Source organism: Sphaerodactylus townsendi, linkage group LG06 (assembly GCF_021028975.2).
Source record: "Sphaerodactylus townsendi isolate TG3544 linkage group LG06, MPM_Stown_v2.3, whole genome shotgun sequence".
NCBI classification, from domain to species: domain Eukaryota; kingdom Metazoa; phylum Chordata; class Lepidosauria; order Squamata; family Sphaerodactylidae; genus Sphaerodactylus; species Sphaerodactylus townsendi.
In genome coordinates this window covers 132,648,900-132,718,819 of record NC_059430.1, presented here as the reverse complement: position 1 = coordinate 132,718,819, position 69,920 = coordinate 132,648,900, and the positions used below count along the sequence as shown (strand labels likewise).

General features: G+C 52.7%; 1 protein-coding gene across 4 annotated transcripts; it reads left to right on the top strand.

The window, feature by feature from the left end:
* The first annotated feature begins 25,813 nt into the window (after window positions 1-25,813).
* Window positions 25,814-56,536, top strand: LOC125434224 (leucine-rich repeat and fibronectin type III domain-containing protein 1-like protein). 4 transcript variants are annotated; one of them, XM_048499294.1, is made up of 6 exons: window positions 25,814-26,292; window positions 38,863-40,251; window positions 48,830-49,422; window positions 51,310-51,436; window positions 54,038-54,208; window positions 56,196-56,536. In XM_048499294.1, the coding sequence occupies exons 2-4, from the start codon at window positions 38,867-38,869 to the stop codon at window positions 51,375-51,377; spliced, it is 2,046 nt and encodes a 681-aa protein (XP_048355251.1). In that variant the 5' UTR covers window positions 25,814-26,292; window positions 38,863-38,866; the 3' UTR covers window positions 51,378-51,436; window positions 54,038-54,208; window positions 56,196-56,536. The 4 variants fall into 4 exon arrangements, with proteins under 4 accessions (XP_048355251.1, XP_048355252.1, XP_048355250.1 ...); XM_048499295.1 differs by lacking the exon at window positions 25,814-26,292 and adding an exon at window positions 26,966-27,073; XM_048499293.1 differs by lacking the exon at window positions 25,814-26,292 and adding an exon at window positions 33,673-34,136.
* The last annotated feature ends 13,384 nt before the right edge of the window (window positions 56,537-69,920 follow it).

The window sequence follows — 69,920 nt, the reverse complement described above, 5'->3', positions numbered from 1 at the left end:
TCTGTAACCAAAACCAGAGTCTGTTTAATGGGCAAGAATTGTAGACCTAGCGCAGTGGTCCATCTAGTTCAGCACTGTATCTCACACAGTGACCAGCCAGTTCCTCTGGCGGTGTGGGCAGACAGCAGGGCAGACAGCCTGAGAATAAAGATTTTGAATCTATTTTTCTTTATTTGGGAGGTGGGTCCCCTCAGTTGGAGTTTAAATTCCCTCTACCATAGTGAATTCTCTACCACATTTCCGCCTTACTGGAGTATTGATGGCTTGAGCTTGGAACAGCTCCTGTTTTAGGAGAGCCCCCCCTTTCTCCTCTCCCTTCTGGCATCCTTGCTATGGAATCCAAGGATGTAAGTAAGGGGGGGGGGGTTCTCGGGTTCAACACCCCCTCATTACATGTCCGAAGCTCCGCCCCGTTTGTGTTTTTTAAAATAATTTTAAGTGTTTTTTTGTTTTTGGCCTGCAGGGGGTGCAGTTTTTAGGCTAGCAGCACCAAAATTTCAAGTATTTTTTTGGGAGACTCTCCTGATGATACTAGCCAGGTTTGTTGAGGTTTGGTTCAGGGGGTCTAAAGTGATGGGCTCCCAAAGGGCGCCCATTTGTTTCCAATGGGAGCTAATAGAAGATGGGGGCTACACCTTTGAGGGCACATAACTTTGAACCCCCTGAACCAAACTTCACCAAGCCTGGGTGGTATCATTAGGAGAGTCTCCTAAAAATATGCTGAAAGTTTGGTGCTGCTAGCTTAATAATTGCACCCATGACAGCAGGCACCCCCCAAGTTTCCCCAGATTTTCCTTTTAAATTCAGCTCCTTTGGCATGGATTTAAAGGGAGAATCTGAGGCCCCCAGTTTAAACATTGAAAGTGATGCTGTTTCAGGGTGGGGGAGAATCCACCCCAAAACAGCATCACTTTCAATGTTGGATTTAAAAGGAGAATCTGGGCTCCCTAGCTTAAACACCATTGAAAGTGGTGCTGTTTGGGGGTGGATTCCAGCATCACAGTGGCCACCCATGGGGGCGGCCCCCCTGCAAAACTCAGAGTTTGCACCGACTCTGCCCGCAGGGGATGGCACAAGGGGCTGCTGGCTGGAAGCCCAGTTGGTGGGGGGGGGGGGCGGGGCAGGGGAGTCTGCCGCCCCAACCTTGGAGAGCTGCTTTTATAAGCACTGAGTCTGGGGCGGGGCTTGGGGAGGTGTGGCCCCCGAACCTTCCCCCCTAAAAAATCTATACCTACTTCCCTCTCTTCATGCTCTGAGGTCATTTCGCTAAGCTTGGAATGCACGCTGACCACTCACTGCTAACCAGTCAACACACGATCATCCCCCCCCCCCCAAGAAGAAGCAGAGCTGCTTAACTTTGGGGGGAAATTCCCCTGCCGCTTCTGCCACCCCTCCCCCTCCAGTTGGGTACTGTAACAAAATACCCCCCCCCCTGGCCAGCCCCTGGCTGAACTCCCCCCACACCACCTCCCAAAATTCCATCCCCTTCCCATTTTTGTAACTGCAGCTGCCGCTGGAGCAGAGGCTGACACCCAGCCTGGCAGCGACATGGCCTAGCGCCTGCCCAAGCAACATGTCGTGCTGGAGCCACCATGGATGCCCACAGCTAAGCTGGCGACGGCCCAGCGAGAGACCGGAAGCAGAACGGCAAGAGCCAGCTCCACCTTACAAGGAGGAGACGACGATGGAGTGGAGGGGAGACCGGGCCACACCTCGCCCTGCCTCAGAAAAGCCGGAGAGGAGAAACGTGCCCTATAGGGAGCACCGTCATTTGACTGGGAAACAAACCCCTGCCAACAGGAGTTTGGCCAGGGGTTAGGGGTGGGGGGACAGGTGGTCAAAATATGCCCTTCCGGGTGACCCCGGCGAATAGTGCCTGGGTCATATGCCCCCTCTAGCCCCCCCAGATATGGCATTGCCTGCCACTTCTGCCGCTCCCCCAACACTGCTCCTGCCGCTTACCCTCTGCAATGTACCCCCCCCCCCACAATTTTATTATTTGCCCCAGGTGCCATTTTCAGCAGGTACAGCACTGGGTGAGCAGGTACAGCACTGGGCCAAAGGAGAAAGAAAGGTAGGAGGGGTTACCCCCCCTTGGTGGGTGCTCTCAACCCACCAAGTTTGCTAGCACCCATCCTATGTCTTCGTTCAACAGTTTTTATGGCTACATAATAGATAACTAAGATAATGTAAAAGCATAATGAATTATTAACAATTCAAAGAGGTCAAGACAATTTATTTTATCTTTTAAAACATTTGTTAATTATATATGTATATTATAGAAGTTGATTATATGTGTATATAAATGAAAAACGTGTATAATATGGAGGGGCATCATCTTTTGGTCCCCCCCCCATCAAACAAAAATTATAGATCTGGCTCTGAGGGGGCAGGCAAGGCCCCCCCCCCCCCGGAAGCAGGATTGCTCCTGGAGTCTCAGACATTCATGGATAATTCATCGCCACCTGCTCTGGGAGCACCAGGAAGAAGACTGAAGCTGTCATACACAGCACACACACACACGCGCGCGCACACACACGCACACGCACGCACACACACGCACAGACCGGGTCTTTGTCTCAGGCCTTTATTGTCTTGATAGAAAAATCCAGTGGGCTCAGAGAGATTAACCAGCAAAGGGGGGCTTCACAGCTGGTAAGCGTGCAGTTCCTTCAAAAGTGGAGAGGTGGGAGGCGGAGAGTGTGGGTCAGATCGGTAGGCTGCTCGCCTTATTTGAAGACATCCCACAGTTCGCACCAAGTAAAACCCCACACTGCTTCCCAGTTATATTATTCAAATGAAACTAGTCTGTCTAGGCTTAAATTTTTTTATTGCGCTTTCTAAATGCAGTGACAGATCAAACCCCTCCACTTCCCAGTTGGGGCATCTTTGCATTCTGACTTTTCCTAGAAGCGTAGCATTCTGCGTGTCTCCCAGGCGGTCTCTGAAAGAGCGTGTACAAAGAAGTAGAATACAAACTATGAGAGCTAGAAACTTGAATTTTAAAGAAAAATGAAAGAAGGTTTCAGGGCTAAATGTCACTTTTGTGCAGCAGATGCGTGGATTTCACATAACCCAGCATGAGGCTACAGGTCTGGGAATAACAATCGTTAAAATTCCTCTTCACAGATCTTTACCCCCTGCCCCACTTCAAGGTAGTAAAGGTATGCCAGCAACCTTGTTTGCAGACTTCCTATATTTTGAATGGCTTTTTCCCCCCACTGGGAGCAGCAGTGGCGTAGTGGCTAAGAACAGGTGCATTCTGATCTGGAGGAACTGGGTTTGATTCCCTGCTCTGCCGCTTGAGCTGTGGGGGCTTATCTGGGGAATTCAGATTAGCCTGTGCACTCCCACACACGCCAGCTGGGTGACCTTGGGCTAGTCACAGCTTCTTGGAGCTCTCTCAGCCCCACCTACCTCACAGGGTGTTTGTTGTGAGGGGGGAAGGGCAAGGAGGGTCTTTCTTCCCCCCTGTTCCAGGGTCTTTCCCCCTGTTCTTCCCATGGTTTGTCTCTGAGCTGGTCCTGATTCCATGGGAGGGGGTAGGATGAAAACAACTGACAGACCCCACCCCACCCGTCCCATGGCTGAAGACCTTCAAACATGGCAGTTGTGCTGAAGGGTGAAAAAGTGGTTCTCACAGCAAGACTGGCTGAGTTCTCTGCCTGTTACAGTCTCTGTTCAGACTAAGAGAGTGTCAAGGAGGGGGACCTTGTTCTCCATCATATCTGCCCAAGGCTCCAAGATATGTGGAGTGCACAAGGACAGGTGGCCTGCCTATATTCACCCAAGCAGGTGGGGGCCAGCCCTAGGGCCATCAAGTCCAACCCTCTGCAATGCAGGAATAAACAACCAAAGCACTCCTGGCACATGGCCATTCAGCCTCTCTTTAAAAACCCCAGAGAAGGAGACTCCACCACCCTCTGTGGTTGCACATTCATCTGTTGAACAGCTCTGACAATCAGAAAGTTGTTCCTAATGTTTAGGTGGAATCTCTTTTCCTGCGCCTTGAATCCATTACTCCATGTCCTAGTCTCTGAGGCAGCAGAAAACAAGCTTGCTCCCTCTTCGACATGGCATCCCTTCAAATATTTAAACATAGCTATCATGTCCCCCCTTTACCTTCGCTTCTCCACACTAAGAGTTCCCAGCTCCCTAAGTCTCTCTTTGTAGGGCATGGATTCTAGACCTTTAATCTGTTTGGTTGCCCTCCTCTGGACACATTCCAGCTTGTCAATATCCTCCTTGAACTGCAATGCCTAGAACTGAACACAGAACTCAACATGAGCTCTGACCAATGCAGAGCAGAGTGGTACAATTACTTTGATCTAGCACAATATTTTTATAGATACATCTCAGAATTGCATTGGCTTTTTTGGCTGCTGTATCACACTGCTGACTCATGTTTAATTTGTGGGCTACTAGGGATCCTTTCTCGGCATAAAACCCCCCCAAACAAATGCAGAGGCTGGAGTTCCCCTCTCCCTCTGAGAGGAAAAGCTGAAGCCCACTTCTCTCTGAGAGGCTACCTCTCAGAGAGAGAGAGTGGTGCTCCAGTCTCCTTTGATCCATCCACCCCCCACCCCCATCAAGCTTTCTCTGCCCATGGATCACAGGATCCATGGCCTGCATCTGTGTCCGGCATCTTCAGAGGTGTATCACAGAGGGAAGTCACAGAGTGTATCACAGTGTGTAACAGACTTCCCTCTGTGATACACCTACCTAAGAATGACATTCCCCTAGATGCTCTGAAATAGCTTTGATGATAGAAGTAAAGATCCACCAGACCATGGCCACACAGCCCGGAAAACCCACCAAAACCTGTAAAACCTCAGTATTCGGGTTAAATTGCCATGTTGGCACTTTGCGATAAATAAGTGGGTTTTGAGTTGCAGTTTGGGCACTCGGTCTCGAAAAGGTTCGCCATCACTGCTCTAGGTAAAGTCATGCACAGTTCCGACCTAGGGGGAAGGGGTATGTTTTTGTGTGAGGATGGTGGCCCCTCCCTCCACCTCTGGCCCATGCCAGCCAAGCAATTCAGGAGGAATCCAGCAAACAGACCGCTTTGCAGGCAAATTGCAAAGACCGTTAAATAGACGGGAGTGTCTTCCTTCATTCCTACTCAGCTGGTGTGCTGCAGCTGCCCTTCCCGGCTGCATTGTGCTCCCACTATGAAGAGCAGAGAGTGGGCCCTGGCGACCCTCTGTCAGGGCGCATCATGTCCAAAGCTAAGCACCGCGGCAGGAAGGATACTTGTGGCTCTCCTGGGCCACTTGGGGCAAGATCCTGACAGATGTGGAGATGGGGGGTGGACAGAAGAGAGTGTCAAGGCTGATAAGAAGGTTTGCCCAGGAAAGAGAAGTCAAGAGGCAGGCAGGGGCTGGAATAGCCAAGTGAAAAGGAGTGGGGAGGTACTAGCCCAGTTAGGTTTATTTTGTCACCCCCAAAGCCTTTGAAATGTGGCATTACAAATATCGCAGGCAGCCAAAAAGACAAACAGGTGGGTTCTGGATAAAAATAAAGCCCGAACTCTCCCCAGAAGCTAAAATGGTCAAACTGAAGCTATTACACTTTGGTGACGTCATGAGAAGAACAGGCCGGGGCGCTGGAGAAAACAGTCATGCTGGGGAGAGTGGGGGGCAGCAGGAAAAGGGGAAGAGATGGATTGACCCCATCAAGAAAGCCACGGCCCTCACTTTGCAAGACTGCGGCAATCAGAGGACCCTTTGGAGGACATTCACACACACAGTTGCCATGAGCTGGAAGCAACTTGACATGCTTAATGCTAAGGTCCTATGCCTATGGCAATCCCACAAAACTGGATTTGGATTAGGATTGTCAGCCTTCAGGTGGGCGGCCCTGGAGACCTCCCGAAGTTACAACAGCTCTGCAGGGACCAGAGGTCTGTCCTCCTGGAGGAGATGATGGACCTTGTAGCATTATATCTAGTTGAAGTCCCTCCCCAACCCCACCATCCCCAGCTCCATCCCCAAATCCCCAGGAATGTCCCAGCCTGGAGCTGCCAGCCGTCCTCTGGATCTGGCCAGAGGGAACAGGCCAGGTCCCTCTCAGGCAGTTGTGGGTGAGCTATGCCAGGTGTCCTCTGCATTGCAGCTGCCCGAGGGGTTGCCTTGGGCAGGTCTGGAATCCATGCCCTATGAGGAGAGGCTTAGAGACTTGTGTGTGTTTAGTCTGGCAAAGAGAAGGTTAAGGGGTGACACGATAGCCATGTTTAGATATTTGAAGGGATGTCATGTTGAAGAGGCAGCAAGCTTGTTTTCTGCTGCTCCAGAGACTAGGACCAGGAGTCATGGGTTCAGGGTGAAGGAAAAGAGATTCCATCTAAACATTAGAAAAAAACCTCCTGACAGTGAGGGCTGTTCGACAGTGGAATGCACTCCCTCAGACTGTGGTAGAGTCTCCTTCTATGGAGGTTTTTAAAGAGAGGCTGGATGGCCACCTGTCAGGAGTGCTTTGATTGTGTGTTCCTGCATTGGGGGGGGTGGGTTAGATTTGATGGCCCTTGGGGTCTCTTCCAACTTTATGATTCTAGGGCCCCTTCTGCACACGCAGAATAATGTGTTTTCAAACCACTTTCACAACTGTTTGCAAGTGGATTTTGCTATTCTGCACAGCTTCAAAGAGCACTGAAAGCAGTTTGAAAGTACATTATTCTGCATGTGCGGAAGGAGCCTATGATTCTACCCTTTCTTGCCAGTGGGGACCCAAAGCAGCTTACATTATTCCCCTCTCCTTAGTTTTATCTGCCCAACATTCCTGTGAGGTATGTTAGGCTGAGAAAATATCACTGGCCCAAATATCACCCCACAGACTTCCATGGCATCAGTAGGGAGCCTTCCAGATACTACTCAGACACCCTTAACCACTGCCCCACACAGGCTCTCTGCTGCTGTTTGCATTTTCCAGGCACAAAAATGCCTCGGCCAGGCCTTCTGGGCACCATCTAGGTTTTGCTTCATGTTTGTTTTTTTTAATGATTATTTCTCTGTCCAAAACCAGCTCCTCCTAACTGAACATCTTCCTGTTTTTAAAAAAAAATTAAAATGCCAGAAGGCAAGGGGAAAAACCAAACATAAGGTATATTATATTTTAAAATCTCATTATTATTTTAAATGAGGCTCATGATTTTTTAAAAAGATTGCAACCATTTGGATATGGCAAATTTGTACATTGTGAGAGGAGAGAATTTGAGGTAAAGGGGAAGGAATTGGGACCGGATGAAAATGCAAAGAAGCTGAGCTATTTGGGGATGGAGAGGCCCACGAAGGCTGGTGAAGGGATGCAGCTGAGTTTGGAAGAGCCGTAGCACGGGTTCCACAGAGATGAAGGCTGTTAGGGTAGAAATGGCAATTGGGGAAAAACTGCAAGGACTCTACTCAAGTGAGGACACCCCCTCTGATGGTCTGTGATGGATGCTCCAAAACAAGCCAGAAAGGAATACTAAAGGAGGGAATGGTCTCTTTCAGGTGGCTCAAATGTAACACAGAGTTCCTTGTCGGGGTGGGGTGGGGGAATGGGATTTGAATTCAAGTCCACCCAGTACAAGGCAAGCCCTGGAGTCTACTCTGCCAGGGGAGGACAAGGGGAATGAGAGAGTCCTGGATCTTTATCTGTTTTAAAAAACATTATCACCTTCCTTTGTACTCAAAGAATCTCAGAGGATGTGGATATAAAAAAGAGAGAGAGCTAAAACGTATATAAAATACAAACAGTTATCTACAACAGCTGCCTAAAAATCCACAATGAAAAGCAACAAATACAAGATAACCTGAGAAATAGTGGTGCCTACACGAAAGGAAATATGATGTGATACGGATATCCCCAGAAAGATTACCCCACAAATGGGGAGCCAACGCAGAGAAGGCCATAGCTCCCTTCATCACCTGAGAAGGGTCTTGGAAGATGTCCTCAGAGACAGGGCAAGATCAGAAAGCAGCAGGCTCTCCTTCTGGATCTTCTTCTTCTTCTTCCTCTTCCTCTTCCTCCTCCCCCTCCCCCTCCCCCTCCCCCTCCTCCTAGTGTTGTCCCACTAATGCTGGTCTGCTACTGGGATTTTTAAACGCCACTTATCTTGATCAAGTGCAATGAGATGAGTGGTGTTTAAAGCTCCCCTTCTGGATCCCAGTCCCAAAATGTGAACAGGATTAATGGGAGCAGAGACAGTTTAAGCACTGACTACATGTGGGGCTGCCTGTTCCTCCTTTTCGCCTGTGCCTCAGTTTCCACACTCGGACAAAGACAATCAGCACCTCCTCCCCGCCACGTCCCTGGCTGTGGGGGATGTGAAGGTGCTGCAGGGTACCGGAGAATGTGCACTCCCCAACGTCTGCCGTGGCAGGTGGCTGGCAGTCTGTCTTGCGGGCGGGGGGGGGGGGGGGGGCTCTGTCTCGCACCTCAGAGCAGCTCTGCTGAAAAAATAATAATAACAACCGGATGAGAAGAGAGTCCTCTGGAGACAGGGCCCTGGGGGACTTGGGGCCCAGCAGAAAAGGCCAGGCCAGTCTCTAGGGCAGCCACACGGTTCTCCAGGAAACAAAGGGGGTTTCACTAGTGTGAAATATGCCGGGATTATTGTTGTGGTGGGGAGAGCAGAAAACATGTTCTATGGAGGCTGTGGAAATGGCCCCGCAAGGCGTCCTGCTGCGCTTCCCGCAGGAAGCAATTCGGCAGGCAGCCCCTTGCGGATGCGGCTGGGCACCCAGATCCAAGAGGGTCCGGCGGCCTCCCCGGCAATATCGGGCCTCCCGCCAAAGAAATAACGAGTCCGCTGGATGTGGAGTTTTAATTAAGCACGGCTCCCTGCCGCTCGGGGCTTTTTGCAAGAGATAATTGGCTGTGTCAAGGATTCGTTCCTGGCTTGAATTCCAGCCTCCCACCCCCCCCACCCCCCGTTGCTGTATTGATGTAGCAAAATAGCTTCCTAGAGCCACCCCCTTGTGCTTCTCCTTTCTGTGACTTGACTCACTTTCCTGAGCTGTGTCCAGTTTTGAAATCCTTTTGTGCTGCCTTCCGCAGCTCTCTGCAGTCTTCCTGAGGGGTGGTGGGTGGAGATCTCCAGCCTATAAAGATCCATCCCCTGCAGAAACGGCTGCTTTGGAGGGCAGATTCTATGGCATAACAAAAACATCAGAAGAGCCCTCGTGGATCAGACTTCTGGTCTATCTGGTCCTTCGGAGAGCTGACAACAGGGCACATAGGCTGAGGCCTGCCCCTGATGTTATCTCAGGGCCCTGCTGTTCAAAGGTTGACTGCCTCTCAATGTGGAGGTTCTTATACCACGCTGAAGTCCCTCCCCTTCCCAAACCCCACACTCCCCATGGTTAAGGTGACCCGGGTGGTCACTGGCGATCGGGGACGGGGAGGCTGACGCGGCAGGCGCACTGACTTCTGGGGCTTTGCTGTTGCGCCCTGTGACAGGCGGACAAGCGGACAAGCCCCAGAAGGCCATTATGCTCCTGCGGCGGGCTACGGGAGCTGCCGCACTGCGCTTAGCCAGCCCCAAGGCAGTGCAGCAGCCTCTCCCAAGAAATGAGGACAATTTTAGAACCCAGCGGAGACTGGCAGGGACAAATTAATCCCAAAGGCGTGACGGTCCCACCAAAAGCGGGACGGCTGGTCAGCCTACCCATGGCCCCACCCCCAAATGTCCAGGAATTTCCCAATGCAGAGTTGGCAACCCTACCCTGGGTGGATCTGCAGTGGGAGTGGGGGAGGACAATAGCAGTGTGTGTTTGTGTGTTTATGTGTGTGTGTGTGTGTGTGTGTGTGTGAGGGGTTTTAAGGGGGGGATGAACGGGGGGCCAACCAGTGCCTCTGGTCCCAGTTCTCTGGCAAACCTGCCACTAACAGGAGCAGTGAGTCTCTGCTGCTCCACCTGGACTGGCCCGTTTGTCCTCGATGCCCCGTCTTGGTGTGGAGAACATCCCAGGTGTTCAGTTCCTCTTTTAAAAGGGAGCTCCGCTTGAGCAGCTCTTCCTTCTAAGGGAGTTGTGGCCAACAATATAGATCAGTTGTCCAATTTGATTCGGTATTTATTTACTTTCTCATTTATTTATTTGTATTTGTATGTACTTCTTTTCAGGGTCACCAACGGACCAGGGACTGTCATGAATTTCTGAAATTTACTGCCCCAAGAAGTTATTGCACGCCTTTGGCCAGGAAAGGGTTTTTTTAATACGGTTCAGTGTACGAGGAGAAATGGAAGCCCCCTGGCAGACACAACGGGGTCAGCTGCAGCCTGAGCTCTGCTCACAACCTGAATTCGATCCCAGCAGAAGTTGGTTTTGGGAAGCGACTCAAGGTTGGCTCAGCCGTCCATCCCTCTGAGGCCAGTAAATTCGTACCCAGAGCGGGGATGGTGGCCGTGGCCTCTCGCGCTGCGGGAGGCAGCAGGACCAGACAGGGAAATTCCCTCTGCTCCACAGAGCAGGCAGCCGCCAGCTCCGTGGGGCAGAGGGGGGATGGCGGCTGTGGTCTGCCTGGTGCTGCCGCCTCTCACGCTGCTGGGGGTGGCGGCGTCAGGCAGGCAAACCGCCTCTGCCCGATGGAGCAGGCAGTTGCCTGGGGGGATGGCAGTTGCGGGGCTAGCAGGGGGGGGATGGCAGCTGCTCTGGATGAACATGACCACGCTACCCTCCGACCTCCTGGGGTTGAGGGTAGCGTGGGCATGTCCCTCCAGCCCTCCAGAGCAGCGCTGGAAGGAGAGGTGAGTGGAGGGGATGCGAAAAGTGGTGCCCTCACACATGGAGCTGCCTCTGGTTCGGCCCCTCGACTCACCTTTCCTTCCAGTGCTGCTCTGGAGGGCTGGAGGGACACACCCACACTACCCTCCAACCTCCAGGCCACACGGAGCCGCAGTATAAGGCTGGAAGAGCCGCATGCGGCTCTAGAGCCGCAGGTTGCAGACCCCTGATCTAGACACTACATTCCTGTTGATGCAGCCCAGAATCACATTGGCTTTCTTAGCTGCCGCATCACACTGTTGACTCATGTTCAGCTTATGGGCTCTTGGAAACATTTTCTATGAAATCATTCTATGCACCACCAGCCCCCCTGCCATTTTCCTCTTGTGTCTTCAGTTGCATTCATCTCACATGCTACTGCGAAAGCGTCTTGTTCCTTATTGTAGTGGGATGTCACCTGTGACACAGAAGAACAGACCTCCCCTGTTTTATCTTTGGCACAGGTGCTCTAGTGTTCCTGCGCAGTTACATTTGAAGCAGCAATTCAAAAAATTGTCTCTGCCTCCATTTTTACTATTGAGAACCTTCCATAAAAATTGAATTAAAAAAACCTATTGAAAAAAAGAAACACATAACAACACCCCCCCCCCAACACCCCCGCCATTTTCTGGCCAAATTAGAGCTGCAGTAATTCACACTCATTACTGTGACAGGCCCCAGAAGTGGAGCAAGGGGAAACTATGCCGGGGAGGGGGGGGTTGCGTGCCCTGCGCCCATGCTGCTGGGTTGCCTACCCAGGCCTGGAACGCCCCCAGAACACCCCCGCCATGCCCCCTCAACAGCCTGGTCACGCCTCTGCCACTGCTCCGCCCGGGGCATCACCCTCCCGGCCTGTGGGCTCAATGCCACTGGCAGGCCCTCGTCACTCACACTTGCTGTTAACTGCAGACTTTCCCCCTTAATGTTATATTGCTAATTTAATATGACAAAGAGAAAAAAAAAACTGAAAATCCTTTTGAAAATGAAGGATGAGGGGAGGAGAAATTGACTGAAGGGAGAGCTGGGTGACAAGATGGGGGGCGTAGAGGAGGGCCAGGTGTTTGGTTGGGTGGAGAAATCAAGGCCATGTCAACATGGTCACAAGCTCAAGGGAAGCTGGCTGAGAAATGGATAGGAAAAAAAACATTGCCGTTGTGGTGGGTTTTCCGGGCTGCGTGGCCGTGGTCTGGTGGATCTTGTTCCTAACGTTTTGCCTGCATCTGTGGCTGGCATCTTCAGAGGTGTATCACAGAGGGAAGTCTGTTACACACTGTGTCCAGGTGAAATGTTAGGAACAAGATCCACCAGACCACGGCCACACAGTTTGGAAAACCCACCACAACCAGTTTGCATCTGGCCGTGAGAGCCTTCGACAATGCCTTGCAGTAAAAATTCTCAGGAAAATCATGGAGGAAAAATGAAGAGAAAATGTTTCTGGAATCAAATAGAGGGGGGGGAAACCACTGACGTAATGCCCATTGGGCAAGGTGGGCAGCTGCCCAGGGCATCACCTTGTGGGGGGCATCAAAATGCTGGGTTCGTTTTTGGGTATTTTAGTGGTTTTCCATTTTTGGCCCACAGGGGGCGCAGTTTTTAGGCTAGTGGCACCAAAATTTCAGCGTATCATCAGGAGACTGTCCTTATGCTACCCCCCGAGTTTGGTGAGGTTTGGTTCAGGGAATCCAAAGTTATGGACTCCCCAAAGGGGGTGCCCCATCCCCATTGTTTCCAATGGGAGGCTAATAGGAGATGGGGGCTACAGTTTTGAGGGTCCATAACATTTGGCCCCCCTGGACCAAACTGCACCAAACCTGGAGAGAGACTATAATTAGGAGACAGTCTCTGATGGAGAATCCTCGAAAGTTTTGAGACTGTGCCTTTAGAAATGTGCCCCCCCAGCCTGCTAACCCCCATTGACAGCAATGCAGAAAGCTCAATGCAGAAACTCTAAAGATTCTTGGGCAAATTTCTGAGGATGTTCCTGCAGGGGTGCATTTTTTGGATGTATCGGCACCAAAATTTCAGGGTTTATCATCTGGAGGGCTGATGGCACCCCCAAGTTTGGTGCAGTTTGGTTCAGTGGGGCCAAAGTTATGGACCCTCAAAACTGTAGCCCCCATCTCCTATTAGCTCCCATTGGAAACAATGGGGGATGGGGCACCCCCCTTTGGGAATCCATAACTTTGGACTCCTTGAACCAAACCTCACCAAACTTGGGGAGTGGCATAAGGACAGTCTCCTGATGATATGCTGAAATTTTGGTGCTGATATGTCTAAAAATGCACCCCCTGCAGGCACCAATGTCCCGGAAAAAATTGTTTTTGGTCATGGTGGAGTGGCCGCTCAGGGGGGGGGGGGGGGATCCAACTCAGGTTTTGCCCAGGGCTACAGTTTGCCCAGGGCTGCCTCGTTACGCCCCTGGGGGAAACCATATGGAATTCAAAGAAAAAAAAATGTTGCATTTGGTGGCAAGATTTGTTTTAAAGTAAACTATTTGTGCAGAAAAGGCTAAGGATCTGGGAGGCCCATATTCGAATCGCCAGTCTGCTTGCCATATGTCAATCACACACTCTTGGCCTAACCTACTTCACTGGGTTGTCATGAGGATAAAATGGAGGAGAAGAAGAGAACGATCATGCTTTTGACCCCATTGGGGAAAAGACCGGTGAAATAAATAAAATTAAATAATAGAAAAACGAAGCGCGGAGCTTGCAGCGCTCTTGGACGTGTGTGTGTGTGTGTGTGTGTGTATGCGTGGGGGAATCCCCCTCCTCGCTAACTAATTGCAACCTGCTCCAATTATGTGGGAAAGTGGCGTCAGCATCCCCAGGGGGTAGCTCCTGACACTTCTAGCTGTCAGCTTCGATCCTACGTAGAATTCGGGTTGCAGCCTGCGGGACAGGCGTGCGCGTCTGCGCGGCTTCTCAGGGCCAGATGGGAATCGCTCTCCTGTCGGCTTAGCAGCCTGTTCCGCTCTGCCCTGCTTTCGGGTAAGCCCCTGCTAATGAGGCTGCCGGCTCTCTACAGTGGCTCGACGTGCCGGGGTCTGCCTGTCGCTGTCAGAACACACCTTGCTGGAAGGGGGAGAATCCAATCTATATGCAAATGCGCGTGCAGGAAAATTAGCAAAGTTCAGGCTGATTGGATCTGGCGTAACACAAAGAGACAGAACACGTGTACATGACAGACCGCACGGGTTAGGGGCAGGCAGTTCAAACAGCCGGGGATTGCACTCATCTTGGCTCTGACCATTAGATGTGATTGCCCTCCCAGGACAGGAAAAAGAATATTTCCTGGTGCCTCCTCCCTCCCGCAATGAATGGCATCGACGTAGCTACCACAAGGTGGGGTGGGGACCGGCACCCCAGGGGGCTGCCGTTGGGGTCACGTGGGGGGCAGAAAATCGCCCCCACACTCCTCCCCATTGAGTGGAGTGGGTGCTTCTCCTCTGTAACCTTTCTTCCTTTAACGATCCTGAGAGCCAGGTTGGTTCGGCTGGGGCAGGGGTAGGGAACCTGCGGCTCTCCAGATGTTCAGGAACTACAATTCCCATCAGCCCCTGTCAGCATGGCCAATTGGGTTAGGGGCTGATGGGAATTGTAGTTCCTGAACATCTGGAGAGCCGCAGGTTCCCTACCCCTGGCAGGGAGAGCCCCGTGGGCGGCCAGTGGGTGTCCCGGCTGGTGGGGAGGGGAGGGGGCTGGAGTCGACCCCTGGCTGGTCTCCACTGGCCTGAACTGGAGCTTTGTGGGTTCAGGGAGGCATCTGTGCTCTCAGAAGCTCGCATTGCCCCTGCCGAGCGGGAAAAGGTCCCTGCAGGCTCTGAGCACAGTTGGGGGGCGTTGCAGCCCCACCCGCGATCTGTGTGTCTCCAGATGCATGTTGGGTGTTTGCTTGCATGTAAAAAGCTTGTTTCCTCTTCCTGCCACCACCCCAAGATATAAAAACCAGGCTGTCAACAAACGAGTACCTTAGGGAACGCTGGTAAAGCTGCCTCTGAGCATGTACAAAGGGCAGAGCTTTCAACTACCTTAGCTTTTCCTTTGAGTATGTGTAAGGGACCCAAATTTCCCATGAAGGTGGTGGAGAGAAGGGGGGGGGGGCGCTTCTGTTTTCTCTTTCAGCTCCTTGGTTAATTTATAGAACCCGACTTACCCTAATGTTTCAGAACAAACAACTGTAGATTAGACCTACAAATTAAAAACAAAATAAAAACATTCTCCACCAATGGATTTATCTTTTCTTTTAGCGATTGGTCTGGCATTTGATCAATTAAACTGGCTGTTGTAAATGGTCCTCCCCACCCCACTCAGACTTGCATTTTCCTTCAGACTATTTACCATCAGACTATTGATGGTTTCAACTGTATTTTGGTTTTATTTTTATTCTACACTTTGAGGCGTAGGAAGTGTAGAAAGTAAAGTTTCTAGATAATCAATTTACAGTTTTGATTCTGGGGAAGCTGGGTGGTTGACAACCGGGGGAGTTGATGTATTTCAGGAATCAAGAAGACACTTCTGTATTTTCTGAAGGAAGACACTGCATCGGCTGCAGAGTTGCAAGAACTTTTGTCCTGCACCCGCCCAAAGCCTGTTTCCTGCTGCTTCACCAGGTCTGGCGGGGGAGTCAAGGTGGGCTTGCCGGGCAGCCGTGATGCATTGAGGATCCCGCCCATGCTTGCCAGCTGAAGTTGCCTTGGGGAAGCCCAGGACCTCCAGAACACCCCCCCCCCCACACACACACCCACACACCCACACACACACCAATGAATGGCAGTGCCCATAGACTGGCAGGAAAAAGGATTCACTACCACTTGGGGCCTCACTTCTAAGGGGCTCCCTGGGCAGTTCCTTAGGCAATTTCCTTAGGCAATTCCTTAGGCAATTTCACCGCTTGGGCCATGCAAAGGTGCCCAAACACCCAGCTGAGGAAATGTGGAAAGCCAACCAGTTCCGTTTCTCTACGGGAGCTTTTCCAACATCTTCTTTTGTTGAGCTCCCCAGCTGCAGATGTTGTTCAGGGGTGCCAGGCTGAGACCTTTTTATTTTCCAAGGCTTTTAGGACTGATGGATGTTTCTGGCACTTTATTGGATTTCATCTGTTTTGATCTGACTCTGGGTGGCTGCTTTTATCTTGATGGCTTCTGCTTGTTGTCTTCCTCTGTTTGCTGTTTTGGAGCCTTTTGGAAAACAGAAAAAGAGAGAATACGTTTTATTTTTTTCTTCAGTGGAGGAATAACTCATCATCCCTTCTCCCAAATAACTTGGCATGAAAGTTTTGGGACCCCCTTCCTGCCCCCAGTGGATATAAAAAAAACCTTTCCAGAAGCTTTTATTTTCCAGATGGGCACAACCTTTTTTGTCGGGAGGGGGGCTCATACTTGTGGGGCTCCAGAACCATTTGCTCCCCCTCCCATTTCAGCCCACATTTCAGCCCACATTTTGATATCTTGATATTACAATATGACAAACTTCACTGCTGCTCTTCAAAGCCACCACGGGGCTGTCTCAAAGCTCGCTTCAGCAGACACCCTTGGCAAGTTTTACGTTGTGTTGTCGAAGTCTTTCATGGGCAGAATCACTGGGGCGTTGTGGGGTTTCCGGGCTGTATGGCCATGTTCCAGTAGCATTTTCTCCTGACGGTTTGCCTGCATTTTCAGATGCCAGCCACAAATGAATGCGAAACGTCAGGAGAAAATGCTACTGGAACACGGCCATACAGTCCGGAAACCCCACAACACCCAAGTTTTCCATTGTTTGTGGAAAGCCAGGAGAGTGGGAGCCTTCCTGATCCCCTTGGGCAGGCAGGGGCCACAACCGAGAAGACACCTGTATGGGCAGTTCCTCATTTGACCCATGTGCAGGGTGGCACCCACAAAAAGCTCTGTGCCCCTAATTCTGATGCTTCTGGACCAATAGGAGAGTCCCCCTCCCATTTCAGAGCAGCCACTGAGGCAGCCTGATTTGCAGAGATTTCCACAGATGATGAAGATCCCCCCCCCCGCTGCTCCCAAGCCTCTCCTCTCCTCTCCTCTCCTTGCCAGCAGCAGCAGCAGTTTTGCCAGAGCAGCGTTCAGTGCGGTTTAGTGGGAGCTGAGTTCCTGTAGGCGCCTTCCCACAGCTGCCCAGCAGCCCATCGTGGGGCCCAGACTTGCTCAGGAACATCCCTCCCAATTACACGCTCTCTCTGGTGCATCATCATCATCATCCTCTGAATTGCCTGCAGCTCCCACGGCAGGCTCGCTGCATCTGGCTGGCTCTTGCTCTGCCACGGCCTGCTGTCCGGCCAGCCCTGCCCTGCAAGTCAGGATGGGTAGGCAGGAGTGCCTGGAGCCTCCCCCCGGCCAGCAGCTTTGGCAGCCTCCATCCTGTATTGCAGTCGCTTTCCTTGTCCGGCTTGGTGATCCGTAATGGTACCCCTGCTCCTATTTGGGAGGGAGGGAGGGAGGGAGGGAAGGCAGGGCTTCATTATTTCCATCCCTTCTGTTGAAACCTATTAAAATCCAATTATACAGCCAGAAGCAAGCGGTTATTACAAAGCCGAGCCCCCTGCCTGGCTCCCCTGCAGCCTGAAAGCCGGCAAGCGGACAAAGGACGGGCAAAGCGTGCCCTCCCCCCGCCCCCCGCCGGCCTGGCTTCCTTTTGGGGTGACAGGGATGGATGCACACACAGAAACTCAAGAGGGGGGGTTAAGTCTCCCAGGTTTTTGAAGCGTGGATAGGTGGAGACTGAGGTGTGAACAGAGTTACTGATGTAGGCCTGCCTGTCTAATTCCCCCTCTCCTTTCCAGAATCCCAGAGAGAGAAACTTGCGGGTTTCTTGAACAGCTCTGCATTTGGGAAGACTCAGGGATCTGGCGGACACATCTAGAGCTGTCTTTTCCTCTGGCCCTGTTATTTGAGCGACGGGGAAGGGAAATGTTTCAGATCCGTTCCCCTGCCAGGTATGTCTTCCAAACGCCGCAGGCTTCCTCTGGTATTTTCAGACCTGTCGGCAGAGCTAGCAGGTAAAGATTGCTGCAAATGGCTCTTCCATTCCTGGATCTGTCTTTGCTCCGGCTGGTTCAACCCGACTCGCTGGGCAGGAAGAGCCACGTGTTGCAGCATCTCACGACCACTTGGAGAGGCATTGATTTACCAGTCTCACCCCACACCATGGCTGACCTAGATAATCTCTGCAGGACTGCATGACAACCCCGCCCCCCCCAGTAGATCTTAGATGGGCATCCAGGGAATTCCCAGCCCCCGCTCCTGCTTGTCTGTGTAGCAGAGGAGAGGCTGCGTGCTGTTGATGTGGCCCTCAGGACACAGAGCGGGTGCCACGGCTGCTCACCCCTTCTCATTTGTGTTAGAGGACAACTAGAGCTCTGCCATGGAATCTTTGTAGCTTTGCAGAGGGGAGGGGCTGGCCTTCAATGAGCACTTCAATGAGCTGCTGGTTTTGTGCAGAGCCCCTAGAGGATGGGGCGGTATAAAAGTTTAAAAAATAAATAAATAAATAAAAATAAATAAATAAAATGTGCGGTGGGGGTAAAGGGTACCCGTGTGTGCTTCTCTGAGCTTCTTAGAGGATGGACACCATGATAATAAGATTGCCGGGAGAACCAGAGGAGATGATTGGCAGGAGGTGGGCTGCACTGAACAGAAAAATCAGCACAGCCAATCAAATCTCCAATGACCAACCAAAAGCCTTTCTGGGCAAAAGTCCATCTTGCCCTGCCCATTTTCTAAAAATGGCAGTCTGTGGGTACCATTGTGCCCACGGGCACCACGTTGGGGACACCTGCCTTACGCCTTGACACCTTTTGGGGGGACTTGAATTGGACCTGTGTCAGGGGGATGTTTTCTGTGTGATTGAGATGCGTTCCCAATTCTATGTAACTGCTTAAAATAACAAATCAATGCTGCTCGAAAGATATATGTAACTAGCCTGCTATATGTAACCACTGCCATCTGTGCATTCTTTCCCTGATCTTTGCTTTATGGCTTCATATGCTTTGTAGGAAACTAGGTTTTCCCTGGCACCTCTGTCCCATGAGAAAAGAATTACATCCGTTATCTCGTGGGGGCAGGAAGCCGGTGGCTTTCTCTTGCTATCTGCCGCTGACCTTGGGGCGCCTCAACTCCAAAGACTGTTTTTCACAAACTCTTGGGAAACCGGGAGGGGGGCTTCCAGCGGGGAATAAAGGGGACTGTGAATGCCAGTTTCGTCAGAACTGACTTTGCCAAGTATGGTGCTTTGATACCTCATCAATAAATGCTGCTGAGTCCATTTATTGGCTTAATGTTCCGAGGCCTCGCAACCTGCTTGCAAAGGCTTAGAAGGCCTGGGGCATTCTGAGCTACTCCCATGAGGGAGGCACCTCTGTCCTTTGCCACCCACCCACTGCCTCTGCTGCCCTCAGCTCTTTGGTCCTCCCTCCCTTTCAGACTGAGGCGGAAATAATTGCAGAGTTCTCCTCCAGAGCTCTTTCCTTCCCCCTTCGTGCCCTTCCTCCCAATTTAATATCAGCAGCTGCACCAAGTTGGCCTCTGGGAGAGGAGGCGGGGTGTGTGTGTGTGTGTGTGTGGGGAGTTGTGGCGTAATAAGCCTACGGCTTTGAGGGTGCCCCGCCAAGATAGAGGAAAGGCCCTAGCTTTGAAGAAATATTATGAGGAGGGGAGGCCCTGTGTGCCTGTGCTTGTGTGTCTGTGGTGGGGAGGGCTGGCTGTCTTGGAGGGACCCGCTGACTCATCCTGTATCGGTAGATCTGTTTAGGACTCTGCAGGAGGCACAGAGACTAATGGACCTGTCAGTTGCCTTCTAGTCCGCATGCAAGGGCAGGAGCCCGGCGTGTCTGAGGGCACCAGGGTTGCCAGCCTCCAGGTGGGACCTGGAGATCTGGGATTACAGCTGACCTGCATACTACAGTGCTCAGTTTCCCTGCTCTGAATGGCAGACTTCTTCATGCTATATTATAACCACTGCGGCCCCTCCCCAAATCGCCAGGAATGCCCCAGCCTAGAGTTAGCAAGCTGTGGGGCACCGATCCTTGCAACAGTTTCTGGAATGGAGTCTGAAAGGGAGGGGTCAGGATCCAGACACCTTCTCTGTGGGAAACCTTTTCTCTCTTTTCCACACAGGTTCATGCTCAGAATCATTATTCCCTGCCTTGGAAGGCTAGTTTTGGGGCAGTGGCGCCACCAACCTCTCTTTGCCCTGCTTTCTGCGCATTCCACGGGTCTGAGCATGGCTGTGGTGGTCAGCCAAGTTCTGGAGCGGGGCCCTCTCAGGAGGCCTGGCTCTGGTTATGTCTCATTTGGGGTATGGAGGAGGTGGAGGAGCTGTCGGCATTTTTACTGCAAATGGACAGGGCGGTGCATTTTCATTAAAGGACTTCTGCGGCCAACTCAGTGGCCACTGGCCTGGGGGGAGCTCTTGGTCCCGGCTCCAGAGACCCAGTTGCAACACAGCGTTGGGCTACAAGCTGAGAGGCCCAGGTTCCCATCACTGCTTGGCCATGAAGCTGACCCTCGGCTAGACCCACTTTTTCCAATGTAGCTTACCTCACAGGGTTGTTGTGAGAGCAACAGTGATGGGGAGAACCACCTATTCTATCTTGAACACCATTTGGTACTGTGTGGACAAACACCTGGGGAGGCTGACCATGACTCCTGAGTGAGGAGGAGGAGGTGCTCTGCCCTTCATCACCGGTGAGCTGATTCTTGGTGCATGAATGCTTTTGCATTTGTATCTCACTTCTCTCCCCCCCCCCAGAATTGGGACTCAAAGTGGCTTTTAGAACCTATAGTTCTTCCTGCCTTCATTTTCCCACAATTACTCTGTAAGGTAGGCTCAGCTCAGAGATTGTGATGGGGTCACGGTGACCCAGGAGGCTTCCACGGCAGAAGGGGGGATCCAAACCTGCGTCACCCAGGATCCTAATCACCACCACACCACACTTTCCATGATGTGATCTGCTTGCGCTGGAGCCGCAAACTGGGTCAACTCGACTGCTCTGTGCCTTCCTCCCCTTCTGAATGCTGGTGCTTCCTGAGTTTGGGATTTGCTGTGTCTTGTGGATATTTGCTGTGTCTTGCGGATATGTTTGAGATGTGCCAGTTTGGAGCCCTTGATCTCTTGTTTCCCTGGATAGAAAAGCAACCTGCAGTTCATTTGCTTTTGTGGAAATGTCCTCATGAAGCCATAGAAAAGCCCATAGATTGGCAAAGCCGCTTGTTTAAAAAATGACCCCTCAGACACCCCCGCCCCTAAAACCAGATGGGAGGGGCGAGATCTCGACTTTGAATATAGGCCACTGGCAGCGCAACCTCCCCGGTGGGAAATTTGTGTGTAATCTCCAATTCACACATTTGATTTCATGCCTCCTGCATAAAGCGCTCGGGGTTGCCTGACAGTTCTTACAAAAGCAGAAGGAAACAAGAATGCAAATAATAACTCTCCATATTTTAATATGCCTCAGTGAGAACTGGAACATGCCCGCCTGGTGGGGATGCTGCATCCCATAGCAAAGATCTGCGTCCAGGAGCCCCTTACAAACCAGCAAGAGATTCAAGAGTCAGCGCTGCCATCCTCAAACACGGAAAGGCCAGCGTTCTTTCCAATCAATTTTGGTCAATCTTGGGCAGACCCCTCGGGCAGAAGTCTTGCGCAAAATGCAGGATGTGGTCTGTGTTCATTACCCTGCTGGGGGAGCTGCCATAGAAATCTTGTGCACTGTAGAGTACATTTGAGGGCATGCGCATGGCCCACTGGCATGTCAACTCTGGGTTGGGAAAACACTGGAGATTTGGGGGGTGCAGCCCCGGGAGAGACTTCACAGGGATATAATGCTGTGAAGCCCACCCCAGAGGCGTAGCTAGAGAAAATGGAGACTGGTGCAAAATCTGAGTTTTGCGCCCCCTCCCCCCACTTGGGCAGCCACTGTGATGCTGGAATCCACCCCAAAACAGCATCACTTTCAATGGTGTTTAAGGTAGGGAGCCCAGATTCTCCTTTTAAATCCACCTTAGAGGGACAATCTGGGGTTCCCAGTTAAAACAACATTGAAAGTGATGCTGTTTTGGGGTGGATTCTCCCCCGCCATTAAACAGCATCACTTTCAATGTTTAAACTGGGGACCTCAGATTCTCCGTTTAAATCCATGCCGAAGGGGGTGGATTTAAAAGGAGAATCTGGGGAAATTTGGAGGGTGCCTGCTGTCAGGCATGCAATTGTTAAGCTAGCAGCACCAAACTTTCAGAGTATCTTTAGGAGACTCTCCTGATGATACCATCCAGGTTTGGTGAAGTTTGGCTCAGAAGGTCCAAAGTTATGGACCCTCAAAGGTGTAGCCCCCATCTTCTATTAGCTCCCATTGGAAACAATGGGGGATGGGGGACCCCCTTTGGGAGCCCATAACTTTGGACTCCCTGAACCAAACCTCACCTAACCAGGGTGGTATAATCAGTAGAGTCTCCCAAAAAAGTCTCTGAAATGTTGGTGCTGCTAGCCTAAAAACTGTGCCCCCTGCAGGCCAAAAACCAAAAAAACACTAAAAATACCCCAAACCCCACAAACGAACCTGCCATTTTTGCGCACCCCCGGTCCCCTGGTAGCTTCGCCTCTGGTCCACCCTCTAAAGCTGCCCTCTTCTCCAGGTGTGGGGGGCTGTCCTCTGTCATTGGAGATCTGGGGCAGTTTCGGGAGATCTCCAGGCCGCACCTGGCGGCTGGCAACCTAGCATGGTTTGTTGGCCCTCCTGTTTTGCTCCGCTCTCTGAGAGGGTGTCCTGGGTCTGTTCAACCAAAAAGAAAAAGATCAGAACAAAACATTAGCAAAAAAAGAACCATCTATCTGATCAAAATCTGCATGGTTTGACACAAAGAGAAAAACATGAAATTTTTAGGAAATTTTAAATGAACATGTATTAAATGTTGAGACAAATATAACGACAATTCCCAACAACATAAGTGTATGAACCACTACAGTTTAATGAAGTGAATATCAGCCAATCAACTAACCAAATAAATAAATACATAGAAACATATTTTAAACTTATAAAATACAGTCAGAAATCCAACAGGTGAGTAAAATGTATAGCTTTGATGTCCAACTCCATTCTACTTTTTCTTGAAGCAATTAAATGTTTTTTTCTTTTATCATGGAGGAGGACTCAAGAAAATATCTTTGTAAGCTGTAGTCAGAAATCCAACAGGTAAATATGTTCTGGTATAAGTTACCAACCCCTGTAACGTAATATATTTCTTCATAGACATGTATCATTGATGGAGAAGGACCAAAGCATAAACCTCCCACAGTTGCAGTCATGAATCCAACAGGTAACTCCAATTCATTATTAATATTCAATTACAATCACTGCATCATCTCCTATTTCCTTTTAGGTAATCACAGAAGACGACAAAGATGGCTGTGCTGGGGGGCCTTTCGCCGCAGCATCACAAGAAAGCTCCCAGCAATCTCTGGAGCACAGTTTGGTCTAGGAACTGAGCATGCATGAAGCGGAGTTCTGCTGAATCAGACCCTTAATCGATCCAAGCCAGTATCTTCTACTCAGACTGGCAGCTGCTCTCCAAGGTACCTCAGGCAGAGAAAGGCCTTTTGTATCACCTCCTGCGTGGTGCTTTTTTAACTGGAGATGCTGGGGACTGAACCTGGGAACTTCTGTGTGCTGTGAAGATGCTCTGTGACTGAGCCGGGGCCCCTCCCAAGGACGCTCGAAGACCCTTCAGTAATGATTCTGTTGCATCACTTGGTTTCAGCCAGATAGGACCGGGGCTGTCTTTGCTTCCACGCCTCAGCAAAGATGGCTCTGAGTTGTGCATACATTTGACACATGTGGTGTGAGCAACGAACCAGGCACCTTTGCAGCACAGAGAAATGGTTCCCCCACCTGGAGTTTTGGAGCCGCGGCGCGGCACGCCACGCGGCACGGTCCCTGGGGGGCATCAGGAGATGGTCCCTGCACTGCCCCTGCCTGCGGGAACCAGTTCTGCACCGTGGACTTTGCACCCGGTTGCTAGAAAGCTGTTTGGGACTGCTTGTATGTGTTCCTGCTGGGGCTTGTCACAGTTCTCTCTGAACTCTCTCAGCCCCTTTCAAGGTGTCTGTTGTGGGGAGGGGGAGGGAAAAGAGCTGGTCAGCCGCCTTGAGCCTCCTCACAGGAGAGAAGGGGGGGGGGCATACATCCAAACTCTTCTTTTTTCCTCCAGAGGGAAAGGCTTCCTTCCACCAAAGGGCTTCCTGCGCTTTCCTGAGGCACCATCAGCCCACAGCCCCAGGGGCTTCTGGAGCCCCCAGAGGGGTTGCTGGGAGCATCCCCTCATCCCAGCCCCCCACAGGAGGAGGGGGTCTCCCAGGGCAAAGGCTGTGGCTTCTAGGCAGCCTCTGCTCTGTTGAGCACCATTTGGGAAAAGGGCAGGGGACCAGCAGCTGGGGCAGGATCCTTTCCTCTCATTGGTGGGCTCAGGTGCCCGTCTCTCTCCTTCCTCCCAAGGGGGCTGTGTGTGCTCGGAGAAAGGTGGGAATTTTCCTTGGAAGTCAGGGTGCAAAAGTGCTAGCACTACGCAGACCTTTCCCTCCCCGCTTTCCTGTTTCTGTATCAGTGCCTGTCTTTGGGCAGCAGGTACTTGGGGGAGAGGCTTTATTTATACCTTTGCTGAGCCAGCAGGCCCTGCCTGATCCCTGGCTAGAAATGCTGACCTGGAGCTACCTGAAAGTGGGTTGCAGCTGGACTGGAGTTCTTTGGCTCTGGGCAGAGAAAGCCCAGCCAGGCAGAGATACCGCCCCTCCCCCCCCCCACCTGTCAGTGGTGCTGTTTGCCCTTGCAGCTGCTTTCTACTTCTCTATGCAGAGGAAGGCAAATGTGGCAATTCCCCTGCAAGGCACTTTGCACATGCTCAAAGGATTCTTGTTATTGGCAGGGCAGGTTCTGCAGTTGAACCAACTGATGATAGACAAGTTTAAGCATCAAGCACAGATCATAAAAGAAAAAGCGCAATGAACTCAACACAAAATAAAGACTGGCAAATTTCAATAAACAAATTGCATACCCTCACACTGTGGGTGTTGCAAAGGCAATATGCTTGCACTCTTCCCAATGGTTAGAGACATGAAAAACTCAATGGCCTGGTAGGCTAAGTTGTGAGTCCATCCGTGACAAACAGTATCACGCTCAGTAAAGTACAGCGTCCAGTTCGGAGGACTGGAGAATGAGCTGGCAGGTCCCTTGGGAATAATGCTTGTGGAGAACTGGGTTTGATTCCCTGCTCTGCCACTTGAGCTGTGGAGGCTTATCTGGGGAACTAGATTAGCTTGTGCACTTCAACACATGACAGCTGGGTGACCTTGGGCCAGTCACAGTTCTTCTGAGCTCTCTGAGCCCCACCCACCTCACAGGGTGTTTGTTGTAGGGGGGAGGCACAAGGGAAAGGAGATTGTAAGCCCCCTTGAGTGTCCTAACATGAGAGAAAGGGGCAATATAAATCCAACTCTTCTTCTGTTCTTCCTTGTGAGGTCCTTCTTCACCCCTTCCTCAGCTTCCTCGTCAATCTTAACGCTGCCCCGATTAGTTCTGCGGAGTGTGTCGAGCTCCGTGCAGCTCCGCTGTGCCCAGGCGATGCTCCAGCCCCGGCTGCGCCACCCACCCACCCACCCACCCACCCGGCCGGCCGAGGAGAGGGCCGAGGAGCGGGCGGCTGGCCTGGCACGCTGCCCTGCGGAGCCTGATCGAAAGCCTTGAGAAGGGGCGGGGCCGAGGTCTGCCGCTGAGGATGGGGCTCCAGGGATCCCCGCTTGCCGGTCTCTGGTCGCAACGATGCCGGGGGGTGGGGGGGAGACCGCGGCGCCCCTCCTCGCGACCCCCCCCACCAGCCCCCAGATCAGGAAGCCCCTCCCCGCGGCGCCTCCCGTCAGGCGAGGGCAGGAGCGGAAAGCTCAAGTCAGCGAGTCCAGCCACAACGGGCGGGGGGGGAGGGCGGAGGGGGGCGGGGAGCTGCAACCAGACTTCTGAGCGCCCCTCCCTTGCCCTCCCCTGCCCGGCTGGCTGCGAAGGAGCCACGGCCACAAGGGGCGGCGGCTGGCGGCGAGACCCCTGTCGTCGTCTTCGTCGCCGTCGCCCCCCCGCCCCGCCAGCCTCGACGCTCCCGGCTGCTTCGCCCGCGCACGGACTGGGGGGCGGGGGGCGGGGCCCGGCCGGCTCCGCCTTCTCCTCCCGCTGCCGCTGCCGCTGCCGCCGCCCGGAGCCCCCCCTCCCCCGGCCCGCACCGCCTGGCTGCCGCGCTGCCCCCTCGCGGGCCGGCCCCGGTAGAGTGCCTGGCTGGCCGGCCAGCCGGCCGACCAAGCGACCCCGCGGGCAGGCGGGCCCAGCGGCGCGGCCGGGGCGAGGAGGCCGGCGCGGCGGCGAGAGCGGCTCAAGAGCCTGCGGGCGGCGCTGGGGCGAGGCAGCCGGACGGCACCTTGGCGGGCCCGGGGGCGGCGGGGAGGCCGGGCGCCGCGGGGGCTGACCTGGCCCGGCTGCTGCCGTGGGGCGCCGGCGTCGACCGCCCAGCCAGGTAGGCGGAGGCTGGAGGGGAGGGGAGGCACCGTTGGGGAACTGGGCGCGCACTGGGGGCGGGGGGGGGGGGCGCGCGGAGGAGGACCCCCACGTTCCGGCCGCGGACACCCTCCTGCAGCTCAGCCCAAGGGGCGCCGGAGGGTGAAGCGCGGAGCCGACCCAGCCTCGTGGGGCTGAGCCCTGCAGAGCCTCTGGAGCGGCGCAGACGGCCTTCCTGCCCTCTCGGAGGCTCGGCGCCCAGGGCGGGGCTGGAGGGCTCCTGGCCCCGGGATCCGGCTTTACCACCCGGGCAGGATGGCGGGGCAGGGGCTTTGGGGCACGTGCAGAGTGCCCTGTCCACCCCGGCGTAGGCACCCCCGCCCAGTCCTTCCCCCGCCCCCCGGGGCGCAGGCCGGAGGAGCGAAGGCGGCTTCCATCTTTCGTCGCATGATCTGCCACCGCCCGTCTCGCCGGCTTCACCGGGCTGGAAAGAAAAGTTCCTCTCCTCCGGTGCCATTTTGGGCTTTGCCTGCCGAGAAGACGGATGGGCAGGCGAGGGAGGCGGCGGCGGGCCCTTCTGGGGCTGCTCTGGCTCCGGAGGGCGGGTTGCTCGCTGCCGCCTTCGCCAGCCACGGAGCGGGGCCGCGCGAGGCTTGGAGCGCATCTCGCCCTTCGCAGCTCTAGGGGCCGGCAGGGAGCGGTCCTGCGCGCCGACTCCCCTGCCTGGCCCCGGGGACAAAGGAGGCGCCTCTCCTCCTCCTGGACTCCAGGCGGCCCCTTCTCGGGAGGAGGCTCCGAGGGTGAGTGGGGCACCCTGCGGGCCAGATGGGGACTGTCGCTGCTCGGCGCTGTGGCAGAGGAGGGGCCGGGGTGGGGTGCGGGGGGGGGAGCTTTCGGCTCGCGAGGGGCCTCTTCGGGCTCTCCTGGCTGGACATCGTGCCCGTGGCCAACTTCTGCGCGGTTTCCGAGGCCTGGAGGAGGAGAAAGCAGATTCGCCCCAGATGGTGGGGCAGCAGCGGGGCGGGGGGGACTGTGTCGGGGCGCCTGCTGGGCTGCTGGCTGGGCTCCCAATTAGCCAGATTTAGCATCCCAGTTTAGCTCCCTCCCTTGGGATCTGGTGCTTTGTGCAATTCTGGAGCTCAGTGGTGGAGCATTTCCCCCCCAGTAGCAGCTTTGCTGCTGCCTCAGACGGCTGGCCCTGGCCTGGAAGCGGGTCTCCGGGGTCTCAGGCTGAGGGTTTTCACACCAGCACTTGACAGCACTTAACACACCTGCACTCCTTGTCTGCACAAGCTGGCAGCTGCTCTCCAGGGCTTCAGGCTGAAGACTTCGCCAACCCCCCCCCCCCCCCCTCCATTTAGCTGGAGATGCTACAGAACGGAGCCCGGGGCCTTTTGCTGGCCCAAGAGACGCTCTGCCACGGTTGCATTGATTCTCCTTTGGAGTCTTTCGGGCCACAGCCCCTCCCCATGAAGCGTGAGGCTGATTCACACCCCTGGTCCCTCCGAGCCAGTATTGTCTGCTCTGACGGGGAGCTGCTCTGCAGGGCCCCCAACAGAGGCTGGCCCTTGCCTGGCCCCGTCCACTGGAGCTGCTGCTGCTGCTGCTGCTGGGGATAGAACCAGGAGGGGCCTCTACAGGCCAAGCAGGAGCTCAGCCACGGAGCCACAGAGGCTGGTCCAGAAGAGGCGCCTGTGCTGGGAGGGGGTGTGGTGAATTTGGGAGAAGCCACAACTGGACTGTCTTTCAAAATGAAGTAGATATTAATCAATGGAAGTAGTCGATAGAGAAAGGTGGGATTTTTCTCCCAACAAGAGGCAAAATTGTGGGCGTGTGATCCAAGCATCACCCAGTACCAGCAGTCAGGTGTTAGTACTGGGGGGCAAACTCCCTCCTTTCCTTTCTCAAGTTTATAGTCCTCAGATGTGGATAAAGGTTTTGGGGGAAATCCACGTCGGGACCTAGACAAGGGTCTTCCTGTGCATGTAGGTTGGGGGTCCTCTGGGCAGGAATGGGATGCGGCCCCCAGTGCATTGAGTGTTCCACAGTGTTTTTGTGCCCCAGCAATATCTCCACAAAAGCTTTCCACTAGTTTGGGGTACCAGAACAGCTCCCTGCGGGGGGCTTCTGCCTCTGGGTTGGCTGCTCCCCCAAGTTCTGCCTTCTCATGTATCTGAAATAAATCCGGTAACAAACAAACAACAAACAAACAAACAGGGCCCAGAGCCTTGCAATATTAATGTATTGTGCCAATTATGTAAATTGATGCCTGTTTGCATAAATTAGTTCGAACGCATTTTCTGGAGGAAGAAAATGCGGATTTTTAGCCTTCTGGGCCCAGTGTGTTTGTGGTGTGTGGTAAATTCCTTTCATTTATGAGGCTCTCTGTGCCTCAGTTTGCCCCGTTGGTTCAGACCGGAAAAGCACTGGATACCTGGACACTTGCCCCATTTCCCTGCAGCGTGTGGGCTGTACGGTGTGCATGAGTCATCTGGATTGTGGAGGGTAAAGTGGGGAGCTGGGTGGAGGAGGTGATCTAGAGAGCGGGGGGGGGGGGTGGATGTAGAGGGCCTTTGATTCTCTGGCATCATACATTCCCCTCTCCCTCCCCCCCCCTCCACCCCACACTACTGCATGACAAAAGCAGTCAGGAGCAGAGACATCTCAGAACAGGGGAGCCGCCTCTTCGAAACCCCAGAGAGCGGATTCTGTGTAAAGCAGCTTTGTGTGTGGATTTGTTCACATCTCGGCCAGATGCCCCCCACTGCTCTTGGCCTCTGCCCAGCCCCAGCCGGAAGACGGCACGGGGCAATATGCCGTTGGTGGGGCAGCACATCTTGGGCCAAGGTCCTTCCCCTGATTTCCTGGGGATTATTGTGTGTGCATCCCGTGGCTGCCCCGCCCCCAGTGTTTTGCCAACTGGGTTTCAGGATCTGAACTGTGTGCCCCGGGGTTTTGTGCATCACTCCAAACAAATGAATGCAACTGTGGAACACTCACGGTTGGTCTGAAAGTGCCTGCGGCGTTGTCTTGAATGTAAATGGGCAGGCCTGAATGTGTTTGCCTTTGCCTAAAGCATAAGTGTGGCACTGTGGCCCCTGTGGTCTCACTTGGTGAGAGCCAGCGTGGTGTACTGGTTAAGAGCAAGTGCACTCTAATCTGGAGAATTGGGTTTGATTCCCCGCTCTGCCCTTGAGCTGTTGAGGCTTATCTGGGGAGCTAGATTAGCCCATGCACTCCCAACACATGCCTGCTGGATGACCTTGGGCTAGTCACAGTTCTTTGGAGCTCTCTCAGCCTCATCTACCTCACAGGGTGTTTGTTGTGGGCGGGGGGGGGGAGAGAAGGGGAAGGATATTGTAATCCCCTTTGAGTCTCCTTACAGGAGAGAAAGGGAGGATATAAATCCAACTCTTCTCCTCCTCTTGTTGCCTTAGCTTGATTGAAGGGGGCGAAGCTGCCAGCTAACTATTAGATGGGTTCACAGCAGGCCAATACCTGGGCTGCCTTCTGAAAATCCCAAGGGGAAGCACAGATCAGAAGACAGCCCAGTGTTGAAGACCTCAAGATCAGTCTGACCCCTCCAAGTTTCTAGTCCTCAGAAAGCTTGAGAAAATATCCTCCCTTAATCTATGCAGAATCTCATTCCATGTAAGAGTAGCTGTGCTGGAGCAGATCAACACTTGAATCTAGTCCACCATCCTGTTTCCAAAAGGGGTTTGTCAGGTGAGCCACTCCTCACCTGCCAGCTGCTGCCCAACCCCTGACCATCAGAGGCCTGCTGCGGGCAAACCCAGCCACGAGTTCTGCCAGCCAGAGGGTGAAACAGGGATTCCTTTTGTTGGTCTTGAGTTTTGTGTGCCTGAGAGAGGGAGAGAGAGGGAGAGAGCACGCAGGTGACGGGTCATGGCCTCTAACAAGTCAGGTGTCGGTTTCTGTGTACCTGCGCTTCCAAAACGGGGCCGGTGAGAATCTGGACCATTCAAGCTGGGGGAAATGGTGGTGGTGGGGAGGTAGAAGGCCCTGCCCTCCCATGCTGGGGTCCTGAGCAGAATCAGGCCCCTGTGACTCTTTAAAGGGCAATTAGGTCCCCGCAGCTACCATGAGAACCTGGCCACTTAAAAGCCATAACGCCTCATTTGTGCCTAAGAAAAGGGATACTACTCCTCCCCTCCTGTGATGGGGACTGCTTCCTGTTTTCAAGGGGCAGTGAGTTCCCAGGGACCATTGTGCTTCCTCAACCCTGATCTAAGATCTCCCATTTTTGTTTCCTCCAGATAATAGTTCGTAATTTTCTCAAACCTTAACATCTCTTTCAAATGTGATTATCACTCATTCCTTTTTTGCGGTCATTAATTCTTCTATTTCTAACACAAAGGCTCTATTCCACAAGGGGAAAGCTACCTCTTGCCTGAACTTCTCCTGAACTTCTTGGGCCCCCGGATTCCCATGCCGTCAGCAAAAGCAAAATAGCTCCTAATTACGCTCTTCATTAATTAATTAGTCAGTGATGGCTGGAAGTAGCCCACCATCCACCCTCGGATTTAATTCTGTCTACCTCATTGCTCTTAATTGTAACAAACTGTGCGGAAGAGCAACCCCAAAGTGATTTCTCTTTCTGGAAACATCTTTACCCGCTGACAAAGGCTGGAGCGGACTGGCCTGTTTACCCTTGCATGGCTGGACTTGGTGAGATGCAGACTCTTGACGGTCACCTGGCTGATCGCAGGTGTCTTGTTGAGAGAGCCAGTGTGTTGTGGTGACCTTGGGCTAGCCAAGGGTTACTTGAAGCACATTTGGAGCAGGTGCACTGTAATCTGGAGAACCAGGTTTGATTCCCCGCTCTGCCCCTTTAGCTGTGGAGGCTTATCTGGTGAACCAAATTAGCTTGTGCACTCCAGCACACACCAGCTGGGTGACCTTGAGCTACCCTCCTCCTCCTCCTCCTCCTCCCCCCCCCAAGGCCAATTGGTGCCAGCAACCAAAGCTCAGTCAGAGATGGCCTGCAGGGGCCAGATCTCATAAAACCATAGAGTTGGAAGGGGCTATGCAGGCCATCTATTCCAGCCATCCCGGATCATCACGAAGGTTTGATTCCCCGCTGTGCAGCACTCACCAGCTGGGTGACCGTGTTTGTTTGTTCAGCTGCTGCTTAAAGACGGCCAGTGAATTTCCAGCATTGTACAGGGAGCTGGACTAGATAGGTGAAGTCCCTTCCAGCTCTATGTTTGTAATGGCAACCCACTGGGTCCCCAGTTACTTTTCCTTTTAGACCCAGCACCGTTTTCCCTGTGAGGGGTGGGATCTCTCAAGGGCTCTCCTGTCTTCCCCACTACAGCATTGTCTAGTAGTGGTTAAGAGGCTGGGCTGGGCCAGGCAATGGCTGGTTCAGATCCCATCGCCCTGAACTCGCTGGCTTGGCAGCCTCAGGCAAGGACTTTGCCATTCATCTTGGTTGTCCCCCCTCCCTCTTATCTGTGACTTCGAGGACGGCCAAGAGATTTACGGGCGAGACTCCGAACTCTTACAAAAGAGCTATATAAATATTAATTTAGGTTGTAGCCCTTAATCAGGAGATGGATGAACCAGACGTTTGGTTGATTAATCTGCAAGGAGAAATTTTAATCGGCACGGCTGTGAAATAAAGGCCCGTTTCTTTTTCCCTTTGCTTCTGGGTCCTTGCTGTGATGGGCAGTAAGAAAGTGGAATTTTATTGGAATGGCCTTTTCCATCTAACAAAGAGTGCTGGCTACCCCCTTCTCTCTTTTTACAAATTAGATTTTAGTTTCAATTTGCATTTTTTCCACTGTCTGTGCTGAGCGTTGGCTGTGTGTGAGTGTGCTTTGCAATGTACTTAGTCTGTTTTTATTGACCTCATTGATACCTCCCTTTCTCTTTCCAGTGGGGACCCACAATAGCTTTCATCATTCTCCTCCCCTCCCCAACAACCCTGTGAGGTAGGTTAGGCTGAGAGTCACCCAACAAGCTTGCATGGCATGAGTATTTGAACCCGAGTCTCCCAGATCCTCGTCTCGGACTCTAATCACGCTTCATCTAATACAAACGCTTTACTCCATTGGGGGTGTTATTATCATACATCTATGGTGAAGTGGTGACACGAAACCCACAGAGAAGGATCCCCCCCCCACAACAAGGAATGCCAAAAAATGTGACTTTGTGAATTAACCGAGACAAAAACCTTCCCCAAAAGGCCTGGTGAAGGCTGAGCATGCGCTGGGAGCATGGAAAGTGGAGAGTCAGTACAGCGGGAGAGGGGAGCCCAGCCTGCCTTAAGAGCTTAGAGACCGTCCTCCTTGCAACTTCTTGGCGCTGAATAGCACAGTGTTGAGCCGTTGTGATGAGGGCACCCATTATGCAGCAAAAAGCAGGTGTTTCGGGGTAGGGGTTGGGTCCCAAATTATGGTTGCCATCCTCCAGGTGGCGGCTGGAGATCTCCTGGAACTACAGCTGATGCACAGAGATGACTTACTCATTTATTAATTTAAAACATTGATTCCACTCCTCCTGGAGTGAGCGGCTGCCTTGGGAGGTGGGCTGCGTCGCATTCTAGCCTGCCAAGGGCTCTCCTCTCCCCAAATCCCACTCGGCCAGTTGCCACCCTCGGATCTCCAGGCATTTCCACACTTGGAGTTGCCAACTCTGGGGCTGGAGTGCTGGGGAAAAGGGGCTTATCAGAAAACCCCCACTGACTTAATTCCCAGTACAGGTGAGGGGAGGGATGGGGAAGAGTTGGTTTTTCCCCTTCCTCCCTTTCACGGTGGCCCTGATCCAGATCCGTGTTTTTGTTTTGGAGGCAGCTGGCCGCCCCGGGCACTTCCCCCAGTTCTGTGGCCCTCTTCCTGGGCTCTGCCTGTGCCCCCTCCTTTGGCTGATGCTCTGGTCATGGTGGGCTGGTGACTGAGAAGTGGTAGCAGTGGAATGCTGAGTCAGCATGTTGCTCAAACCTCCCAGGAGGGGGGCATGCCCACCCACCATCCATGCCCTCAAGAAAGACCCCAAGGTGTAGGCTGCCGGGCTGCCCTGCAACCTGACCTCAGAGGCCTGTGTACGAACCCCAGGTGCACGCAGGTCAGCTGCAGCCACTCAGTGGGGGGGCGGGGGGGAGATGGCTTCTTTCCCAGATGCACTTACACAAACTGGCTGGGATCCCGAGGGTTACTTGAAGCACATTTTATTTATTTAAATATTTAAAGCCCTTCTGCCTCCCTCTCCCAGCAGCTGTTGGCTTGCTCTTGGCTGCAGAATTCAGTATCCCGAGCTCTCCATTTCCTTTTCCACTTTTTTATTTTTTAAAAAACCAAGCTTCTAGTTCTTATGGGTGCAGAAGGATGCTTGGCACCCTGTGGGCCAGTGATATCTCATGAGTTGGCAGGATGTGGGCGGGAGGATGGCTGGTGTGTGTGGGGGGGGGGGATGGAGGGATGTACCCCCTCCCCTTTGGAGCAAGCAAAGCAGAGGAGAGGATGGAAAGCAGGCAGCGAAATGTAGCGGTTCCTCCTGCCTCCCAGCTGCCTGGCTGGGCTATCCTGGTCTGTCCTTGGCGCAAGCTTTTAAGCTTTGTTTGACGCCTGGTGAAACCCCACCGGCCCCTCCCCGGAGGTCAGGCCCTGTGCGGAAGAGCAGGCTGGTCTGCTCCCACCCATCTTCCCTGGGTTGTTTGCAAGCGGCGGCGCCAGCCTTGGAGCACAATTGGATTTGCGCTGGGTTGTTTTGTTCCAAGACCTCGAGTGCTCCCTCGGATGCTTTCCTTCCGGCCGGCTTTGCGTTGTCGGTGGTGACGGCAGCCAGCGATGCTGGGGAAAGGGAAGCCGTGTTGGGCCGAGGCAGGGAAGAGGGAGGCGGGTGAGTCAGTCGTGGGCAGGAGAGAGGAGGGGGCGGGCGAGCGAGCGAGTGTGCCTGGCGCTCTCGGGCACCACACGTAGGCAGGGAGAGCTGGACCCTTCCTCAGAGCCTGCAGAGCCGGAGTCTTGTTTGTTCTCTTCTTACCTGTCCATCTCCAGGTTCTGGCGGTGGGTCCTGGGGGCAGCAGCCTGCCCTCCTCTGCGTTCTGTTCCTCAGAAAGGCTTGAATAAATCGAGGCGTGCAGGGAGGATTGTGGCACCTGAGAGGCAAACCAATTTATCACGGCAGGAGCTTTTATGAACTGGAGCCTGCTGGGTCTGATGTGCCCTCGGTTGACAGAGATATATGCAGATAGTGGAAGGACGGGCAGCCTGAATGAAGAGGAGCCGTCTCCTGGGGGTCTTGCGTTACACTGCGAAGCACAGATGCAGCCAAGGCCCCGGCAAAAGAGAGAATGAGCCTGGTCCGTGCCCCTCGCCTCCCCATTGGCTGCCCACGTGCCAGTGAAGGGCCCCACGGTTGCCACCCTTGGGGCGGGGGGGGGGCAGTAATGCCCAATCCAGGTTGGGAATCTCCTGGGGATTTGGGGAGGACAGGGACAGCAGGGGTACAAGACCATGAAGCCCCCCCTCTCCAAAGCATCCATTTTCTCCAGCGGAACAGATCTCTGTAGTTTGGAGATGAGATGTAATTCGGGGGGGGGGGGGGGAAGATCTCCAGGTCCTACCTGAAGGTTGTGCCATTCCTACCAATGCATATCCTGCCCTTACACCCAAGGAACTAAGTGTTCTCCCTCCCCTTTTCATTTTTTTCTGCACAACAACCCTTTGAGGCAGGCTGAGAGAGTAACTGGCCCAAGATCACTCAGTTGAGATTCATGGAAGGATGGAAATTTGAATCCAGGGTTTCTTGCTACCTTGGCTTTCTGCTCTTGGGGGGGGGGGGCTTATTTACTCCTGTCAAAAGCCTGAATAGTTAGACTTGTTCTCAACGGTTTATCTCTTTCCAGGGCATGTAGAAAGCATATCCCAGCGTGTAGCCTGGCAAGGTGGTGTGGAGGTTAGTGTCAGGTTGGATCCTCACCATGCCATGAAGTCCACAGACTGACCTGGGGCTCGTTGCACACTCTTCGCTCAACCTGTCCTGCAGGGTTGCTGTGAGGACAGAGTGAGGTGGAAAAAATACTGTTTAAGATGCCCCAGGCTCCTTTGAGAAAGAGTGGGATAAAAATGGGCTGTGCTGATGAATGTGCTGCATGTGCTGCAATGGTTGCCAACTCTACCTTGGCAAATTCCTGGAGATCTGGCAGGTGGATCTCTGGAAGGAGAGGGTTTGAGGGTAGGAGAGACTTTGAGCCCACCCTCCAAGTCAGCCATTTCTCCAGGAAAACTGATCTCTATATTCCGAAGGCCAGCTGTAATTCTGGGAGATTTCCAGGTACCCCCTGGAGTCTGGCAATCCTGTATGCTGCCGTTTGCACCACTGCTGTGCATCTGCACACCGAGGCACCATGCAGTGTGCTACCTGAAGCTCACAGGCTGCAGCTGTTGTAGAACACGTCTTGCTCCCCCCAGCCCCCCATCTAAACTTGCCTGGCCTCCGGATTGCTGGTGGGCTGGAGCAAAGGTGGAGCAGAGGGGCTGTTGGCTCAGGGGAAGAGCCTCTCCTTGGCACTCAGGGGGTCCCTGGCTCGCTCCCGACACCCCCCCGCCCAGGATCAGGCTGATCCATGTTTGATCCCATCTCATGTGTGCTCCTGGGAGATTTCAGCCATGTGCTCTGCTCTCAGAGGAGCATGGGTCGAGCCTTGGGGTGGACGTGGGGCTCTTACATGTGGAATATATTGTATTTTAACCTGTTCTCTCTGAGGTCTAACTTCTGGCCTGCCAAGCTGCTTACCAGCAGGGGTGGACCAGTCCAACTGAGGGAGAGAGTTCCCGGAGGTCAGGTAGCCAGGGGTGAGCTGAGCGGGGTCACCAGCACTGTGATGGGGGTGGGTTTCCTTGTTGCCCCTTGTGAGCCCCTCTCTGTCCTCATCACTGGCTGGGTCCAAGCTCCGTTTGCCCCAGGACCACTTTGACTGGAGTTTTTCTGCCAAGGCTGTGGGGCACCACAATGCAGTATGTGTTCTCATTGAGAGAGAAGGTGGTTCCAGCGTTGGACTAGAGGCTGGGAGACCCAGATTCAGATCCTCATTGTGCCATAGAAGCTCGCTGGGTGACACTGGGCCAGTTTATCTCAGCCTAACCTACCTCACAGGGTTGTTGTGAGGATAAGATGGAGGAAGGGAGAATGATATAATCTGCACTGGATCCCTATTGGGGAGAAAGGCTGGGTACAACTGGAGTAACTAAATCAATTATTCTTTGAGCAGTGCAAGATGCAGGAGATGCCCCCGAGGCTCAGTGCCCTGCAAGCTAGCCTTTGCAAGCTAGCCTTTGGGGAGAGAAAAAACCAGGGCTGTATATTTCCCCTGCACTTGAACGGACTTCTTTGTGTTTTAGTTTTCTTCTTCTTTTTGTTTAAATCAATGTTTGATATTTGGTAATTTGAGATGAATTAAGCTGATAATTGATGTTTACCAGATTCCACGCCTTGTGTTTGTTCGCTAGTGTTTGATCATGAAATATTCATCTCCTCTGATGTTTGCTGGCAGGAATCGTGGTGTTCTGTGCCTCTGCTTTTCACGATTGGTCAGTCCTCACACAGAAGGGGAGAGATGTTGGTCAGTTCGTGAACAGCTCAAGGCCTGTTAGAGGGGATGGTTGGTAGTGCCAGGACACCCCCCCCCCTTCATGGGAGTAGAGTCTAGGAAGATCTGGCAGGGACAGACAGACAGCAGGTTTGTGTAACCTCTCAGGAACCTCAGCTGTTGGTTCCTGGGCTCTGCAAGTGAGGTTTTCCCAGTCAGCAGAGGGTTGCCAACAGATCTGGAGAAAAATGTCCTGAAACTTTTTTATGACAGTCGCATCACCTGGTAAATAGATCTCTGTTGAAATGACAGGAGACTTTTTTCTTTCTCCAGGCAGTTGGCAACCTTAGATTAATCTAGTGGAGAATATATTTTAAGTTCTGTTGGGTTATTTGTGTTTCTGCTTGTGAGTTCTAATCCCCTTTTGCAAAACTGTTACTGTTGTCATAGATGTATAAGGCACTCCCCCCGTTAAACGTGGAATGCATCGATTTGCAGAAAAAAATAAGGCTGGTTCCCCCCCAGTTTCTCCCCACACAGAAAAGTTTGGCAAAAAAATGAATGGAGGGAAAGGCAGGCAGATTTCCTCTGAGCCTGGAGGCTCTTCTTAGCCCTCTTGGCTAATAGAGTGCAGCTTATGCTTGGGGGTAGGTATGTCTAAGACAGAATAGGACAGTGATGGCAAACCTTTTCGAGACCGAGTGCCCAAATTGCAACCCCAAACCCACTTATTTATCGCAAAGTGCCAACGAGGCAATTTAACCTGAATAACCCCCTCGAGCAGGGGCCAGCCTGCTGTAGCCTCCAGCAAGTCCCACATGCGCTGCTCTGCGCCTCTCTAGCATCTCTGCCGCCCCCCCCCCCCCCCCTGGGCAGCAGCCACCTGGAGCACAGGCACCAGGCCCGCCAGCCTCCCTTCTCGCTGAGGTGCATGCACAGCAAGTCCAGCGGCCCAGGCCAGTGTAGATGTGTGTGGGGGGGGGATGATCCCCCCCCATGACAAACTCTGTGCGTGTGTGCCCACAGAGAGGGCTCTGAGTGCCACCTCTGGCACCTGTGCCATAGGTTCCCCACCACTGGAATAGGAGAAAGGACACGGGTGCTGTTTTGTAGTTTCCCAAGGACATTTACATATTCTTTGCAAGGTATTGTTAAAGCATTAAAATGTTCAGAAGGAACAGGCAGTGTCAACAAGGCTGAATCTGGAAAACTCAATTTGCGATTCAGAAAAGGATGGCACAGAAAACAGATGACAGAAGGCCTAGCAGGGAAGGACGCTGACAAAAGGATGAATGGCTTGAGTGGGGAGAGCCCCCCCCTTTCATAATACCTGCCCTGAGGTCATCCAGCAGAACTGACTGGCAGCAAGTTCAGGACAGAGAAAAAGGAAGTCTCTCTTCAATCAGCACATAATTAACTTATGGAATTCAGTAGGACAAGCTGTCCTGAGACCGCCTGCAGCTCAGATGGCGCCCAGGAAGAGGTCAGGCAGGCGAGAGGTCAGCGAGTGGCTTTTTGGCTGTGAGCACTAAATAGAAACTCCATGCTCAGGGGCAGTGGACCCCTGTGTGCCCAGGGGTGGGGCGGGGGTGGGGGTTGGCCTCTTGCATCCTGTGCTTTGGGGCCAGCGTGGTGTAGTGGTTAAGGTGGATTCTAATCTGGAGTACCGTGTTTGATTCTCCACTCCTCCACCAGAGTGGCAGAGGCTTATCTGGTGAACCAGATGTCTTTCTGCGCTCCTACATTCCTGCTGGGCGACCTTGGGCTAGTCACAGTTCTCTCTGGCCTGTCTCAGCCCCACCTGCCTCACACGGTCTCTGTTGTGGTGGGGGAAGGGAAAGGGGGTTGTCAGCCACCTGGAGTTTCCTTACAGGAGAGAAAGGTGGCGGGATATAAATCCAAACTCTTTGTCTTCTTCTCCTTTTCCAGAGGCTGTCAGAGACCTCTTGGCTTGACCAGCTGCTTTCTCTGTGTTATTCTTTGCTTTCCTCTGATTTCCTCAATGTACCTCTTTTCTTTGCTGCTTCTCTGCAGTGCCATGGAGTACCTCCTGCTGTCCGTTTTGGTGTTCTGCAGTTTGGCCCGGGCTCAGGTGTGTCCCAAGCGCTGCATGTGCCAGAACCTGTCGCCCTCTCTTTCCATCCTTTGCACCAAGACTGGCCTCCTCTTCGTGCCCACAGTGATTGACCGTCGCACAGTGGAGCTGCGCCTGACTGACAATTTCATCACGGTTGTCCGCCGAAGGGACTTCACCAACATGACCAGCCTGGTGCACCTCACTCTCTCGCGCAACACCATCAGCCAGATCCTGCCCTCCGCCTTCGCCGACCTGCGCGGCCTGCGCGCCTTACACCTGGACAACAATCGCCTCCTCTCCATTGGCGGAGACCAGCTCAAGGGGCTGCCCAATTTGCGCCACCTGATCCTCAGCAATAACCAGCTCCAGGACATCTCCCCCGGAGCTTTTGATGAGTTTGTTGGCACTTTGGAGGACTTGGATCTCTCCTACAACAATCTGGTCCAGGTCCCCTGGGACACCATCCAGCGGCTCCACAACGTCAACTCCCTCAACCTTGACCACAACCTGATCGAGTACGTCCCCGAGGGGGTCTTCACCAACCTTCTCAAGTTGGCCCGTCTGGACATGACGTCCAACAAGTTGAAAAAGATCCCTCCCGATCCCCTCTTCCTCCGGATCCCCGTGTACGCCAAGTCCAAAGGCTCCCCGCTTTCCTCCCTGGTCCTCAGCTTTGGAGGGAACCCGCTGCATTGCAACTGTGAGCTGTTGTGGCTCCGGAGGCTCACCAGGGAAGACGACCTAGAGACCTGCGCCTCCCCGCCGGACCTCCTGGGGAAATATTTCTGGACTATCCCTGAGGAGGAGTTCATCTGTGAGCCCCCGGTCATCACTCGCCACACGGGGCACTTGGTGGTGACGGAGGGCGAGGCGGCTGTCCTTCGTTGCCGTGGAGCCGGCGACCCAGAGCCGTCCATCCACTGGGTGTCTCCAGAAGGCAAGGTGGTGGCCAACACTTCCCGGACCATCTTTTATGACAACGGCACCCTGGAGCTCCTCATTGCCACCCTCCAGGACACTGGGGTCTTCACCTGCATCGCCTCCAATGCGGCGGGCGATGCCACCACTTCGATCGAGCTGCTGGTCAACCCCTTGCCTCACCTCTCCAATGGCTCTGCCCCCAAAGTCCCAGCGGCTGCAGGGCCCTCCGACATCCTCACTTCGGCCAAGGCTGCCCTTCCTTCGGGTGCCAACGAAACAGGGGCCTCTCAGGAAAAGGGGGTGGTGGCCTCAGAGCTCTCCTCCTCCTCCGTGCTGATCCGTTGGTACCCTCAGTGGCACATCCCTGGCATTCGGATGTACCAGATCCAGTACAACAGTTCCTCGGATGACACCTTAGTGTACAGGTAAGTTGCTGAGAATTTCAAAATAGTGGGCCTTGTGGGTGTTTTGGCAGGTGGCTCATAGTGGGCATCTGGGGCCCTTGAAAGAGCTTCTGTGCTCAGGCGAAGGTTTGGCACCGGCAAATGGTTCTTGGAGGGTGGCCGGAAACTGACGCGTGGCGACCCTGCAGGGCTCTCAAGTCAAGGGAACAACAGAAATAGCCTTCCGTTGCCTGCCCATGTATATGGTGACAAGCGGCTTTCTCGGTGGTCTCCCATCCAAATACTAGCCAGGACTCACCCAGCGTAGCTTCTGAGAGCTGATGAGATCAGGCTAGCTGGGCTGTCTGGGTCAGGACAAAGACCAACAGAGGTGGTCTGTCACTCTCTGCCTCTGTGAAGCAACCATCGACTCCTTTGGTGGCCTCTTGCCCAAATACTAACTAGGTGGGGCGTGCGCGTGTGTGAAGTGCTGTGAAGCTGCAGCCAGCGATGGCCGCCCCTCATGGGGCATTCAGGGCAAGAGAGGTTCAGAGGTGGTTTGCCATGGCTTGTCTCTGTGTAGCACCCCTGCGGTTCCTTGCTTGCCTCCCATCCAAGTACTTAATCAGGGCTGAAGCTCACCTGGGCCACCCGGCTCAGCAGTGTCTTGGATGGACAGGGTGAGATGCGGGGGCTGTATGTCTGGCGCTTGCATGATCTGACCCAGGAGAAAGCGATGGGTGCTGGCAGGATGGGGCTGCTCAGGGCAGGCTGGGGTGGATTCTGAAAGGGCCCAGCCCCACAGGCAGGCCGGCACATAACCCCCTGCCCCCCCCACAGGCCACCTGCCGGTCTGATTGGCAGGAGGGATGTCCACGGCTCCAGTGGGGTCAAGGGTCGTTGCTGTCCCCAGGGTGGTGTCCCTTGTGGCAGGGAGGACGACGAGTCTCCTGGTTCTCAGAGGCCCGTCTTAGTTTCTTCGTTCTCTTGCACCTGAGGAGCCTCCAAGCAGGCCCTGCTGCGCAGCTTCTGGGCGACAGCCCCTGGGTTCACTTGGACCTCTTTTCTTAATACCCCGGAGCACAAGCTGAGCTGCGAGGCAGCGCCCACTGTTCATGGTGTCAGATGTCTCACGTGCTGATTTCTGCAGAGAACAGGGGAGTTTAAAGGTGTGGAAACATAACACACGTCCAATTCATAACATCAGAAGAGCCCTTCTGGAGCAGATCACTGAGGGTCCATCAAGTGCAGAAGTCATCCAGTCCCTTTCAAGGTCCAACAGCAGGGCAGAGAGACGGAGGCCTCCCCCTTGATGCTGCCTTGTGGCAGTGGGATTTACAGGTCGACTGCCTCTAAACATGGAGGTTCCCTTCAGTCATCAGAGCTAGTAGCCTCTGCTGCCCCAGGAATCTCTAATCCCCTTTTAAGGGTGTCTGCAAATTCCGCATTTTGATCAGTTTCAGTGTGAAGAAGTATTTCCTTTTGTCCCGTTCTAAATGGACTGCCCATCAGCCCCTTGCAGTGTAGTACTTTCGGGGAGGGAGAAAAATGTCTCTTTGTCAATTCTGTTCAGCCCCCGCCCCCCCCCCCATGCATCATTCCATAAACCTTTATCATGTTGCCCTCTGTCTCTGTCTCTGTCTCTGTCTCTCTCTGTCTGTCTGTCTGTCTGTCTGTCTGTCTGTCTGTCTGTCTGTCTCTGTCTCTCTCTCTCTCTCTCTCTCTCTCTCTCACACACACACACACACACACACACACACACACACACACACACACACACACACACAAGTTGCCTTTTTTAAATTCAACTTTCTGGGTAGAGAAGGCGCTCCAACCCCCTAATCATTTGCCCAGAGCCGTTTTTTCCGATCAGCGGGCGCCCCGCACTCCTGCACATCCAGCTCCACGGGCCTTTCACAAGATGGTGGAAATGTCCATTCTCTTGTTTTGAGAAGTGAGGATCATGGATTGCAGCACCGTGGCTTCCAAGCGGCTGTGCAGCTGTTGTGAATTCTGTGCACAGTCTCATTCTCTGTTGTGGATTCTGGTGGATTAAGAGAAGCGACTCAAGGGAATCGAGCCCCCCGCCCCCCCCCCCACTTTTTGGGGCCTGCTGTGGGGGGGGGGACTCCCTTGTTTAGGTCAGTTTCGCAAAAACTCCTCCTGACTCATGAAACCGCTCCAACCTTGGCTCTCTTGTCGCGCCCGTGAAGAAGCCGTGATTGCCCACGGTGCCTTGGATGTTCGGCTCGTGGCCTTTTGAAGTGAGGCTCAGATAACGTTGCCTTTTTACCTTCTGAAATTCTCCTCTCTAGAGACGGAGGAAGAATAATTTATAAGCTGCTGGAGCAGAAGAATCACACCCCGTGATCGGTGGGAGTGGGGGGCGGGCGGGTGGATGTCCTTTTCATCTCCTGCACATCCTTGGATTGTGCTGAATTGTCCTTGCTTGGGTGGGTGGGTGGGTGGGGGAGGAGGCGGCTGGGACGAGGGAGAGGGGGCTCAGGTCAGGCTACCTGAGATAGGTGCTGGTGTTCTGCAGGACGGCAGCCAAGCAGCAGAACAGGGTGCTGGGGGCCAGAGGTGTACCAAGGGGGAATGGCACCTGGGCCCCCCCCCACTGTCTGGTGCCCCCCGCCACACTTACCTTAGCCGGTGCAGGAGGGCGGTGGCAGTTGCAGGCAGCCTGGTGGAGCTGGGCCGAGGGGCACCCGGTGGGCCCGCAGCAGGCTCCCATTGCGGCTGGGCCGGGAGCCTGCTGCAGCCTGCCGGGCACCCCCTACGTGATCTAATAGGGGGCATCCAGGGTCAGTTGACCCCCCATTTCCCTCTGGCAGATACGCCACTGCTGGGTGCAGAATGAATGTTTCCTAAGAATCCCAGTTTATCATTTTTCAGTTTGGAACGCATCACGTTTCTAGTCTTCCCTGTTCCAGGGACAAAACAAATGGGTGAAGGTTGTGACTTCGGGTCACATCACCGGCGCCCCTCGCATGCTGTGGAGGCTTTCTCGTAGCGGGGGAGTGGCGGGATGTGACGGGTGGCTCCCTTGCCTGGCAGAGCTGCCTAGCAGAAGCCCAATAAATTATGCAAAGTGAGGGTAATCATGCAAATGAGCTTGATTTGCAGCATTTGATACAGGTCACTGAACCTGGCTTCTTTCTTGTCACTGTGTTTGGGTTTTCTTGCAACAGAATTCTTTATTGTTATGTTCATGTGGAGTTCACACAGCACCAGCTAAGGAAGGTATTTCCTGAGAGGGGGCCAGGAAGCCCCACTGCCGAAAGACCCTCTCCTCCAACAGCCTGTTGCTAACTGCCTGGATCAAAAGATGACCTGTCCCTTCAACAGAGGTTGTAGTGGGGTGTTGCTTTCCTCCGTGCCCAAGAAATGCTTCAACTGCCCATTTCCATGCATGAAGCCTCTGTTAGGAGGCTAGGACATTTTTCTGTTGGCAGCCCTAGTTCTGCTGCTTCCCCCTCACTGATCCCAGCTAGTCTGTGTCCCTGGCATGCTAGCTTTCTAGGTACAGAGAAGGTGATTTTTATGTCAGTTTAAGGGAGAGAATTCAGTCGCTTGCTGTCTGCTGTGATGCAGAGTCCAGGAAGAGGTGTGATCCCATGGCTCTGGGAAGGAGCAGACTGGCTCTCAGGAAGTCATGGGCACAGTTTCCCAATCTTTACGCCGCTGTTCACACTCCTCCCTCCCAAATTAAATCCAAGTTGTGTTATATCGAACTCTGAAGAATGAGCACCACCTGCCTTCAGAAAGAAACCTGTCATCTGGGTTTCTGTATGATTTGCTGAAGAACCACTGGAAGGAGCGCGGCCAGAACAGAGACTCATGTGGAATGCAACAGGCACCCTCTACTGAGGGCAGGACATTCTGCAGCATTTCTGCACTGCTAGTGACTGAACAGTCCAATCACAACCAATTTGGAGATTACCTTGCCCACAGCAGAGGCCGATTGGAAGGATGTGGGATAAAAATGGTAACTCATGCAGTGTCACAGTGGTCAGCCTCCTTTTTGGGTTTTCTCATTAATTGGTTTCTGTAGAGGAGTGTGAGAATGGCCGTGCACTAAAATAATCTTCCCCGGCATCATCTCAGTTAGCCACTGGGGCGGGGAAACAGGTTGGAGGTCTAGTCCTGGTAGTGCTAATGGGCAGTACACTTAGCACATGCTCAGGGTGCTGTCTGCTTCAGCTTTGGTTTTCACATTCGGGGTGTGTGTGTGTGTGTGTGTGAATCACTGGCAGAGCGGGGATCACCCAAACGGCCGGCTTGTCTGTCACAATCGTATTTTGCTCTTTCTCTGAAAAGCTCGGGGGTGCATGAGGTTCTTCCTTCCCCATTTTGTCCTTACCAGAGCCTCATGAGGTAAGTCTGGCTGAGAGAGAGAGGGGGAGGGAGAGAGAGAGAGAGAGAGAGAGAGACTGGCCCAAGGGAACCCAGCATTGGGCTCGGCGCTGTGTTGGATGCAGAGTAGAGTAGACCCCTGCTCCAGGCAGCTTACAGTTTTCATGGACTGAGCAGAGCTGAAGAGGCTGGAGGGAGGAAGAAGGGCAGGTATGTGGAAGGAGTGAATGGAGCTGGCAGGCTCCTGCACCTGGATTTGGGGGGCACACGCGGGCTCCTCTCCCCCCCCCCATCGCCTTCGTCTGCTTTGCTCCCTCCGCTTTCCCACCCCTGCATCTCTGCAGGCGGCCGCTGAGCCGTTCTCCTTATTTGTCAAGACGCAGTGAGGCTGTTGGGACGAGTCCCCTGGGTTGCCCCCTGCACTCTGGCAGCTGGCCCAGAACTCGCCTGCTGGCCAGAAAGAGCCCGCTGATGTGAAGTGACCTACTTTAAAAAAGCAGGACTCCAGCACCACCATTTTGTGTGTGTGTGGGTTTGTGTGCTGCAGGCTCAAGAGTGTTTGATGTGCAGCGCTGGATGTGGATGTGGAGTAAGCCAAGGAAATCCTTCCGTCCAGTGTGGAGTAACCTCAGACCTCAGCATTCTTATTGGTCCAGGGCTGTGTGGTGCAGCGGTTAGCATGCTGGTCTGGGATTGGCTAGACCTGGGTTTGAATCCCCACTCTGCTCACAAGCTCCCTGGCTAACCTTGGGCTCTGAGCTTACCCTAGCGTATGAGGAAAAGGTGGGGAGAAATATCTAGACCAGGATGAAAAGGGTGATAGGTGAAGCAGGCCTAAGATACCATGTTTCCCAAATGGCCATGAGGTATACTGCCATAGGTGAGCAGCAGGTGAGAACATACCCAGGAAGTATAACGTGGCACCTGCCTTTTTGCGTCCTTCAAGGGAGAGTTGCTACCAGCCAATTATTTGGCTTGCTTGGGTTGTTGGGCCATCCTGCATTGGTCCAATTAAAAGGGTACAAAGAGCTAATCTTTTTTCAAATTTAAATTTCAAATGATCGAAATAAGGTAAAATACCACATCTGCAGGTCCTCTGAGCAAGAGCAGGGCTTAAGCAGAGCCTGCACACAGCCCCAAAACTGTAGGCTTTTTGCTATTCTCATTGTTGCATCTGGATCCTGTCGTTGTGTGCCGAGTGTATCATGTGGAGCAGGGCTCCCCAACTTTCATGAGCCTGTGGGCACATTTGGTGGTGAGCACTACACCCAAAACACCTTCCACAGGGGGTGGAAACAAAGCTGAGACACAGCTGCTACAGGATATCATAGAATCATAAGAGTTGGAAGAGACCTCAAGGGCCACCAAGTCCAACCCCCTGCAATGCAGGAACACACGATCAAAGCACTCCTGACAGACAGGTGGCCATCCTGCCTCTCTTTAAAAACCTCCAAAGAAGCAGACTCCACCACACTCCGAGGGAGTGCATTCCACTGTCGAACAGCCCTGACAGTCAGGAAGTTTTTCTGATGTTTCAGTGGAATCTCTTTTCCTTCACCTTGAATCCTGTATGATTTGCTGTATGATCACTCCTGGTCCTGGTCTCTGGAGCAGCAGAAAACAATCTTGCCCCCTCACCAACATGACATCCCTTCAAATATGTAAACAGGGCTATCATGTCACCTCTTAACCTTCTCTTCACCAAACTAAATATCCTCCAACCCTGGCCCATTGCCTGCCCTTCCCCTTTGGGGCTGCCTTGGCCACTGCTGCCTGCTCCCACCTGCCAAGTCTCCAGGAAGCCAAGGGAGTCGGGGGTTGTTCATGCACTCCACTGGCATCTCCTGGCTGTGGCTGGTGGCTGCCACACCTGTGGCTGGATCACCCAAGTGCTGGGCAGCAGCACCTGTCTTGGGTACAGGGTGACTGTCATCTCCGGGTGCCATAAATTGATGTCAAAGTTCAGCTTATCTAACTTTTAAACTACCTATGAGGTGAGGGAGGGAGGGGCAGGGGAGGGAGGGGTGGCATGCAAGGGAAGGGGAGGGAGTGAGGGGTGGCATGCAAGGGAGGGAAGGGGAGGGGGCAAGATTGAATGAAGGAAAGCCTGAAGGGGAAATTTAACTGCATGCTAAGGAAATACTAACTGCTGACCTGTCCTTCTGATCATCCAACGGGAAGCCCATTTGAACGAGGGAGGCTGTATGATGGCCCCACCCACTTTCCTGAACATCTCAGTGGCAGCCAAGGGGCAAACTGGTTGGGGAGCCCTGGTGCATAGGAGAGCACAGCTTTGTGAGCAGCCATTTGCCTGCTTGCTGGTAAGACTGATCTCCTGCTCCCTGAGTGATGAGGTAAGGATGACTTTTAAGTCGCCAAATACGAGGAGGATGGTGGTGTGGCCAGTGTGGTTCAGCGGTTAAGAACAGCAGACTCTAATCTGGAGAACTGGATTTGTTTCCCTTCTCCTCCACATGATGCCTGCTGGGTGATCTCTTGGCCAGTTGTAGTTCTGTCCCGGCACTCTCTCAGCCCTGCCTGCCTCACAAGGGGCCTGGTGTGGGGAGGGGAATGTGATTGTCAGCTGCTTCGAGGCTCCTGAAAGGGTGTGAAAAGTGGGGTGTAACCACCAACTCTCCTCCTTCGGATGGGCTAGTGCAAATTATGCCGGCTACTACTTTTTCACGCTTATTTGCAGGGCTGAATTAGTAGGTTTCTGTTGTAAGATGACTTTGCTCCTAAAATTCAAAATTCAGTGCATTGCTAGCAGATCCAGATCTGGAATGAAACAAACAACCTCCCTTCGCCCCCACCCCCCGCCCCCATTTTGGGACAGGTTTCAGCCGTGCTTCTTTATCAAGTCCCCTTTCAGTACAGACTTAGTGAGTTCTCTGTCAAAAGGGTTCCAGAGTGTGTGCAAAAGGTATTTCCTTATTTATGCAGTCAAAAGAGCTAAAAATGAGAGTTTTTAAAAAGAAAAATGTTACAGCTGAGCAAAACTTTATGACTGTTCTGAATTAGACATTTGCGAGGATGTGATATATTGCCCAAAACTAAGACCTGTAAACAAAATTATTTCTGCATCCAAAGAAAAAGAAAAGAAACGAAAAATCACCCAGTGGAAAATTTAAAATTGCATTTCCAAGAAGATGGGTTTATTTTCCTGTAATCTTAAATTCCTTCCCAGCATCCCTTATTCTGGATGCTGAATTTGTCAATACTTGCAGTGAGTTTAGCTGTCTTGACTCCTGGGTGAGGCGTAGCTTTTCCAAAGGAGCAGGACGCCGCTCGATTGTGTGGGATCTCTCCGCTGCCTTTGAAGTGGCGTTCCCAGGAGGACTGTGCTGCAGGACAAGGAGAGACAGCTAGAAGCAGTTTTGGCGGCTGAATAGCCAGATTAGCTCAGGAGCTGTCTGACTTAGGGGCCAGTTTGCTCCCAAGTGGAAACTTTGCTTTGCATGTATATTTTTGCAAATGAGCAGCTGTTGCAAAGATACTATAAGTCTCAATTTCTCTCTCGCCTGAAGGAAGCAAACACTGCAATCCAGCCCTCACTGAATTCAGTGGGATTTGCTGCTGGATAAATGCTAAGTAGGGATCGGGCTGCAGGTACCGACCTTTGGATTTCTTACCACTCGGGGAAATAGGAACTGCTCATCATTCTGATGCCTACAGTGTAGTTTTGATGAGCCATTCTCTACATGTATTCAACAAAATGTTTTTCCCTCAAGGGGGAGAGAATTTTAGATTCAGTCTTTTATGCTGTGTTATTTTGTTCCTATTTATGAAAACATTTATATCCCTCCTTGTGGTTCAAGGCAGCTTACAATAACAGTTAAAAACATTTTCAGTTAAAAGGAAAAATGAAATAGCAAACCCCAACCCCCCCCCCCCTCTTAAAGTCTGCCATGTATAAGAATATCAGAAGAGCCCTGCTGGGTCAGACTAGTGGTCCATCTAGTCCAGCGTCCTGTTTCACACAGCGGCCAACCAGACCTCCGAGAACTTGCCCATTTATTGTAAGAGCCGCTGTGCCCCTGGGCTGAGGCAGCGAGTGTGGCAGGGTCACTTGTTGGTGCAAGCAAGCACAGTCGTCTCTTGGGGCAGCTGCCTTTCTGGAGCCTTTGGCAGCACAACTTGGTGCCTGAGAAGGCCGCCCCAGGCGGGATATGCTGATGCACTCAGCCAGCTCCCGGCTTTTGTGGGGCAGCAGGTGGGCCCCTATCTCCCACAGCCTGACTCTCTCCTTGCCTCCCACCAGGATGATCCCTTCCTCCAGCAAGGCCTTCCTGGTGAAGGATTTGGCCTCCGGGCGGGACTACAACTTGTGCATTTTGGCCGTCTACAACGATGGGGTCACCTCCCTGACCGCCACCCGGAGCTTGGGCTGCGTCCAGTTCAGCACCCCGCAGGATGCACCCGAGTGCCACTCGCTCCACACCCAGTTCCTGGGCGGGACCATGATCATCATCATCGGGGGCATCATCGTGGCATCTGTGCTGGTCTTCATCATCATCCTCATGATCCGCTACAAGGTCTACAGCGGCCCGGATGAGCACAAGAAAGCCAAAGTCAGCAACGTCTACTCGCAGACCAACGGGAGCCAGCCCCCCCTGCCCTGCTCCGCCTCCAAGCCTGAGGAGTGGGGGACGGACCCCTCTGTGGCTGGCCGGGTGAGGAGGGACTGCAGCATTCTCGCTCTCAGCAAGGATTGCGAGAAGGGGCCACGGGGCCACCCCCCGGAGGCAGGGGCAGAGGAGGCATCGTCCCCGCACAAGAGGAGGTGGTCACGGACTAACATAGATCTCCATAACAGCAGTGCTGGCCCAGGGGTCTGCAGAGCGGAAGAGCCAGGTAGGCACGTGGGATCAGGCCCCAGTAGAGACGTCTTTCTAAGTGCGGTCTGCGAGAGGGTTCTGTGTCCAGTGGCCTGGAGCCGGACCCTCCGCTCTGCCCTCTTTCTGCTGGGGGTCAGCCAGCCTCAGGCCAAACTTTGGACCCTCGTGGGGCTTTCCCTGCCTTCTTACAGGCAGCACCTGTCTGTTGGCAGCTTCTCAGGTGCAGCGTCTTTCTCTTGCCCAAGTCACAATAACGGAGAGAGACTTGCCAAGCCCCGGGCATTCTGAATTTTGGGTGGCGTTCCAAATAACATTCATAGGTTTATTTCAGGTGTGGCAAAATTGCGTCCCCCCTCCCTCCTGAGGCACTGGAGAAGAAGATGTTGCGTCAGTGGCGTAGGAGGTTAAGAGCTCGTGTATCTAATCTGGAGGAACCGGGTTTGATTCCCAGCTCTGCTGCCTGAGCTGTGGAGGCTTCTCTGGGGAATTCAGATTAGCCTGTGCACTCCCACACACGCCAGCTGGGTGACCTTGGGCTAGTCACAGCTTCTCGGAGCTCTCTCAGCCCCACCTACATCACAGGGTGTCTGTTGTGAGGGGAGAAGGGCAAGGAGATTGTCAGCCCCTTTGAGTCTCCTGCAGGAGGGAAAGGGGGGATATAAATCCAAACTCCTCCTCCTCCTCCTCCTCCTCCTCTTCTTCTTCTTCTTCTTCTTCTTCTTCTTCTTCTTCTTCTTCTTCTCCTCCTCCTCCTCCTCCTCCTCCTCCTCCTCCTCCTCCTCCTCCTCCTCCTTCCTTCCTTCCTTCCTTCCTTCCTTCCTTCCTTCCTTCCTTCCTTCCTTCCTTCCTTCCTTCCTTCCTTCCTTCCTTCCTTCCTTCCTTCCTTCCTTCCTTCCTTCCTTCCTTCCTTCCTTCCTTCCTTCCTTCCTTCCTTCCTTCCTTCCTTCCTTCCTTCCTTCCTTCCTTCCTTCCTTCCTTCCTTCCTTTCTTTGGGCTGGAAACCATATTTTTTAATTCATTCAATTTATTTATAATCCAACGTTCTCACCAGTCCTCCCAGCAGAAGACAGAGAGCGAGTCAACGTGGGTCGTTCAGGGAACAGTGGAATAGGATGAGAGAACCAATCAGAAGTCTAAAAGCAGAACTAAAGCAAAGCGTAGCGCATTAAGCAGTGCAAAGATTCCATAATAGGAACCTACTTCAGTAAACTATGCACAGCAGTACAGAGCCCGGTCCCTGATCATTTATTCAGTGTGTTTGTGAACCATTTTGGGCAGTGCAACTCGATTACTGTGCGGAAATGCCCTCTTGAATAATTCAGTTTTGCATAGGAAGTTGAAAAGCGTTGTAATGCTGTTGGTAAATTGAAGAGGAAGCCGGGGCAGAGCCTACAGAATCAGCAGAAGCCGTGGCCAATTACACACAGGGCAGCTGCCACACACTGGCAGCTGGAGCACGTTGGGGCAAGAAATCTTGTCCCAATGCGCTTTTTCTATGGTGCAGATCTTGTCCCGATGTGCTTATCTCTGCAGGACACCAAGAAAAGTAGTATGTTGGGGCAAGATTTCCTGTCTTTTTGCCCTGCCTGCGCTTCTTGCAAGGGCCCATCTGGTGGGACTTTTGTGCCGGAGCGGGGCAGGGGTGGGGCAGAGCCGGCCATGGGTAATTGGTCCATGTGTGGGAAGAGGGTTGGATCCTCACTTGAGAACTAGAGACTTGATTGGTTTGGTGGAAGAGGTCTACCAGCTTCAGCTGAGGATCCCCTTGTTGCACCAAAGGGAAGAGAGAAACCTCGCCAGTGGGATGTCTGCCAGTCATGTGGTCATTGGAGGAACAGGTGCGTCCTCCAGACAGAGACCTTTAATCTGTCCCATGCTAACATCCTCTCTTGTTTCTGTGCAGATTCCCAGCTGATGCCACCAGCTGGCGAGAGAAAGAATGGCAGCGAATGGACTGACGTCAAGATCTGAGCTTAGTTGCCCCACCCCCCCTGCAGTGGGAACAAGGCCTGGGTGTCTGGAACCCCCAGGTATGGCATGAGCTCCCTCCCATTACAGAGCATTTAGGGATGGAAAAGTGAACTTTTTGCCAGCGATGGGCAGGGCTGGCTTCCATCATAGTTCACCGGACCTTTTCAACAGCTACAAGGGTAGAAACTGAGCCAGCAAAGCTTTCCCCGTCATGCCGGGGAGCAAACCTCACACCTGCTGCACCTGGGGCTTCTCTGGAAGGCATGCGGCTAGAATGCTCCCCCTTTCTGGTTCCTGGCCTAGACCCTGCACCTCTGCCAGGAGTCTGATACCCGTTACTAGGAGGAAGCCTTTCCTAGCATACAGATGGAGTGGCAGGAAAAGCTGCCGTTGCTACCTTTGTGGGGGCACAAAAGCCAAAAGGATGGCCCCAGCCAGAGGTGGTACCTGTGGCTCAGCAAAAAGGGGACTCCCCTCCCTCTGGAGGGCAGTGCCAAGGAGGCCTCGTGTCAGTGGAGTCTAGAGTGCTTCTGGCTGGATCTTGCCCCAGGGGTTTGCCTGGAGAGGTTTCCCATGAAATCGTTTCTCCCCCCTCCGTTCTGCCCACCCTCTTGTCTCTTCAGTCGCATTTACTCCTCGTGCTACTTTGGAAAATGCCTGATTCCTAATGGTGGGGAAATGTTGTCAGTGATGCAAAACAAGCTCCCCTTCGCATGCAGTGTTGTCAGGCTAGGAGTCACCCATCCTATATCTGTGCATTTCATTTTTTCTGCCTAAGTGTATCTCTGTTGAAACTCATTTTGTTTGTTTTGGCCCAGCTGTCTAATCTGTCCTAGTCATTCTGAATCCTGACCCTGTCGTCTGGGGCATTAGCTCATTTGGTGTCATCTGCAATTTTGATTAGCATGCCCTTTTTCCCCATCATTCAAGTCATTGATAAAAATATTGAATAGCACTGGGCCCAGGACAGAACCTTGTGGCACCCCACTAGTCACTTCTCTCCAGGATGAAGATGAGCCATTGGTGAGCACCCTTTGAGTTTGGTCAGTCAACCAGTTACAAATCCATCTAACAGTAGCATTGTCTAGTTTACTTTTCACTAGCTTATGTAAGGAATTCCAAAGAGCAGAAATAAAAGGCTTTTGAATATAAGTCCGTTTATTCAGACATCTTAGAAAGCACACACACACGATATGACAGGAATGAGACCTCCCGCCCAAACTACAGGTTATAACGTACCCGAGTCCTCCCCCCTCCCTGGGCCATCCGGGCCCATCTCATGAGAACGGAATGCTCATCCTGGACAGCAAGATAAGCCGTCCACCAAGGTTGTTGCTGCCGAATCTGGCCCGTCGCCCGGCTGGAGGCATTCCGTCAAGGCCAGCTGGCTGGGAGAGAACCAGGCAGAATTGCCATCCTTACACTTACTTGTAAGAATATTATGGGGCACCTTGTCAAAAGCTTTACTAAAATCAAGGTATGCTGCGTCCACACCATCTACCAAGCTTGTCACTCTATCAAAAAAAGAAGAAGAAGAGATAAGATTACTCTGGCCTGACTTGTTTTTCAGAAACCCATGCTGATTTTTGTGATCACAGTATTCCCTTCTAAGTGCTGGCAGACCGTCTGTCTAATGATCTGCTCCAGAATCTTCCCTGGTATTGATGTCAGGCTGACTGGACGGTAATTATTAGGGTCCTCCTTTTTTCCCTTTTTGAAGATGGGGATAACATTAGCCCTCCTCCAGTCCACTGGGACTTCTCCTGTTCTCCTGGAGTTCTCAAAGATTATAGCAAGTGGTTCTGAGATTACTTCTGCCAGTTCTTTTAATACCCTGGGATGCAGTTCATCAGGCCCTGGAGATTTGAATTGGTTTTAAGTAGCCAGGTATTCCTGTACTAGCTCATTGTTTATTCTGTGTTGAATTTCTCCTACTGTATCTTCTGTTTCATTTGGGTGGGCACTTTTTCCTTTTTGGGAAAAGACTGAGGCAGAGACAGTATTGAGTAGTTCTGCCCTTTCTCCATCCCCTGTTAGCGTTTTGCCATCTCCTCCATGCAGTGACTCTATCCTATCATTTTTCTTCCTTTTGCTACAGATATAACCAAAAAAAGAAGCCCTTTTTTGTTGTTTTTAACCTCTCTGGCAAGCCTCAGCTCACTGTGAGCTTTAGCTTTTCTGACTTTCTCCCTACACATCCTGGTTATTTGTTTGAATTCCTCTTTGGTGATTTCCCCCCTTTTCCATCCCTTGTAAATGTCCTTTTTAAATCTTTGCTCAGTTGAAAGTTCTTTTGACAGCCATCCTGGTTTCCTGAGACACCTCCCATTTTTTCCTCCTCATAACGGCCAGAGGTTTGGTGGGGTGGGGAAATAAAGACCATTTCAACACAATCACACACTGGCTAGGAAGCGGACTAAAAAATAATTGTGGTCAAAGTTCTCAGGAAAACAACAGAGAAAAAAAGGCAAAACATTTCCAAAACCAAATAGAAATAAAAATGTGTGGAATTAAGAGGAAAAAAGTAGCATTTGGTGTAAACAACTTGTGTGGAAAAGGCCAGAGATCCTCTTTTGCGCCTGTTACTTCATGCAGATATGCGCAACTGCATGAAAACTTCTAGTGCTTAAAACCCTCCACTCCTTTTCTCCTCTCTCCAGATGTGTGCATTTGCTGGCGACTGCAGCTAACCCCTCCTGGGCATCCCTCTGACCTTCTAACCTCGAAGTGTGATGGATCAGCAGTGGGATCAGTGCCAGCCTGCTCGGGCTGGATTGGGTCCACCAGAGAGGGCTGAGATGCCAGGAGGGGCCACACCCAGAGGACAAATGGTAAGTTTGGGAACCATTTCACACAGACAGGCTGTGGTTGCAGATGAGCCGGCCCAGGATGGCAAAACCCCTTGCAAGGCTGCCTAGTGTGTTGTTGACATGCGGGGGCGGGGAGGGGGGGTACTTTTTTGCCATTCCGCAAGGGAGCGTGCTGCAGGCATGTGAATTTAGCTTAGGACAAGAGCTCTGGCCTTCGCACCTCCCGTTACGCAGCGTGTACTTCCCCTCTGCGTAGAAGACATTCCAGACTTTTGAAATATTGCTAGACGAAGGCTTCTATGTAACTCCCGAGCTTCTGTGTGTTTCTACTCAAGAAAGCTGACACATGCAAACAATACTTTTGATTGTTTTTAGCGACTGAAGTTTTCTTTTGCTACAGTTGGATTTGATATTTTTCTTCTTTTTAGATGATATATTAACTTCTTTAGGAACCAGTTTCCAGTTGAGGAAATGGGGTTTAAGTTATTTTTTTAAAATCTATTTTTAACCATCCCTCTCCTACTTTTTGATGTGAATAATGCCATTTATTTCCACCCGGGGTGGGCTTGGTTAAGTCCTGCTGATAGAGCAGCTACAAGACTTCCATATGGCACATTTCCACGCAGTTTCCCTGTCCCAGGGTATTTAAAAAATATGAAAATTAGAAGTTGAATATCATTATACCATAATAAAATATGTGTAATGGGTTCTTAGAATATCTGTCTTTCATTTTAAAAGTAAATCCTTCTCTTGCCTTTTCCCTTATATCACCACAATGGATGTGACTTGGGATATACTTTTATAAAAAAATGAAAGGTGGGAATTCAGAGAACCTTATATTCAAATTGTGACAACGGGGTAATGATGTTTGGTTGCTAATACATAGATACAAACCTAGTGGCAGGGGAAATGGCTGCTGTGAGGGTAGAGAAATCCAAGCTGTGCTGCGATCTTTCCCAAAACTTTGCACCAGAGCAGATTTGGGAAAAGTCAGAGAAAAGATGGGGTAACCCCAAAGGTGTATAACTGTACCCCAGTTCTGTGAAGAAAAACCAAAGCATTGGACTCACAATGGATGCCCTATATCTGTGGTGGCGAACCAATTGGCCATGCTGGCAGGGGCTGATGGGAATTGTAGTCCATGAACATCTGGAGTGCCATAGGTTCACCACCACTGCCCTATATGGAGATGGTCTTTGATAATGAAGCAGATGTGTCCAGTTTCTTCATTTCTCATTTCTCCTGCAGTGGTTTCTATTCCGTTCTGTCTTAACTCCTTGGTGAGGTGTGAAAATTTGGCCACGGGCTATCTGAATCACACGGCAGCAACTTCAACCTCTGGAGAATCCGCTTTGCCCTGCCGTATCATTTCAAGTTTATCACTGTAGCCAGAGGGGCTAGAAATTTGTGATATGTTAAGAAATGAAGGCTGAGCCTTGCGGAAAACTGACTTGCATTCATTTCTGGATTGCGAGTGAGAGCAGTCGGGATCCAGGAACGAGTACAACCGACAGCTTTATCTTTAAAGTGAGGGAGGAAAGTGGTTCCATTAGCAGCACAGTCCTTGGTGTGTTCGAAGGTTCCTGGGGCGGAGGCGTGCTTATTGTGGTCTCGCAGAGTCCCAGTCCCCGCGACGTGCACTTTCCATGGCAAGCTCCGAATCAGAGCTTATGGTGCAGAAGCGTAGCTAGGGAAGATGGAGCCTGAGGGCAAAATCTGAATTTTCCGCCACCCCCCCCATCCCCCCAGTGCCCAGGTCTACCACCCGGAGCCAGCAAGCACGGCCCGGACCTGGCACCACCCCCACCCCCACGTGATTAGATGGCATGTACCCGGGGACGTGATTACTCTGTGTCCCTCTGGCAGATACGCCCCTGCTGTGGTACTTCTGGCTGCAGGTTTGGTGGAATCCTGCCTCATGCCCCAGAGATCTCCTGCGAATGCAGCCTTCCAGAGCTCCAGAGACACTAAACGCCCTTTCTTCCTTTCTCTCCCCTCTCTTTTTCAGGTTGAGTCTCTGGTTTCTGCACTGTTTCTCCACTCTTCCACCCTAAGGGTGCTTCCAACCATGGGGTAGGGTGGACAGGCAACCTGGACTCTCAGTAACATGTGGGGGGCCTCTACATTTGCCGGGGTCACTGCTGCTCTCTCTTGGCTGGCACCATTTCTACTGGACTCTCTCGCGGACTCCTGTTTATTAACTATTTTTTGGTTGTTGTTTTTCTAAACCATGTCTGCAATTTTCTAATAAACTCAGTTGAAAATCCGTAAGAGACAGAGTGGGGCAAAGACACCATGTTGAATGTATGTGTCTTGTAGGAACATTTTAATGAAGGATGAGAATGAGGAGTCTGCTTCTCCAGTTGTTGTTGTTGTCTTTTTTAACCAATTATGAACAGCTCTGCAAATGGGTGCTGTGTGGTTTCCGGGCTGTCTGGCCGTGTTCCAGTAGCAGTTTTGCCTGACGTTTCACCTGCATCTGTGGCTGGCATCTTCTGGCCATGAAAGCCTTCGACAACACAACTCTGCAAATGCTCAAGAAGAGGGTGGTGAATTGGTGTGCATTTCAGGTAGTCAGATCCCCCCTGGCCACTGGCAGGGGATGGAGAGTTGGGTGGCCTGGTTGGGAAAACTCCTGCAGAATTAGCGATGGAGCCAGAGACCCCCTTCCAAAGCAGCCATTTTCTCCAGGGGGGGGGGGGGCTGGCCTCTGTAGTTGGAGATGGGCTGGAACCCCCCAAGTCCCCCCTGGGGGCCGGCATCCCTCTTCATTTTCTGAGCCATGGCATTGTTGCAGCTTAGGTACTTCACGTGGGCTGTGTGTTGCAGGACCTTGTTTGGGGATTCTAAACGTTGACCAGCACTGTCCACGCTTGGAAGAGAAGATGCAGGTGAAACGTCAGGGGAAAATGCTGTTGGATCATGGCCATACTACCTGGAAAAAGCACAACACTCTGGTGATTCCGGCAGTTTCCTCCAAGCCTGAATTGAAACTGACTGAAGCGGTCATGAACCCCTAGAAAAAAATTCTGAAAAACCAAAAGGACCACTTTTTTAAAAAAATTAGGGCTCACCCCGAACAGAATGTGATCCTTTTGAGTTCTTCAGAATTTCTCATCAGCCTAGATATTAACAAGGCAATTAAACAAAAGCGAAAGAGAAAAGACGTCTCAGGGCAGGAGGAAGAACAATCCCAGCCAGCAGTGTTTGCAGAATCTTAAAATGCAGCGCGGCACGTGCCAAGGGCACCCACTGACCTCTCTCTCCTCGTCTGATGAATGCGTGACCACGGAGACACAACAGGGGCTCTCATGCTGCTCTTGTTTGCTCTGCCCTGCAACTGGATTGTGATCTCCGAGCAAAAGAGACTGGCCCTGACAGCCCCACCCCAAGAGCCCACCCGCAGCCCCCCAACCCCCGTCTGTTCCAGCAGGGTTCTCTTCCTAGGAAAGACCGGCTCAGCAAGAGTCACCAGTCACAATAGATCACTGTGGAGGCAGCCTGTCTGGGACACTGGGAGCAGTGGGGCTTCCCAGAGAAACAGCCGGCTGGCTTAGGTGGCCCCAATGAGATTTGCTCCAACAGCGCAAAGCTATGAAAAGTCCTTGTGTGACTTCACATCTGCTGACGTTGTGGTCTGGGAAAGCTTTATCAGTGGCGCAAAGTGCCACCAAGTCATGGCCCCGTGGAGTTTTCAAGTCCAGAGACACTGCCTGCCTCTGCCTAGCAAACCTGGACTTCCTTGGGAGACCCCCATCCAAATGCTAGCCAGGGCTGACCCTGCTGAGCTTTGGAGATCCGATGAGATTGGGCTCGCCTGGGCCTTCCAGGTGAAGGCAGAGAGCCTTCTTCCTGTGCTGCAGTGAGAGGTGGGTGGGAGGGGGCGTCCCTCTGGAAATCACACCCCTGGACACTCTGCCTTCTTTTGGAACCTGGAGGTGCAGAGAGCAATCTTGGGGGTCCCCCAGGCCAGCTTGCTGAGTTGATCAACCTTTCCCCCCTCCTGGGCTGTGCTTGAATGGCCGGCTCCTGCTCTGCCCTGGGTTCCAAAAGCCTATTCCCTCACCTGCACCTGCAGTCCAGTCATGGAGGGAAGGTGACCCCATTTGGCTGCTCCTTAGGGTAGCCATTGGCCTGTGCCAGCAGACACACCTGCCTGGTGTCATGGTTTGAGGGGCCAGTTGCCAGTTTGGATCTATCATCTTGGCCCCAACTAGCCAAGGCACTGTGGTTGCATCTCTGGGTATCTGATGTTTTGGATACTTGTCCCAAACGCACGTGCATGCTCCTCTTCCACAGCCGAGCCTCAGCCCCACTTTTAATCCCTTCTCCCCAGATCCCCTCCCAAGCAGAACAGGACCCCAGAGCATCCTGACTTTTGTCTGCTGACTTGAAAACGTGATGCTTGCCCCAAGGGGGACCTGCTGAGGCCACAGCATGGCACAGAGCCTGCCAAACGCTCCTTCTCCAAGAGGAGAAATCAAGAGCCAGTGTGGCATATAGGTTCCAATGCTGGGCTACCCTATGGGAGATCTGGGTTCAAATTCCCACTCTGACTTGAAATTTGCTGGGTGATCTTGAGCCAGACACTCCTTGTTCTGTGTGCTAGCCTAACCTACCTCACAGGGATGTTGTAAGGAGGAAAGGAGAGCAATTCATGTTGCTGTTGAGGGTGGGGCCTCTGGGCTGTCCTTTCCCTGAGTGGCCTGGCCAATGGGCTGAGTGTCTCTGGTCGGAAGCTGCCCTCTGTTGGGCCCTGAGCTTTGGCAGATGCCTGACGCGGCTCATTGCTGATACTAGCCTGGTCTCTATGCAAAGAGCCCACCTTGGCTGCCAGGCAGCACCACCTATTCACCAACAGCCTGGTGTAACGAGCAGAAGGCAACGTGGGCTGGGCGTGGCTCTGCCAGGCATTCCTCTGGGGCTGCAACAATTCAGTTTGCAGGTGATGTGAAAATTGAGCCAGTGTGGGTTGCAGGGCAGCAGGGTTTCTTCCTTTTGGGCTTTGTGTGCTGGGTCAGACATCGTCTTTCCCCTTCCGGTGCTCCTGCCCTGTCCCAGAGGTGAAGCAATAATGGTACAGCTGACATCACAGGCAAACAAATAGAGGCCACACCAATGGTTCCTTCAACGCCTGCCGGTTTGCAGGCTGGCTGTTGAAAGCCAGCCTTACGAACAGGAAACTTGTGGGAAGAGCTGTTATTTATTGGTTTTGAAAAGGTATCAAAGGTTCTGTCCCTTTGAAGCCCCCCCCCCCAACCTGGCACCAGGAAGCCTGTGATACAAAAGCAAGTTGTGAGAGGGAACATATGCTGAAGGCCAAAACAGCACCTCTCTCTCACGAGGAGAAGGCACCTGCCCATAAGAAACGCAGACCAAGGACAAGAGGCCAGCTTAGCTCCAGGATTGGGGGTGTCAGACTCTCAAACATGGAAATAACAGAAACCGTAGGAAAGTCCAAAAGCAGTTTATTCCAGGTGATGCGAAGAGTAACAATGTAAAGCAGGATCTGAGCTAGAGAGCTCAGATCCAGGACTTATATCTTTTAATCCCCCCCCCCCCCCGTTTCACCCCACACCAAATGTCCATTACAGTTTCTACTACAAAGCTACAAAGGACCTGGGAACCTTTCACACCTCTTTGAAGATGGGCTGGCGCCAGGAGATTGCTAGGAAGGGAAGAGGGAAACAGGAAAACAATTGCAAATCACACACAGCAAGACATCAAGATACTGACAGGGGGAGGGGCTGGTCAGGAAGCCTTCCACGGACCCCTGTGTTTCCGCCAGATCATCACTCTCTCTGTTTACGCACACATTCGCCTCCCCCCCCTTATGGGTTTCCTTGCAACAGGGCTTAAAGGAGCATGAAAACTGTTGTGCTCCGCCCCCTTCCCCAGGAAGATCAATTCTAGAGGCTCCTGAAATACGCGGGGTAGTCACTCATTTTCAGGGGGCGGGGAGCAAATGGCTGAGCATCTCTGGTCAGTGTTACACCCCCTTGATCAAGCTCCTGTCAAGTGCCCAGTCCTGACACTGGTCCAGAAAGCAGCATGTGACTCCAGCTGTTCCCTTGACCTAGTCCAGGAGCGGTGGGCCTCTGCTCCCCCCCCCCGAGAAAGCAGGAGCTGAGATTGGGGTTGCCAACTTCCAGGTAGTGACTGGAGAACATCTGAGATTATAACTGACCTCCGGGATACAGAGATCGATCACCTGAAGAAAAGGCTCTAAGGCCCACCGCAGCCCCTCCCCTCCCCAAAACCCACCCTCCTCAGCTCCGTCCCCCAAATCTCCAGGTATTCCCCCCATGTGGAGCTGAGATGCCAGCACAGCCCAAGCGAAGGTAGGCCTCCCGTGGTGGGCTCAGCATCCCAGAAGCCTTGCTGAGGAGGCTCAGCAGACTCTTGTTGGCCTTCCAAAAGGAGTCTTGAGTGTGAGGTGGAGTAGCCACAGCTCCAGATGTGGAGCCAGCTGCTTGGAAGGGAAGGTGGGGTGCAGCTGGTCGGGCTTGCCTCTGATTCCCTGGCAATTGGTCCCTGAGCCAAAACTACAGTGAGGTGGTTAGATTATTTTCCCTGGCCAATGGGGCCACCATTGACAGTTCTAGCCCACGTCTAAAAGGCATCCTGGCCGTCAGGGCAAATAGCCAGGTTGACAAGTGGAAGCTTTCAAACAGCTTCAAAGGCTGCTCTGCTGAGCGCCAGGACAGCGGTCCAGACACGAGGCCGCCCAAGGACAGCACTCTGGCCGTTGCTTTTTTCTCTGAGAAGGCTCTTCAGCCAGGGCCACGGACAGCACCAAGACAAGGTGGGTGTGGCGTATCCAGGGGGCTCCCCCTAGCAGCAGCCCCTGCCTGCCGTGGCCCTCCCTTCAATCCGGGGGTCTCTCCATCCTCCATGCTGCTCTGTCATGATGCTCCGCTCCAGCAGATGGTCAGCTCTCAGAGTCAGATCTGGTGATCACCCGTGTGGGAGATCCCCAAGGAAGTCCTGGGTTGATTCTGCAGAGGCATCCACAAGAGTCCACAGCAGAGGTGGGATTCCACTGGTTCGTACCATTCAGTAGAACCAGTTGCAAAGGTATGGCTGAGTTCACCGAACCGGCAGAGTCCCACCACCCCAGGGGAGGGGAAGCGACCCCCCCACACAGTGTGTGCTCCCCCCATCACCACGCCACACGCCACCACCGCCTACTTACTTGGCTGCTGTGGAGGGCCATGGCTGGCCCAGCCGGGGCCTTTCCTCCCCCTGGGGCCCAGCTGTGCAGCTGGGAGACCTCTTCCCTGCTAGGGATCACGCTGGCATTGTCCAGAGGCACTGGATGGTGGCAGCGAGATCCCCTGGCGGGGAAGGAGCCCTTCGGGCTGTGCAGCTGCACCTGAGGCTGGGGGCCCGCTATGTGACCTGGAAGCAGGGACGTAATGCCCATTGGGCAAAGAGGGCAGTTGCCCAGGACGCCCCCTTTTGGTGGGCGCCAAAAATGCAGGGTTGGTTTGTGGGGTTTTTTTGGTATTTTATTGGGTTTTCCGTTTTTGGCCTGCAGGGGGCACAGTTTTTAGGCTAGCAGCACCATAATTTCAGGGATGTTTCGAGAGACTCTCCTGATGCTATGGCCCAGGTTTGGTGAGGTTTGGTTCAGGGAGTCACAAGTTATGGACTCCCAAAGGGGGTGCCCCATCCCACATTGTTTCCAAAGGGAGCTAATAGAAGACGGGGTCTACACCTTTGAGGGTTGATAACTTTGGACCCGCTGAACCAAACTTCACCAAACCTGGGAAGTATCATCAGGAGAACCTCTTACTGATACCACCCAGGTTTGGTGAAGTTTGGGCCAGGGGGTCCAAAGCTATGAACTCCCAAAAGAGGTGCCCCATCCCCCATTGTTTCCAATTGGAGCTAATAGAAGATGGGGGCTACACCTTTGAGGGTCCATAACTTTGGACCCCCTGAACCAAACTTTACCAAACCTGGATGGTATCATTAGGAGAGTCTCCTAAAGATACCCTGAAAGTTTCGTGCTGCTAGCTTAACAATTGCACCCTTGATAGCAGGCATCCCCCAAATTTCCCCAGATTTACCTTTAAACCCCCCCCCCCTTTGGCATGGATTTAAAGGGCGAATCTGTGGTCCCCATTGAAAGTGATGCTGTTTGAGGGTGTGGAAGAATCAACCCCAAAATAGCATCACTTTCAATGTTGTTTAAACTGGGAACCCCAGATTCTCCCTTTAAGGTGAATTTAAAAGGAGAATCTGGGCTCCCTAGTTTAAACACTATTGCAAACAATGCTGTTTGGGGGTGGATTCCAGCATCACTTGTTTAAACTAGGGAGCCCAGATTCTCCTTTTAAATCCACCTTAAAGGGAGAATCTGGGATCCCCAGTTTAAATAACATTGAAAGTGATGCTGTTTCCCCCAATTGGGGGGACTGGATACAACACCATAAAATGTTTTCATAGTAGTAATAAAACATTTTGAGAGCATTTTGAAAATGTTTTCAAAAAAATTATTTCTGCTGTGTGGCATGGCCCATTGCCGTGTTCAGATTTGTGAGTTGGGGGATGTTCTACAATGTGATGGTGACTTTGAAATGACCTGGTGTAAAAAATCATTGCTTGGTCACGGTGGGGGAGGGCAGCTGCCTATGGGGGGGGGGGCAAACTCCAGTTTGCCTAGATACGCCACTGGGCGTAGCTACAAGAGGACCGGGGCGGTGCCGTTGCACTGGGCACACGCCTGGGGGTGGGCATCAAACTCTGGTTTTGCCCAGGGTTCCAGGTTGCCCAGTTACACCACTGCCTGGAAGGCCCCTCCCCTGCCAGAGGATCTTGCTGACGCCATCCTGAACTGGTAGCTAAATGAATTCGATCTCACCACTGGTCCACAGCCTGGCGGCAGAGCCTCACTCCAGTGAAGGTCTGAAAGGGGCACCCAACCCCCGCGCTCTCTCCTCTATCGAGCTAGTTGAGGAAGCCTCCTCTTCCTCTCCTCCTCCTCTTCTTCTCAAAGCACTTTCAGCTCTCGTTTCTCTGCGGGCTTCTTGGCTTGGCCTCTGGGCACAGAGCCAGCCTCTCTCCTCCCCACCCTCCCTTGACTAGCCAGGACTTTCCCGGGCTCCTATTCCCCCCTAAAGCCCACAGCTGAAATGCAGGTCCTTGTGCGCTGGACGGGGCAGACAGCGCTCGGCTGGGCTCCCGACCTGCTTGCCCCAAGCAGCGACTGTGCTGCTCGAGGGGTGGGGGCTGCTGCGGCTGCCTGCATTGACTCTCCCCTCTGTGTAGCTCTCTCCCAAGAGTTGTCTTGCCTCAAAGATGAGTGAGGTCAGGGCTGAAGCGGGGCCAGGCACCAGGCAGGGAGCAGCACCCCTGGGCCCCTGCTTGCCCTTGGGTCCGCGTCCAGCTGGTGATAGAATGCAGACCCCCGGTGGACACTTCCGGGAGTGGGGGGGGTTCACCCCAGGAGGGCTGAAAGAGGCAGCGCTCTTAAAAAGCCCTCCTTGGGTCCTGCTGGTCCCTCCAACGACTGCCTGGGGTCAGGTCTCCCTCCTGTACTTGGGCAGGGGAGTTGAAAGAGGGGTGAAGGTTCAGCTCCAGGGCTTCTTGGTGGATCCCCAAGATCTGACTTTTAACTTGGCCACAGGTCAGAGACCGCATTGGTTGCCCTCGCAGATGACCTCTGGAGACAGCTGGATCAAGGCGGGTCAAATTATTGCTTGATCGAATGACAGCATTTGACCCCATCAATCAGGAAGTCTTGGTTACCATGTAGAACTATCAAATGGAGACGGCTTGGAGACGGCCCCTCCCACTACTTCTGGGTCAAGGGGAAAGGATGCCATCAAGGCATTTGTTGGCATGCAGAGTCCTGCAAGGAGCAATTCTCTGCCCTCTACATGCACCCACCTCCCTCACCCAGCTGGCCCGGAGATTTGGGCTGGGTTGCCCTCAGTACGCAGATGACTCCCAGCTGCCTCTGTTGATGGGCAGCTGGCTGGATGTTGCCCGCCTTTATTGCCCAGTAGTTTGGAGGCTGTTGCAAAATGGCCGAGGCCGAGTGGCTAAAATGAACTCTGTGGAAGATGGAGGGCCTGTAGCTGGGCTGGGGAGTCTTGGATTGGGGTGCCAGCTTCCCACTCTGGACGGTGCGTAAGTGACACCAGCACTGACCAGTGGTGTCCCACCCATGGGGCATCACATATCCCTGGGCCCACACCACTTGATCACGTGGGGCCCCCCTGAGCCGCCTGCCTGAGCCATCCGCTGCTGAGCACGAAGGGAGCACAGCACACACACCGTCACTGACGTCACACCTTTGCGAATGACTCTTGATGCCTTCTTATCGATAGATAAGAGTAAGTGACTTAAGGTCACAAATGCAGCCAAGGTGACATTTCTTCACCTTCACCAGATTTAGCAGTTGGTCTCTCTCTCTCCCGGACTTGGCCGTGGTTACAGATTAGACCACCGTAACGTCATCTATGCAGGGCTTCTCTTGAGACAGATCCAGACGCTCCAATGGGCAGAAGGTGGCAGCCGGGAGCTTTCATATGCAGCCAGCGCTCCGCCAGCTGCACTGGATCCAGGTGGAGTACTGAATCAGGTTGAAGGTTGGGGTGTTAGCCTAAGTGGTCTGGGGCCCTTGTGTCTACAGAACCAACTCTCCTGATATAACTCCCTCCCCCCCCCCCTCCAAGCAGGCTGTGTTCAACCAGGAACAACTTGCTGGTGGTCTTTGGCTCCAAATCACGCAAATCGGTCCAGCTGTCCTCATCTTGACACCTAGCTTGACAACAGTACGTATGAAAGGAATCTGGGAGTCTCAGTAGAACACAAACGGAACATGAGTCAGCAGTGTGATGTGGCGACCAAGAAAGCCAATGCAATTGTGGGCTGCATCCATAAGAGTATAGAGTCTACATCGAGGAAACGTAATAGTACCTCTCTCTTCTGCATTGGTCAGACCTCACCTGGAATACTGTGTCCAGTTCTGGGTGCCGCAGTTCAAGGTATTGAGAAGTTGGAATTGGTTAAGAGGAGGGCAACTAAAATGGTAAATGGCCTGGAAAACATGCACTATGAAGAGAGACTTTAGAAGCTGGGTATGTTTAGTCTGGAGAAGAGAAGGTTAAGGGGGGACATGATAGCCATGTTTAAATATTTGAAGGGATGTCATTTTGGTGAGGGAGCAAGCTTGTTTTCTGCTGCCTCAGCGACTGGAACACGGAGTAATGGGTGCAGGAAAAGAGATTCCACCTGAACATTAGGAAGAACTTTCTGAAGGTCAGGGCTGTTCGACAGTGGAATCCACTGCCTCTAAAGGTGGTGGAGTCATCTTTGGAGATTTTTAAACAGAGGCTGAATGGCCATCTGTCAAGGGTGCTTTGTCTGTGTGTTCCTGCCTGTCATGGCCCTGGTGGTCTCTTCCCACTCGAGGATTCTGTGATTCCAACTAAATCCTTCCTTGCTCGGGCCCCGGCCTGGTGGGATTCTCTTTCAAATGAGCCCTGGGCCCTGCAGGACCTGAAATACTGAGATATTGCCCTAGGCTTGCAGCTGAGGACAGGGACGGCCCTTCAGCCGCCTCCCTCGTCTGCCTCCACCCCTTCTTTGCCTCCCTTTCCTTTAGTGATTGAGGTTCTTGTCCTTCCTTTGGAGCAGATTTCCAGTTGTTCCATCTCCTCCTATTCTATTCCTGCTATTCTATATTCAGTGTGGTTGTAAATGTGAAGTATGTTTTAATCACGGTTTTTGTGATGTGAGCTGCTCTGAGCTGGACTTGTTCGAAAAAGCGGGTTTTAAACAGAAAAAAATAAAATAAAAATTTCCCAGTGGCCGGTCTTTTCCCATTGAGTGTTCTGATTTAAAAGAAAAACATTCCCCCTCTGTGGTTGTAGAATATGGGCTTGGTTGTGATTTATTCATCAGTGCTAAGAGAGAGGCACACTGTGCACCTGCATATTTGGTCATTGACCGTAAATAAAGTATTCTATTCTATTCACTGCACATGCTCAGAACCATCAGCGGCTACTAAAGGGAACCTCCACGTTCAGAGGCAGTCAACCTCTGAATCTCATTGCCAATCAGGGTAAAGCTTTGGCCTCTGTGCCCTGCTATTGGCCCTCCAGAGGAACTGGAGATAGGGTGCTGGACTAGAACCCTCAATGGGCTCATCCAGCTGGGCTCTTCTGATGTTCTTATGCCAACCATGCATTCATTCTCCTGCTCCAGGGTTGAACCACTTTAAAAAGACCAGACTGAACCCCTTCCTAGAGCCAAGAAAAGAGCCCCCCTGGCAGGCGGGTAGAGATGAGGCTGGCATTTGGTCCAATACCTGGACTCCACACCCACTTCTCAGGATAAAGGGACCATCAGCCCCTCCCCGGTTTCTCTTGCTGCAATTGCATCTTTGTGGTCCTTGCATTGGACAACTCTCCTGACAACAGAAATGCATCTTCTCTTTTTAATCTGCCTCCTCTCTCTTGGTTGGAAGGAGGACGAGGACTTTGAAAAAACAGAACCCCCCCCCCCTTTGCCAAAAGCAGAAGGCAAGAATTATTTCCATAGAAAGAAGGTGAAAAGGCCCGGTGTTGCTGCAGCTGGGTCAAAAACCACTCCAGAGTGGCTGTAGTTTAAGGGGCCAGGATCCACCACAAGGTGTACCATGGGCAGAAAAAGCAGGCGGAGGTGACTCATGTCAGTGAGCCTGGCTGCACTGTAGAAAAAGGCAACCCTTCCCACACACAGACAAAAAAAAGGAGAAATGAGAATTTTGACAGGACTGGGGGGATTTCCAAAATCTTTTAATTCATTCTAACTGAGGCTTCTGAAACCTCACAGCCCACCCAATCCCACCTTTTTGAAACTGGTGATGCTACAAGGCGTGCACGTGCCTGGCATCAGGGCTGGCTGGGTAGGGCAACTGCTGAGGCCAACAACCTGCTAGACGGCTCCTCCCCTCCCCCTTCTTTGGCTTCCTGCGAAAAGGCCCAGTGGTCCCTGTGACCCACTGACCCCCACCCCAGTGAAATAGCAATAAGGGTGGAAGGAAGCAAGTGCAAAATGGGGTCACAAAATCATAGAGTTGGAAGAGACCCCAAGGGTCATCAAGTCCAACCCCTGCCATGCAGGAACACACAGTCAAAACACTCCTGACAGACAGGTGTCCCTCCAGCCTCTCTTAAAAACCTCCCAAGAAGGAGACCCCACCACACTCCAAGGGAGTGCATTCCACTGCCGAACAGCCCTGACGGCCAGCGCTTGCTTCTGCATGCATGCTTGTACGCCCCACCCCTTTCGCATGCCTTTTCCATCCTGCAAGACAATTCTAACCATTCCTGCAGCTCCTCTTTTAAACTGTTGGTTCCAGTCCAGCGGGGGACTTGGCCATCGCTCACTTCCTGGGTGAGGAAGTCAAAATGATTGATTCACCCGCTTCAACTCCCTTTTATTTTTTGAAAAAATGACAAACACATTTTAGTGGTATTTTTTGTACTGAATAATTAGCAGCCTGCATCCATAACAACTCAACTGTGTATTATTTCTCTTGTCAATGTGATTTATTTCCTCTGAACGAAGAAAGGTGAGCATCAACAGACTGGAGGACTGCTAGAATTTATTCACACATTTCTAAATCTTTTTTTTTCTGTCTTACCTGGAGAGAAATTTACAACCTTTTATTTCCATATTGGAAGCCTGTATATTTGCTGGTGGCCGCAGGCAATAAATTGAGGCTGTGCGCCTCTCTGAGATGAGAAAGGAGGTGGGGAGATCAGGGGGGGGGGTGTCATGACCCACCAGGGGTATCTCCTGCACAAGCCAATAAGAAGGAATTGGGCAACCTACACTGGGGTGCAGCCTTCGCATCTTGGTGGGAGAGTCTCAGATGCTGCATCTAAAAACAGTGGCTTTTATTTCCAGAAATGCAGCAACCATTATATGTGCACATGTCAGAGAGCCAGCATGGTGTAGTGGTTAAGAGCAGGGGCACTGTGAACCTGGGTTTGATTCCCCGCTCTGCCGCTTGAGCTGTGGAGGCTTATCTGGGGAATTCAGATTAGCCTGTGCACTCTCACACACGCCAGCTGGGTGACCTTGGGCTAGTCACAGTTCTTCGGAGCTCTCTCAGTCCCACTGCTCCTCCTCCTCCTCCTCTTAAGTCACAGCCAATGTATTGCAAGACCTTTGGGTTTTCACTCAGAGCTCTGCCATTGCCTGCCTCTGCTCAGGGACCCTGGGCTTCCTTGGTGCTCCCCCATCCAAGGGGTGACCAGGGCTGACCCAGCTGAGCTTCTGAGATTGGGCCAGCCTGGGCCAGCCAGGCCAGGGTTGCATTTATTTAGGACCTTTAGACCCACCTCTCCAGATTCCTGCTGTTGCAGTTCTGGGGAGGATTTTAAAGCTGGCATTTTAATAGCCTTCTTGACATTATTCTTGCTTTCAGCCGTCTGGGGAGCCTTTGAGGGGGAGAGAGCAGCACAGAGCTTGGTTAAGGAAATCCACAAATTGCAAAGCAGACTCTGTGTGGGCAGAGAGGAATGTGAATTCAGGGCGACCCACTGAGTCAAGGTTTCTTGCAGAAGGCTGGTTCTCAAGCGCAGGGGAACAAACGCAGGGGCAGGCGGTGGAATGGATCCTGCCATTTCAGATTCCAGGTGGAGACTCACATTTTGGAATGTTAACAGCTCCCTGCAAAGAGAAAACTAGCTGCACAAACCTTTTCCCCAGCGGTGCTTTTTTCTCTGCTGGCAGGGACTGTGAAAGGATATCCAAAGCTGGAATCCACTCCCAGTCTGTTGTCCTCCATCTCCCACATGCGTGAACCAGGCGTGAGTCCAGTTCCTGCCCCAGCTTCCTTCATTTGGGCCAGAGAGAAAATCTGCCCAGAGATGCTCAGCCCCACCTGCCCTTGTTTCAGGAGGCGGAGGAGGAGGAGTCACCTGACCCACCCAGGGCTTGGTCCATCGTGCCCGTCTGGGGACTGGATCTCTCTCAGAATTGCCCCAGGCCTCTAGACTGATCCCCCCTGGAGAAAATGGCAGCTTTGGGGGGTGGACTCTGTAGCGTTATACTCTGCTGAGGCTGCTCCACCCCCACCCCCAAATCTCCAAGGATTTCACAAGCTGGACTTGGCAATCCTTCCCGGCCCCCTTGCGATGCCCCCCATCTTGGATGCGGCCAGACCTCCACGAGAAAGACAGAAAGGAAAAAGCAATGTCATCCTGGAAGACGTGAGCGTTGGTTACCATGGAGATTCTGATAAAAATATCTATTAAGGTGCCTGACATGCTCTTTGCTTGAAGGGAGAAGAAGATGCGGCTGTCGGATTCAGACCTATAGGCAGCTCCTGCCTGGTAAACGACACGCACGCACGCACGCACGCACACACGCACCCTTGGGGAGATTCAGAAGCCAAGAGGTGCAGGGGCTCAGCTCCTCTGGGGTGGAAGGCATGTCCTCTTGCCTTGGCAGGTGACAGGTCTTGGGGAGAGTCACTTGGTTTGTCCCCAGCGACACACTCATCATCTCACTCTTTATTTCCCCTTATCCGGAAGAATATGCTCGGGGGCTGAACCATGCCTCAAGCAACGCCCAGCTACTTCATCAGCCCTCGACAGCTGGTCTCTCCAAAGGCAGAAGTGCCCCTGCTCCAGCCCGCCTGGAAACCATTCTCCTTGATTTGGGAAGCATGCGCTCATGTTGCTAAGGGAAGGATACTCTGCACATGCTTTGGGGGCCTCTT

Coding starts and splice junctions, on each gene's coding strand:
- LOC125434224 (XM_048499293.1), top strand. CDS start 33,682: ATGGCTGGTGTGTGTGGGGGGGGGGGATGGAGGGATGTACCCCCTCCC. Junction 40,252..48,829: donor GATGACACCTTAGTGTACAG/GTAAGTTGCTGA, acceptor GCCTCCCACCAG/GATGATCCCTTCCTCCAGCA. Junction 49,423..51,309: donor CTGCAGAGCGGAAGAGCCAG/GTAGGCACGTGG, acceptor GTTTCTGTGCAG/ATTCCCAGCTGATGCCACCA.